Source organism: Chaetodon auriga, chromosome 6 (assembly GCF_051107435.1).
Source record: "Chaetodon auriga isolate fChaAug3 chromosome 6, fChaAug3.hap1, whole genome shotgun sequence".
Classification (NCBI taxonomy): Eukaryota; Metazoa; Chordata; class Actinopteri; order Chaetodontiformes; family Chaetodontidae; genus Chaetodon; species Chaetodon auriga.
Window position 1 is genome coordinate 15,215,978 of NC_135079.1, and position 70,207 is coordinate 15,286,184.

Genomic DNA, 70,207 nt, shown 5'->3' on the forward strand with positions numbered 1-70,207 from the left:
GCCAAGCCTCCCTTGAAACCAAGTGACCTTAGTGTCAGTGACTGTGTGGGGACAAAGTACAGTGTACCTTCTGTACTGATTCAGTTTATTGGAACTTGGAAAATTAGCACAATATTGGAAGCTGTTTTTTTTTTGGTTATGTGTGGCCAGTCAGTGTGGTTCTCCAGTGCACTGCTGTGTCTGTGTGTCTTTTTGGCTCTAACATTAATGAGCATGGATTGTTTATCTTTGAAGCCACTGTTGTTAAAGTGTCTACTAGAGAGAAATTGTTTTAGCTTTACTAAACTGCGGTAGAAAAACTAGCTGGAGGAAGCACAGTGTAGTTGAAATTGTCTGTTTTTTCTTCTCATTGTCTTCTCATCAGTTGACACTTTGAATTGGGAATACCAAGGTTCTACTTTTGTGGAACATATTTGCAAATGACAGTAAAAATTTACCACAGAAAAAAGCCCTCTGTGTAGGTCAGGACCGTGCATTTTCTAAGTTTCTGACTCAGCAAGGGAAAACTTGATGTTTTGTGTAAAAAGTGCCTGAAAACTACACAGCCTTCTCAAATTACTATTATTCCAATCTTTCTAGACTGTAGACAAAGAAGAAAACGGTAATGTGGAGGAAGTAAAAGAAACTGTGCACCAAAAACAAGTGAGTCCTCACCAAAGTCAAGGTTGGTCATTTGTGTTGGGATCTTTACTTTATACATTTACTTATTTCTGTGGGATTAACGCCACCAAACATCTCTGCAACTCTCACATTACCAAGTATAATTAGTCCTCGTATAGGACTTCAGAATGTATTGAAGTAAGTTTTCAGTGGCTGTTGTGTTCTGACCTTACTGTCCAATGCTGTCACTTAGCAACAAATGCTGTACAGGACATTCAGAGGACGGAAACAGACTGAGGGACACACTTAATAAAAGACACAGCGAGCACTGACCTATACACGCAGCAAAAGTTTCCTCAGAGCATCTGTTCTGAAAGCAAACCACATACCGAGGTCAATGGGAAGACAGACTCACTGAACATGCACACTCATAGGAGCACACAAGAGGATCCTGTTCATGTGCCTTCACTTCCAAAGCCCTAACCCTTACAGCATGTGCATTGCATGTGTTACCTATACCCTTAAAAAAGCCCTGGTCTCAATTCAGATTTGTAACCTTTACTCCACAGGAAACCATTTGCAAAGGAGGTCTGGAAAACCATGCTTACATGCATCAATTGTAGTGGGAGCACTGTGACTCCACGAGGATGAACCCACCCTCTCTTTCCCTCTGTCTGTCCTTCCCCTCTGCCTCTCCTCTGTCTCTCACTTCATCCTCTTTTCTCTCACACACAAAGAACCCCACCAAAGCACTAATTACTCCTCCTATCGGCTGCCTCTCAGCATCGACTCCAGCCTCACAGCGCTATTGGCTGATAGTTTGGTGGTGCTGAGCCACTGAGAGTTGGGAGAAGAGAAGTCAGAGATCTGCTGCCTCTAAAGGGATTGTCTGGACCTCTGCCCAGCTATGAGATGAGAGGCTATGAGACCTCTGCCCCAATATGTCTGTCCAGTGGCCACTTCTGGCAGAGCAGAGGCAGACAATGAGGGCACAACTTGGGGCCCAGATCTGATAAAGAGTATACATCTGAGAAATGTGACACATCACTTGGAATGATAGGACTGTGCCAGCCTTGCCCTAATGCAGATTTGAGGATCTAAAGTTACTCATTTTGCATACATACATCATCAGTTTTTATTAGTTTCTAGATGTGGAAAATGCTTGTAGAATTCAGTGGATCCAAAAGCAATACAGAGACAAATGTACATTGGTAAAAACATCCATTTTTAAATAGTGATTGTTGAAAACAGAATACAAAAGGATTGAAGGGAAATCCATATTTGAGCTTTGGCCAACACCCGCAACTACGTCAGATTTATGAGGTCTTCTTGCCCTGTGAGACAGCACTAAGCATTACTGATTCATACACAGACACGGGCTCACAGAAAAAACAGACGTACACATGCTGCATTTACCTCTGGAATGTTTTACAGACTCCCCCTTGAAAAATAAATCCAACTGGAAGGCCAGAAGAGCAGTAATGAGTTTCTCTGTTTTCTTTGTTTTTGGCCAACAGCTGAATCGTGATCAGAGTGAATGTGCGACCAAAGCACAGAGCAGAGAGAAGGAACCGCTCCACAGATGACTCGCTTTTTTCGAACTGTATGCAGAGGCCAAGACTTCAAAGACAAACCCTCAGAACTCAGCTTCAACACAGTTAATGAGGTGAGGGCATTTTATATGAAAACAAAACACAATAATTCAATCAGAAATTTAATATGTTTCAAAAAGAGACTGCAATCATCAAATTCACAATATTATAGTCATTTTCCTCCATTTGTAACGGCTAAGCATTGTTGATATTGCTGATAATGAAAGTGTAACAAGCATATTATTTTATATGCTCCCCTGTGGTTTTCCATAATTGAATTTACTCCACCCAGTGTTGGTTTGTGTGCACATTTATGCATGACTTCTATCTGTTTCTATGGGCACCTGTCTATCTTCTCCACCCAACAGAGCTGATGCTGCCAGTTTACAAATGTCTTTGTCTGTATTGCAGCCTAGCAGGCAGCCAGTGTGGCAAAATCCCCAGGAGCAGAAGCTGTTCAGGCAGACCTGGTTCCATAACTCTGCAGCATGTAAATTGCAGCTCCTCAATCAATGTCCAGCTGTGCATTTTTCCATCTAAGCCCAACCACATAGAGGCCAGTGAGTTCTTTTTGCATGTAAACAGCAGGTTAAACCTGCAACCCAGCCCTCCATCAGCTTCATGATAGCTCAGGCTGCCATTCTCACTGATTGTAATGGAGCTACTTAATTGAGTTAACCGCTGCTGAGTGCCTGGGGCTGCTAATAAGAGTGCAATGAATGGATGAAAAAGTTAACCATCTAAAAACAAGAGTGGTTACATATTGTAGCCTCAGTTCTGTGAGCATAGGTGAAGTGCTTAATGTAAAGCGCTATTGGAAAGCTCAGTCATAACCCAAACCGGTTACACAAGCCTCAGTCACTGCAGACTGTGGAGTAGTAGGTCACTGAGTCACAGCTGACACATCAGTGACACCATGAGATGCAAGTCACAAAACTCTCTCCCACCTCCAGGTCCATAAGTGCTGATAACAGACCAATAGAACACACTCACTGTCATAGACAGATTAATGGTATTTATCCAGGTGGTAAAACATCCTGTCAAAATGAAATTATCCACTAAATTGAAGCTGCAGAGTTGAAGATGTTTTGCACTAATCCAAGAGCCCTCTCTAGGTCTGAACTGAAGCCTGGGTGAGTGGATAATTTCATTTGGACTTCACAAAGCAGTCAGGGACAAAGAGCCACTCCTCCTTCTGCAATGCAGGAGAGAAAGGAGCAGGCCAACAGCAGCTCAAAGATCTGTTGCCTCAGTGCTAACTATTGACCTGGAGTAGGACTCAGACACACAACACAAAACAGGTGAATAGAAAACTACACAAATCTGCTACACAGATAGTCCACTGAACAAACCGCTGAGGCACGAAGGTGTGTCAAATGCTGTTGCATATTCTGCAGATGGGTGATAGAGCACCAGCCTGCCTATTTACATAACCCACGATACAGCCCTGTGTTTTGCTGGTGTCACAGCAGGGAGCGCATGCATCTGACTGCACCCTCCTAAGCATATAGAGCCCATTAGAGGGTAAAACCAGCATGAAATAAAGGTAAGAGTGTGCATTCTCACTTGAGCTCTACCAGGACAGGTGGAACTGTGCTGCTTGGCTGGTCCTCGACTCACTTTGGACACCAGTTTAGGTGCTACAGTACAGTAGTTTATAAGGCCTGTACCAAAAAGGGTTGGTGGGTCGACCATGAGTGGCTCCACAGTGGTCAGTAAACATTATAGCCATTGGAAGGCCCCACTGCCTGTGTAAAGTCAAGTTAAATCAGTCTTATTTATGCAGCCCGAAATCACAAACTTGCCTCAGAGGCCTTAAAATCTGAACAACATGCGATACATCCTGTTTCCTTGAAGCCCTTGTGCTCATAGTTCAAGGCATAACCTTTATTCTCTCAGGTTTCATTAAACCTTATGGGAGGTAACATGTTAATTAGTTTTTTATATTACATGTTACTCATGCACATGTATATATGCGCTCCACCACAAAACAACATGATTCATGCGAGATATCTCTGATTGAGAACATTGTATTCAATTACCGTTTGAGTGTTTGTCATGACAACAGCCTTGAATTACCCAGCAACCGATGTTCAATGGTAATGCACATTCATCTATGATCAGCTGGGTGATATGAAAAGCCGGGGTGGTAGCAAGAGAATTACATTACAAAATAATCCATGACTTTATTAAACCTCTTGCTGTATTGATCTACATGCACAATAATTAGATGTAAGCAAACCTTTCATCTACCAGCACTTAATAATCACCAGTATGAGTTGCCAAATTCAATCAACAGAAACAACGCTACTACATGACCAGAAGGCCAGAGAGTGTTGCCTTGACATAAAATGGAAGGAAGATGCCAGTGACGGGGGGGGATGCAAATTAGAGTACAGTGATAAAACATGTAGAGCGGTGATGGTTTACTTGAGGTCACGCTAATGTTAAATGCTGAATCAATCCTTGAAGATGGAGGGATAGAGGGCAGACACATAAAGTAAGAGCAAGACACGGAGAGATGAAATGACAGTGAAAATGAGAGAGAAAGCGAAGCCGGCGGCAAAGTCAACACTGTCATTACACTGACGATTAGATCAGCAGGAGGGGTGAACCAGGGAGCAGAACACGCCAAACACCTCAGAACACTGCTGAGAGGCTCCGACGTGACCTCCACGAGCGAAGGTGCTCATGTTACCCCGCAAAACTAACACATGGACCAATAACTTAATGACTCGTATCACAGGTGGGAATAAGAGGGCAGCAAACCATAGTTCAATGGTATGTTTTCTATGAGAGGTAACAGAGGAATCCAAGATACTGGTGATTCTGTACTACGTCTCACACTGCAAAGACAAGTGTAGATAGATAAATGTAGAAGATAAATGACCGTTAATCACTGCATTATGAAGTGTTTTCAATTTGGGTGAACTTTATTGACCACTGAGATCAAACAATATGTAATTAACTGTCTTGGCCTTTTGAATACTCCCAGCAGCTTTCTACACACCCACTGTATGCGCAGGAGAGTGTATCATAAGAACGCTTAAGTACTCAAGTACTGTGCTTGAATATAATGTTGAAATACATTTGCTTTACTTGACCAATTCCATTTTCTACCACTTAATACTTCACTACAGTCCCTTTTAGGACACATTTTACCTTTTATATTTAGCCTGACAGTTTAAGTTACTTCGCAGATTAAGATTTAACATGCAAAACCGATGATGAGATATTCTATTTTTTATAGATTAAACCACTCAGCAGTAGACAGAGGTAGAGCTACAGGTACAACATTGAAATGCTGCACACGTTAACACTTCAGTAATAAGAACAAAATATCATTATGTATATATAAAAGCGACATGGACCATCCTGCTGCATGGTAAGTACTTTTACTTTTGATACTTTCAAGCACATTTTGCTCCCGAAATTGCTGTAATTTTTCTGCAACAAGGACTTGAATGCAAATCCTTAACTTATTATTGAATATTATGGTGGTACTGCTTTTACATTTGAGTACTTTCACCACTGTGATATTGGTGAAACTTTATACGTAATGTATTGCAAGAGACCATTTCATGATGTGCCCCCTTTAATCTGCATGACAAATTATTTAAATGACTAAATCAAAACAGTGAACTCTAAACCCTGTGAGCTTCTGTGTGCTGTCACATTCGAGAGAAGATCATATCACGCTGGTAGAGAGAGGAAAATTAATGTAATCAGATGCTATCTGTTAGAAAAAGAGGCTAAATGTCAACTCAAGCTTATGCAAATACAACACGACAAAATGTGTTCTGATGTCTTGCAGGTCGTCCGTGTGCTGACTCGGTTCTTATGAGAACAAATCAAATTCAATCGCAGTTTTGATGAACACGTGAGAAGGACTCCAGTGCACTCCATCACATCTCTCTCTAACAAAACAATACGTTTCAATCAAAGAGCACTTACTGTTTGCTTTCACGCAGCCGCCTCTACAAGCCTGGTTCTATTTCCAACAATACCTAAGCTGATTGTTGTTTTCTACAGTTACAGCTGAGAAATCCAGAGAGAATTTCAGCGTCGGTATCTAATTATAATTATAATTCCACTGCTCATTTAGCTCAAAACAGTGTAAAATAAGGAGCTTTTGTTAACACACACACACACACACACAGTGTTTTTCCTTCTACAGTGACTACCCCTAAGTTCATTGACCTCAGTTTTGGTGTTTTTGCAGTTCCCCACCCCATGTTTGTGAAACCGTAACAGCAGCGAATGATGTGCAGAAGAGACGAAGAGGGGTCTGAAAGTGACAGATGAGTCTGACTCTCGCCCCAAACTGCTTCTCATCCTTGATCGGGGGTGAAAGACAAACAGTCAATCATTCTTCCCCTTATAGGCAACTCTCAGCCAGTGAGGAGAGGCTTCAAAAGTGACCTCAAGCTTCAGGTCTAGAGAAAGAAACAACATATGAGGTGCAGGGAAAAAAAAAAATTCTTTGTGAAGTCTAATTGCTTAATGTTGACCTGAAAAAAATGAGGAGATATTAGACAAAGCCTGCGTCTTTTATGATGCTGACATCCTCCCCAAAGGGGAGGGGGTTTGTAATATCGCTCCGCCATCCAATATTTTTTTCATGTTTTAGCATTCTCTCTCTTTTTTTTTTTTTTTTTTTGTTATGTAACTGCTTTACAACTGAGAATAATAAGGTTGTGTAGACCGCACAGTCACAATGATGCGGATAGAAGTAACACACAAGTCAGAGGGATGTTTGTACACCTTTGAATGACATCTTTAAAACCAGCAGCAGCTATGTGAGTAATTTCTCTGTTACACACAGAAACCTCTGATGACTAGAGTTCCACTATGTGTGTGTATGTGTGAATACATTGTTATGTGTGTGTGTGTGTGTGTGTGCGCACATGTGTGTATCTGGATCACACACTGGGGCATGATAATTTCCTTAATCATGGAAGGAGTGTCAGAGGAAGAGACTGTAATATAGCCAATTACTCTGCCTTCCACCATTAACGATGACAGATATTAGTTTGGGAGGCAGTAAAAGTTGGAGAGACATCCTCCTTTGTTGAGATTCGGAACTGCAGAACGCAGTTAATGCTGTGTTGTGCTTATTAATTTCACTTTAAAGGAATAACTTGGCATTTTGGGAAACACCAGGCCAGCTATTTCCTCCTCTTTCCAGTCCTTATGCTAAGCTAGGCTAACTGCCTCGACCGTACCTTCACATTCGTCTCACAGACATGATCTTCTCATCTAGCTGAAATCAAACCAGAGAACGGTGTTCCTGTTTGACACGTTAACAGATAATGGACATGAGGTTGCCAGGTGAAGGGGAAACACCCACAGTGGGGACGCCCCTGTAAAACTTTTCAAAGTTGTCATCATAGACCCTGTTAATTGCACATATGCTTGTAATTGCCAGACAATTCCTGTGCGTAGTTGCCTCCAAACATTGTGAATAACATCTTGTTACTGTGCTGAGATTTAACAAGCCGTCCGCAGGCTTGCTAGTGACCAGGGAGATAGAGAGTCATTAGTGTTTCTCTCTCTGTATCTCCTCAGTGCTTGAGGGAGAATGTCATTAGCATCTCTCCCTGCGTCTGACGGGGAGTCAAAAGAGCATCTGCCTCTGTTCTGCCGGTATCACATCCTCTATCAGTCACCCCTCGAGGCCCTCAATAGTATTGTGCCGTTGGTTGACCTGACTGCCATTCGTTAGGCCCATCACAAATGACGAGGTCCTCTGTTTTATTTCAGTGGTGGAGCATGCGGGTCAAAGAGAGCCCTTTGTTGGTAGGGGGCTGTAACACTTGCAATATTTGCATGGCACACAGATGTACAGATCTAAAGCCTTTTGATCACCTTCATGACTACACTGCCAGCAGCCTGGGAGCCTTTTGCTGAGAACAGAGAGATGGATTCAGGCCTGAAATGGCTCAGTCCCTTTTTCCTGTGTGGGAGCAGGAACACAGACTGGCAGACATCTGGACCTGTATGTACAATTACCAAAGTGCTCAGATTTAAAATTTGCCCCTAAGTTTGACAAATTTCTGAAAGTCATGCCAATTTAACTTTCAACCGTTCAAAAGACTTGGCATAAATTTTATATGTAGAAAATTCTCTGAACTCTCGTGGCTTTGAGAGCTTAGAAAGCCTGTAAACCGTGTGGCAGGACACGGCTGTACCCTCTCGACAGGAAGCCCAGCGATGGTCGGTCTGCCTCTTTTAAGCAAGGGAGGATGTTTTGCTTTACTTTCTGAGAGCCAACAAAAACCAGAGGCACCTTGATTGTCAAAGCATTTCGTCTGACAGTGAGAGATGCAATTAGGAGCTGAATCTTCCATGTGGCTGACCTGCTGCTGGCTGTCCTGGTTTCCACTGGTTTCAAAGAAGTGTACAGAAAATAAACAGCAGTCTGAATGTTTAAAGACCGGCACATTTTGTTATTTAAAGCTGCTGTAATCAATATTCTTATCTTTTTGGATGAAGTCCCAATGTGTAACGTGACAGACCCTCAAAGAATTATCACACAGCTCTCAGTTCCCATCAGCTTTATAGAGCATTTTAGCATCTTTCAGCTTATTGCTATGGCAACTTCGTGGTTTTTGGTCTCACTGATCTCGTCTGTGTTGTTTTTCCAGCTGCAGCAGGCAGAAAAGCTCTGATAACACACTGTACTCTACCTGCCCAGCATTATAAAAGGCAGACAGACACACTTGTTGGACGTAGTAGAGCGTTTAGCTGTTAAATTTCAGTGGAGACCAAAGCAGAGCCAAAAGGAGAATCGATATTGGACTTAAATTCATTCATTCAGTGGCCAGAAACATGATTTCACCAGATGTGTAAATAAGCAACTCTTTGCTAACATGTTGGGCACAGCAACTTGACAAGATGACAATATGTAAATGTTGCATTCAGACATTAGAAATATAATGTGCATTGACTTATTTTATCGCTCAATAGCACAGCAACGACATCAGTCACACACTGGTAAAAACCTTTTGTTATGTTGTTTCTGGTTGACATCTTCAGCTCCTTGTTAGTTGAGAACTTCTTTGTCTTCCCCAGTGTTAATTTAAGACAACTTTTCTGACAGTAACAGATGCTAGATGTCCACCTAGAATTCAGCTATTAAACCACTGCAGCCAGTAAATCACACTGCTGGGGTTTAACATGTTCTCCCCTCCTTATAAACAACACACTTAATTTATACAGAGTGTGACAGAATAGGCCTAAATAGCAGATGTCCTCATTACTCCAGGAGATACAAACTCATGCTTTTTCGGGGGGGATAAATTGCACCTATGTATTAACACAATATACAGCGCAGGCAACATGTAGATGCTCATGTTGTAAAGCAAGACAAGGTTGCCTCTCTCATCAATAACATAGTGTGTAAAGGGGTGAAGTATCCCAATTTAGCTCTTATCAGGGACATTCACTGCTAATCCAAGGTGAATTGTAGCAACAACACATGCACAGCACACACACTGATGCAAGAAGGAAGTCCAGTCTGTGTGAGAGGCAGTTGGGTAAGGAGTGGAAGTGTCAGGGGAGGTGAGGGTGGTTGGCTCACACGTGTGTATGTGGTTGTATGCCTGTGTTTGTATCTCTGATGCTCTGATTGTCACTGGCTGCCTCTCTCCATGTGCCCAAATGGTCTCGGCTTCCCATAAATACTCTTAGCAGCTCCCTTACAGCAATGACAGCCTCATACTCTCACCTGTGACAGTGTGCCACCTAACTGGCACAGAGTGACTCCTGTTTGTCAGCTGTGCACTATACTGTAGCTGCACCTGCAGCTCTGTGCTTGTGCGAGCGACCTCTGTGCTCCACCCTGCACTCTGGCTAATTGAAACAGATGGAGGAGTTGAGGAGGATGAGGAGGAGCCCTGAGGGCAGCGGTGATGAAAGGAGAAAAGGGGCACAGAGCATGTCGAGGCCATCAGGTCAGGATGCAGAGAGGACCCACTCACTTTCCCAGTGCATGTAAACAAAAGCTATTTACCAACGGAGGCTTCTTGATGAGCAAAACCGAAGTCATGACACATATAACAAAGATGCACATTTTTTAAAGGAAAGCTTATCAAATTGTATCATCACGTCTACTGAGCTAGGGTGTATTTTTAATATAAGTTGTTTAATTTTGCCCAAAACTCAGCGTGGGAGGTTTGCAGCACAGGCCCTTATCAAATATACCAAAGCTTGTGCTTGCAAAGCTCCAAGCTCAGGTCCTCTGAACAACCTGGGAAATTTATGTAGGTGAAGTCATGGAGAAGCACTTCTTCCTCTCTTACTGCTCTCTTATCTATTGTACTTCCTCCTGATTGTGGCTTGAACAAACTAAACCTCAGCCCTCATTCGGTTTTCACACTGCTTCCTGCTGGTGTTACTGCACTACCTCATGTTATTTTATTATTTCACTGCTTCCTTTATTGAAGTTACTTGAATATCGCAGACTTGTGGGAAAATATACACCTACCCTGCTTTCTTGACATTGTTATATTGGCCCTTTCAGCCCCTCATATTTGTGCAGGTCTCAGTGAGGAATTGTTTCAAACTTCTGGATAAGATTATACACTAGCTGTCTAAGATGTACACCTAAGTGAAATTTACATGTAAAGTTTATTTGCATACCTGAAAATCACAGAACACGTGTCAGTGGGCTTTAAGGCTTAAAACAGCAGTTTCTTACCCATTTCAAACTTTCTTGAAAAAGATGAATACTCCTAAGAAAACCTCATCCTCATGAAAGCTAAAATAATAAATTCAAGTTCAATAAAAACATCCAATTAAATGCAATGCATCTGTGAGCGAACAGTACTGGTCAGCCTGCACTAAGTGATTACTGAGGTATGAAAAAGCATTCCCTGATAATGATCGTCCATTCTTTGAGTTATCTAGAAACAAAAATCAAAATAAACAGCATCAATACTCATACGCTCATCCTTTGCTCTGTCCTACCTGAAGAGATGGACCCCAGACAGCAGGAGGAGAAAACACTGCTGAGTCCCACCAACAAATTTAGCACACAAGGACAAAAGTACAGAATGAGTCTGTGGTGAAAAGACAGGAAACTCCAACCAGCATGAAGGAAGAACGTGTATCTACTCCTCTGAAATTCTAGAGAGAACTTGAATCCCTTGCAGCTTTCTGGGCAGACGCCTGGGAAAAATGTGAGTGCTGCTCTCAGGCTGTCGACCCAACTACTCTGTCTGTTCCTCTGCGTGTGTGTATGTGTGGAAGGAGTGTATGGCGGCCTCTCTTTGTTGTCCATGGTAAGAGGATCCTGGCTAGTGAAACAATACCTGGCCATTCAAATGGAGATGAACAGACTTAACTGAGTCACGCTGAGCCGATCTTAGCCAGGCTAGGACGGACCAGACGGGGGGGGGGGGGGGGGGGGGGGGGGGGGGGCTGAATACCTCCTCTGTGAGAAAAGGAAGGAGGCAAGCTTTTCAGCAACTAGCCAGTCATTAGCCAGCAATGTGTGTTTGTGTGTGTGTGTGCATGTTTCATCATGAGGCAGTTTCAAAGGGTCTCTTGGGGAGTTTAAGGGAATGATATGGCTGAGGGGGTCCGATGGAGACGAAAGTGGGAATAGGAAATGGGGCAGATAGAGTGAAACGGATCACTTTTTACCTATATGTAAACTCTCCCTCTCTGCAGAGGTAATCCACACCTGCATTAAAAATTGAAGAATGTTCTGTGCGTGTGTGTGTGTGTGTGTGTGTGTGTGTGTGTGTGTGTGTGTGTGTGTGTGTTAGAGGAATCCAGCCATTGTTTATCTGCACCCTGTATTTTTTTCCACATTGAAAGTCAGCAAAATTTTGTTTCTCAGGTCGGCAGTTTAGCAGATCTGAATTAAGGGGATAAGGATTTAGTTCTGATAATTACCTCTCTCAAGCTGTGGCGTGACATCTTTATCAGTACAGTTACACTTAACACACACGCATACACAACCCCCCCCCAACACACACACACATATGCTTGCTCAACTGTCCTAATATTCCTCTCACTCTCCCACCTGAGAAGGGCAGCGCCTGCCACTCATGTCAATGAGATTTCAGGGTATTTAACAGTCTATGAGTCAATCCTCTTCAGTCTCAAATTGATCTAATCTCAAATGGAGCCAAAAAAGACAATTTACATATTCATGGTGAAACGGAACAATGCTGACTAAATCTGATGAGGGTCACCTTCAAGGAAAGCTGCGGCTGATTTCAGCTGATCAGTGTTAAGTGCTGTCCATATAGACAGAAGGCTGAAGCAGAACAGCTAACAGGATGTCAATACACAGCTGGCATCAAAATGAATGTTTTCACATACGTGCAGCTGGATTATTTGCTCCCTCCCCGGTGAACTATTTAAGAAGACGTGATACTAATTCAATCATTAATGTGATGTGCAGGGATGTTCAGTGAATATTAGCGTAATTTAATTTCTACTTCTATCCTTATTTGCCTTCTTTTGTCTTTATTCACTTTAAACTAACGCTCCACTTACCTCACTGCTCTCAATGGAGCTCTGTGATGTTTCTCTTGTGTGTGTGCGTTTTTGTTCAATCACAACTTTATCCTTTCCTTTTGTTAATGATTTCATTTGACAGCTTTATTTTGCTGACAACAAGGGCATGGTGTACATATCCGTCTGTTTCACCGGGGACCACGCAAGCCTTTTTGTTTTGTCAGCAACGTAGATGCATCATCATCGTCATCAAGGAAAACATGGCACTAGCCTCTGTACCCGACAGAAAGGAAGGTGTGTGTGCATCTGTATGTGTGTGTGGGTGCACCAGGCTACGGTACTCTCTGGCAGTGACAGCTATTGATCATTTCCTGTTTGAAATTGTTGAACATCATTATATTTAAACAGACAGGCTCTTGGTACATAAATGAAAGACAATTTCTTTCAAGCGTAGAGAAGTACTAAAAGGGCATCTTCAGACTCTGTCAAAATGGGTTATGAGTCATTGAGTGAACATTTATGGCGATGTAGCAATGAAGTTATGCTTGAAGTTTCCCAGGATTATTAGTGCTTAACTTCTCAGCGGTGAAGAGCTGTTGAGATACAAGTCTGCTGAGTATCTAAAATCTAATTCAATTTGACAAAGTTCACAGTGAGTAATACAGTAGCCCACTTTATTTTTGCTTATTCCTCAGACTCATTTGCTGAGGAAAAGGGCGAGTTTAGCTGGTGAAGGTGACGGCAGGTTAAGTCAAAACTTAAACTATGACATGCACACCTGCGGGAGTTGTGTTCCTCCAGCTGGAGCCCTGAGCCGCTTCACAAAATGTGAAATAGCCAGCGCTTTAAAAATCAGATGAGACAAATGAGAAGCAGCTTCAGAGCGGAGAGACACACCGCATAGAAAGACGGGGAATAGCTTTTATCGAGCGTGACACAGAGAAATGGGATCTGGGTTTGTGGGCATTGGAGTGGTAATTGATTCAAGGATCTGGATCTGCTGGGAGGCGAACCCCTGGAACATTGTTGTATGGGAGCTGATATGCAGTGTGATGGCTTACCCGTTTGACAGAGAGCGAGGTTTCAGCTCCGTGAAGAGTCCTCCTCAACACGACGTGGCTAAAAGCTTGCCACGCTAATTCAGAGTCAAAACTGTAATTAGACACTTTGTATCGTTATACTTGTTAATTCATTTACAGCCCTTCCCTGCTTCCTCACCAAATGAATTCCATGTGATTAAAGCAATCTGGGGCTGGAAATGGTAACAAGGATGATGAGCGGTACTGTGGTCCGCTGAAGTCACCACTGAGACACTGAGCCTCATTAAAAAGTTGAGAAATACTCGTGAAGAAATGGTGCCACTTTATTTTAACCACCATCATTAACGTTTATTAGCAGCATAAGCAGTTCATAAACGGTTTATAACACACAATAATGACATTGTTATGAGTTCATATGAATCTGATGAGAACTTTAACTCCTGTGAAGGATAACTGGTGTATGAACAGATAATGACTGATATGAAATAACATTGTTCACATCATATTCATTTAGGTAAAATGAAATCTGAGCAAAATTCCTCCGTTGAAGAAGACCACGCGGCTGAAAGCATAGAGGAAATCTAGTAAGTTATCTTTTATGTTAAAATGATTTCGTGTAGTATTTTGAAGATCAACATTTAAATCAACATGCCTTCATGGGTTTTGACCATAAAATTATAAACAAACATGTACATTATGTGTGCGTGTGCATGAACAGTTAATAAATGTTTTGATAACACACTGCAAGTTCTTATAGAATCAGTAACTGTTTATACACCATAAAATATGTCATGTTTTATATCTTCTCTCTAAATAAGTGGGGTTAAATTAAAGTGTTACCGGTGAAACCTGAATAAATAAAACTGTAAATGAAAAATTATAATAAGACATACCGTTTGTCTGCCTGCTGCAGCTCACGCATGCAGAATGACTGACGTTTGAAGCGTCTTTCCTCTCCATTTGTTTGCATACTATCTGCTCTTACCTTTATCAGATCCGCCCAGCACCCAGGAAGAGCTGCAGAGGAAGCCACACAGCTGATCAAGATAAACTCTCAAATGGGAAAACAATCATTAAGTCAGCTCATGCGTTTTGCATTCATTACTGTTTGTGGCTGCAAAGTCATTAGGAGTGATCGGGTCACATACTGTAACTGAGCAAAGCACTGAGGCTGCTAATGAAGGGCCTAACAATCTTGTTTACATCCTCTACTATAAAATTTATTCTGTTTGCATTTATCAGTGTTTGACACCAGTTTGCTCTGTGTGATGAATGATAAATCTTGCCAGTGAAATGATTAAACTATGGTTTTCCATAGTGGCAGAAATGCGTACTTGTAAAAACAAAAATGCTAACTTCCGTAGCATGACAACTACAGGAGAGGAAACTGTTCACCTGATTACTGTAAGTCAGGATTTATTAAAGCCATGCAGTGATCTGTGTTGCTCTGAGGCTAAGGTAAGCTAAGGGATGAGTGTGGTGCAGCTTAGCAGGTTAGCTACGTCTGCTCCAATTACAAATGATGACAATGCAAAATTCAAATTGGAAAATGAAAGAAATTACCATTTACTTTCAAAAGCAGCATTTGCATGAATATGGAAATGCAGACAGGGGTACTGGTCTTTGTGATTATACACTTGTGGCGGATGATAATAAATTCAGACAGAGTTGTTTACAATCAAAGCAGAACGTTTTCTGTCCCTAAGGACAGGCTGAGCCGAGGCACATCTCAAGGTGAGCTGAACAGTAGATGGAGGAGCTGGGCTGATAAACCTCAACGTCTGTGCACATTTTTTGGCATTTATCTCATGTAACACTCATCTCAATATTTTTAGCTTAGCCCTTAGCATACACCAGTTATCTCATAGCCCAACAAATGCAGCAGGAACTCCATTTTGAGTACAAGTCATTTTACACTGCGCAGGCCCAAGTCGTGTCTCGAGAGGAGATAACTCTCATCTCTCCTGTCTGCATGACGAGAGCAGGGGTGATGCAGAAGTCAGCCTGAAAAAAGAATAAATCACTTGTGGAAGCAGCTTTGCAGTGTGGCAGCAGATGACAGCCCGAGGGTAGTTGGAGGATGGCAGCGGGCGTGAGGGCCACTCAGGCTGCCTTTCTTTATAATATTACCAGGCAGTGGTGGAGGAAATGGTTGCAAGGGCAGGTCGTTTCTACCCCCAGTAGTCCATCATAAGAAAGCAGGGATAACACAGGGACACACCAATTGGATCACATGGCGGATAGTTTATACCTGACTGTCAATGTGTGTGTGATAGTGAAGCGAGGACAAAATGACAGCAACACTCAATTTGACGGCAATGTCTCTTCTGCGTTTTGTGCACAGGTGACGGGTAGCAGAGAACATTTGCTCTATGTTTAGTACAATGAGAGCTTCAGTATGTGAGCGGAGAACGCCGGCAAAAGTGCATATTACCCCAGCAGGTCCTCAAACATTTATGAGTTCTTCAGATCATGTTGCTCCACAGAGGCCTGTTAGATTTCATTGCATAATTCTGTGCTCTGCTCCAGCCTCTATTGTGCCAATGAACCTCTGTTTATTTGCCAGGATGTTTTCTATCACTGTTCCCTCAGCTCACAAGCCAGAATAACAATGACTTTTCATCATTGAAAAGGTTGATCTCAGCTCATAGAGCAGATTGTTGCGAAACGTGATCACACCACTACCTGAAGCGAATACCTCAGGCTGCCTTCATAGTGTATGAAGAGTGTAACCTCGCCTCTTAAAACTATATTAGACTGTATTTTTATGCTTTTCTAATATCAAACGGAGAAAATGTTTAATAACTGGTATTCATCAGATTGAAGTGCAGTTTTTCTGTGAAGTCTGAGATAAAAACCTCAGGATATGAAACTTTTGGTATTATTCACAATCTGCAGGTGTAACTTCAAACATGCTGTGATGTATGCTCCTCAAAATGCATTTGCGTGATGACAAAATAATAGCAGGCACGCTCATTTAGACATGTTCTGTTGTCAGGGCAGAGCTAAATCAAAGGATTAAGAGCTGTCCATGGTTCTGAATTATCCACTGAATTGACCTCGTGCCTCCTGCCCCCCCCCCCCCCCCCCCCCCACAACATCTGTCTATCTATCTATCTATCTACAACTGAAGTCTTCTATTGTAGTCTTTCTTAAGCAATTTGCAAGTTACCTCAAAAGTTGAGAGCACAAGATGAGATTTTTCTCACCAAGAGAAATGACAGGAAGAGGCAGAGCTGTAAAAGCTGGTGTGAAGCAAGTGCATGCAGGCTTGGTAGACCAGCTTTACCCAGCCTAGAAATGTCACAAAGCTAAACTGCAATTTAACATGTGCTGCAGATACATATCAACCCTCAATGGTCCTATTACTGCTGAATGTGCCGTGCAGCATAGCCTTGGAGATGAGATTTAACAAAGATTGTCTGTGGAACTAATGGTAAAAATCTGACTGAATGGAGGTTTTTTTCCCCCCCTCATAGATACTGTTCAGACTAATACATGAAAGGAAGTGAGAGGAACTGTGGTCTAATGGCGCCCACTAGTGCTCAAACAGTTTACCTGCAGCTTAAGGAGTCGGTTTACACAGACCAGTGGTCCACAAACACTGCGGCATTATCCTTCACAGTTTACCTTACAGGTTCAGACTGTTAATATTGTGTGAAATGACAAATAGCGAGAAGACGAGAAAAAACATGTTTTTCCACAATAACCGATTGGTGCTTGTTTTGCTGTTGGTTCACATCCCAGTTATTACCTGCTGTGCCTATTCTGAATTCAAATAAACTAACAGCACATGCAGAAAACTGTGTGCCTGATATCTTCCTCTTAAGAAGAGGAGGAGGTGAGGAGAGGGAGATGAAGAGGTGGGGGCCTGAAGGGGATTCTCCCCTGCAGGTGTGAGGCTGGTTTCCCTCTCTCCTTGTTTCTATCCTGAGGGATGAGAGTGAATGGTGAGTTAGTGTCATTTTCTCTATCAGCTTTGTGGGATTGTTTTGCACCACACCTCCATCTGTCTGAAGAGATTGCATTACGTTCACGTGCACGCACCTGTAAGTGCACATACATTAATACTTTGACACGAATGCACACCCTTCACATAGAAAACTGCAAAAAGATTCACAAACACACACACAAGACAATCTGTCTTACGTACATTTGCCCAAATTTGCATTCAAAATAAAGGCACACAAATAGCACACAAATTCATAGACACCATCCCTGCCAACACACACACACACAAGCAGGGGTGAGGACCTCTTTGTAGCCTCAGCTGCGTCAAGCTACTTGTTCTGCTGTGTTTGTCACTGACAACAGTTTTCATTTACTCTCAGGAAAAGGTCAGAGCAGTCATCTTTTACTGAATCACAGCACAGGCAGGGCTGTGTACCACACAGACTGTCATTTATCCACAGCGGTGCTCCTATTCCCTCTCTGTGAGACACGCTTGCCCATTAGACCTGATGTCTGGCAAACACCCTCACAAGTCATTAGTGGTGGCAACACCTAAACGGTCATCATCATAAATTATTTGGTCCTAATGATGGCTGCTTCTCGGTATTCCGTGACAAGCTACTGGACTAATGACTGATTCATCCTTTTCCTGAACTAAGCATTATGACTTGAAAAGATTTGTGCCCCCCCCCCATCTTGTAGCACTGGGTTGTTCCCTGCGGAGATGTTTCCAGGGCTCAGGGTTTCAGACGATTACATGAAAGGAACTCCTGCAGCGAGGAAGTTCTTCAAAAGCTTGCAGTGATCATATCAGCTCACCTGCATGCAGCAGCTTTGTTCTTTCTTATCTGTATGCATGTATGCATATGTATATTTGTGAGCAAGTGTGTGTTTGTGTGCGTGCACTCTGTTGAGTTCAGTAGGTCAAGCATTACAGTGAAAGATCTCACTTCAAGTCGTAAGCCTGCTTCTTCCTTTTCCTCAAACAGCATGGTGTTGGCTATACACACACACACACACAGCAACTTGACATTGAGTATGTACAGAACTAATGCTGATTACACCCATCCATGGGTGGCTGAGTGAGTTTGATATTCACAGCATGAAAAAATACAAGCAAGGGAAGCCAAGCAGCAGAGATTGAAAAAACAGATGATAAAACTGCATCAATTGGGAATGCAGTTGTAGAGCATCTGCCTTTTCATGTCCTTTATCTCAATTCTTTCTCTCTCTCTCTTTCTCTCACGCACACACACACACGCACACACACACACACGCACACACACACACAGTAGCTGCTGAATGTAGGTCAGTCCTGTAGAGAGATGTGAAAGTGAATAGTAAATCAAAACTATCTATCAGCCAATGCCACAGCAACACTTCCCTGAGGCTTAACAGCAGAGAGCATGCAAGCAAAATGGTAACCATACATGTACACACACACATGCACGCACGCACACACACACACACACACACACACACACACACACTGGTGTATGGTAAAAAGGTACAGTGGATGTGTTGCATAATTCATCAGGAAACAACCATTATCTGAATTCCAATAGCAGGCCACTCCTCACCGACTCCCTTTCAGGTGCCAGCATGACTTTGCATGAAATCACCAGGGAATCACCTGAGTGATGTGTTTTGGTGTTTTAAATTACATATGTATAGGGATTATTATGTATTCTGTGTCTTCATTTCATCTCTCTCTCACAGACATACTCGGTGCCAGCTGATTTGAATGCAGGTAGCACCTTCCTTTTCTTTCTCTGTCCACCTCACTGAAGCTTGAGAATAAATAAATGAATAGGCCCAGATCCGGACTACAGTCTTCACGTTACAAAATCAGCTGTGACGTCCATTTCTTCTCATAGCGGTGGCTCCTGCAACGCTGCACCACTGATTTATTTCTCCTCTTGTTTGCGTAATTGACCATGTGTCAGGTCGAATCAGTGGCAGAAACCAAGGTTGCCACAGAGGACAGGAACTCAGCCACAGGCCCTCAGTTCAGTCCAGTTGAAGATAAAACAGCAGATGTGGGAGAGCAGCTGAGGATAATCAGGACAGTCTCTGTCCTGTCACAAAGGGCAGAGTGTGGTCACAGGACAAGCACTTCTTCACGTATCATATTGGTACAAATTTATCTGTTAGAAGCTTGCGCCAGTGAAGTATATAATCTGAGTCGCTGTAACCAGTAAAAGCTTAACACTCCATTAATACCTAGTCTCCTTATGAGATATCTCTGGAGAGATAGAGGTCAAATTGTACCTCATCAGCAGACCAGTTTACCTCATTTTAAAACCAATCTAATGTTTCAACAATCAGATTATAAACTCATGACCGTGTTCAATCAGTTCACATATTAAATCAACTTTTTTTGAACACAGGAATTTCCACCAAAAGTGCTGAAACAGCAGCACTAGAATTATAACATAAAGCAGAACAGCATAAAAATAGTTTTGTTTAAATGTTATGTAATGATTATATACTAAATAACTAATTATTATTGACAAAACATTCTGTGCTTTTCTGTAACAGATTATTTCAGGAGTCATAAAAAACCCCCCAGCTGAGTCTGATGTTTGTTTGTTTGTTGTTTTGTTTTTCACAGATAAAGAGGGTGAAACTATGTAATCAGAGGAATAAATTAGTTCACGTGTATTATGTAGGCTGCGCCCAGAACGAGACTACATTTCCTGGCTGTGCGCGACGTCATATGCACGCGACAGCGAACACGTGACGCTTGGTCGTTGTTCCTCTTCTTCACTCAGCAGGACGCAGAATGGACAACGTCCGTGTCCTCTTTGTGAACATCGTCCTTTTCTGTGCCTGCTCGGCTTCACCGCCCAATTTCGTCCTCCTCTTCGCAGATGATCTGGGCTTCGGGGACTTGGGGTGTTATGGACACCCCAGTTCACTCACTCCAAACCTGGACCGGCTGGCAGCGGGAGGACTCCAGTTTACAGATTTCTACTGTACCAGCCCGGTCTGCAGCCCGTCCAGGTATCTGTCTGTCATTCATGCGCTTTGGTTTAATGTCCGTGCGGGTGCTGTCACGTCATGCTTTAACTCTGTCTCACTTTAAAATACAGAACCGAAAGTTAAATATGCCTTCAGCGAGTTGTAGATCCCCTGACTTGATTGTGTAAGACTGACACTGACGGCTGCAGTAACACTCTGCAGCGCATGTGACTTGCTTATGATCTGCAGGGATCACTCATACTTTTATCCTACATCTTTCCAGGGGCCTGATGACATATCTGCTCCTTTGCTTATAAAAAAATACTTAAGTAATTGTTTCTGGATGTCAAATATACTCGCAAAACGGTGAGCCTCGTTAAGAATATTATACAACAGGAGATGAAGACGAAATGGTTAATATACAGGAGGATCTGGAGCCAGATCGTGTTGTTGTAGTGAGGAATGAAGTAACATGGCTAATAACTGGTTTTTCGCCGTGCTTGTGTCGTGAGTTGCACATAAACGCCTCTGTGTGGTGAGCAGTCAGGACATACAGCAACACTTGATAAGGCACGGCACTGCGCAGTTCAACAGGTTGTGAACACAGTGAATGAAGATGGATCAAGGGTCCATGTCATAATGTTATTATGAACAGCACAATATGATGCAGTAACGTTAAGATTCCACTGTGATTGCCTGTTATAAAGTGCTGCAGCTGGAAAAAGTAAGTTCATATAGGCACGTGGATGGAGTTTTTTTCCTTGTCTCTGTACTGCTGCTTAGCAATGGGTGATTTGTGGCTGAGAGTCTTTTAGCACATCCCGCTAACTGTCCAGTTTGTGTCTTGCCCAACATGAAAACCCAATCATCTCGTCTGCACATGAAATAATAGCTTTGCTTTGTTTTGATGGCTCTCCAGGGCGTCGTTGTTGACGGGGCGCTATCAGACCCGTTCAGGTGTCTACCCAGGAGTGTTGTACCCGGGCTCTATAGGTGGTCTTCCTCTGAATGAGACCACCATTGCTGAAATGCTGAAGCCTCTGGGCTATGCTACTGCTGCCATGGGGAAGTGGCACTTAGGACTCGGGGCCAAGGGGATGTTTCTTCCAACCAAGCAGGGCTTTGACCAGTACCTGGGGATCCCCTACTCCCATGACATGGTCAGTGTGATTGAATTGTGCTCTGATCTCAGTGTCAGAAATGATCAAAAGTTTGGAATCCTTGATGCTGTTTGTTAAAAGTAGTGTCTTCTCTGCAGCATTTGTTTACTTGCTTTGTTCTGTCTCCCTGTTTCTGTCCCAGGGCCCCTGTCGGAACCTGACTTGTTTCCCACCAGATGTGAAGTGTTTTGGATTTTGTGACGTCGGCACTGTGACTGTCCCACTAATTTACAATGAGGTCATCAAGCAGCAACCGGTCAACTTCCTCGATCTGGAGAGGGCTTACAGTGACTTTGCAACCAATTTCATTACCACATCGGCCACCAAAAAACAACCTTTCTTCCTCTACTATCCTTCCCACGTAAGCAAGAGCAACAGTCTGTGATCGAGCACAAGCTAAGAATCCGTGCAGAATCAAGAGCTCTCTCCATGCTTCAACTCAATGTTGATAAATTATGGTAACTTTTTTCAGTGAGACACCTTCTTCCACTTCCTTCTACAGCACACCCACTATCCCCAGTATGCAGGCCCAGGGGCAGCCGGCCGGTCTCTAAGGGGCCCATTTGGAGATGCTCTGTTTGAGTTGGACACCACAATAGGAAACATACTTACAACGCTGGAGAAGACGGGAGTGATCAACAATACACTGGTCTTCTTCACCTCAGATAATGGGTTGGTTTTTGCCCCAGATTTCTTTTCGTATGCATTTTTTTAGCTATGGTACACTAGTGTGTTTTCCTCTGTCCAAAGGTCAAATTACAATATATCTTTGCCCTCTTTTATATTTGATTTTATTACCTTCTTGTGATGTTGTTACTTATTGTCTTGTCATAGTGTGTTATTCCTGTCTCTGTGTGTAGGCCTGAGCTGATGCGTATGTCCCGTGGAGGTAACGCTGGCTCTCTGAAATGTGGAAAAGGCACCACATATGAGGGGGGCATGAGAGAGCCAGCCATCGCCTTCTGGCCAGGGACAATCAGGCCAGGTCAGGACACCATAGCACAAAAAGTTTAGACTGGGTGATGCTTCCAAAGACAAAAAAAACATTAAGCTAAACCAGAGTTTTCTGCAGAGACTAGATCCATCTTCACTTTCAAAGACCACACTGATGGTTTTGCATATTTTACACTGTTCTCTTTTGACTCTAGTATGAAAATAAATACCACAGTGAACTCCAAACCTGTTTCCACATGACCGTTCAGTGATTGGTGCTGTGTGCTCTTTTTCTGCATGTCTTTAGGTGTGACTCATGAGATTGCCAGCACTCTAGATGTCCTCCCCACCATTGCAAGTCTGGCGGGAGCCAAACTACCCCAGGTGATGCTGGATGGGGTCGATATGACAGAAATCCTTATCAAACAAGGAAAGGTAATGCCTCACTCTCTGTAGAGAATAAAATAGAGTGAGAACTAAGCTGTTGGATTCATTTTTGTCTTTATTATTATTTTTTGCAGAGTAAAAGGGAGGCGATGATGTTCTACCCCATAGATCCCAGTGAGAAGTATGGCCTGTTTGCTCTCCGGTTAGGGAAGTACAAGGCTCACTTCTATACACGAGGTACAGAAAGCTTCATATGCACAATTTGTTGAAATCGAGCTTAAGTGCTTAGTCAGAACTGTTTTTTTTTTCCCACGTTTGTGCATCAGGTGCCTCCCACAGCGCGACCACCCCAGACCAAGACTGCCCACCATATGCAGTCCTCAAGGCTCACGATCCCCCTCTTATTTTTGACCTGGAGGCTGACCCCTCAGAACACTACCCTCTCGCCCTGGAGGGCAGACCTGACCTCCAAGACCTGCTAGTGAGGATCAAGATAGTCAAGCAGCAGTTTGAAGCCTCCATGGTGTTTGGAGAGAGCCAGATCTCAAAAGGAACAGACCCAGACCTGGCACCTTGCTGCAATCCTCAGTGCAGCCCCAAACCCAGCTGCTGCCACTGTTGATGGGACAAATTGCCACAACTGCTAATGATGACGATGTGGGGAAAGCTGGAGGTACTGCACTGATGTTGCCTTGCTACTTGCTTGTGGACAGTGCCACTTTAATTATAATTCATACTGAAGAGTAATGCAAACAATCTGTTTCCTCAATGGGGAGATGACTTTCTTTCTTTCTTAATGTCAATACTGATAACATTTCTAACTAGTGTGTAACTATGTACTGTATATTTGCTCTATTTGAATATATGTTTTACTGTAGGAATTTATAATGTAATTTCCACCTCAGTGCACTTTTCTGACTATAAAAACATAAGATTTGCAATAAATAAATGGATTGTTAAGTGAAAATGAACAAAAATAGATCCAAACAATAAAGACAACAATAAAGGTTTTGGACATCAAGCATATATTTTATTCATAAGACCAAACCCATGACAAGGCAGAGTGATTTTTTTTGTCATTTTTTTTTTCTGTTTTTCCCTGGAATTTTACAAGTCCTTGTTTTTAAAGATAGAAGATAGGATATGTTTGTTCTGTCACATACTGTTTTGCTCTAGGTATACAGTGAAGAATCTTGTTAATGTAATAAAGTCAAAAGTTTGGTTTAACTGTTACTGTATGTCTCAGCGGCTATATGGGACTAGATCATCCTCAGAGGTCGTTTTTGTGTAGCTGTGTGGAAAGAAGGGATTTTAACTAGGCTGTAACAAGATAGAAAAACAGAATCAGAAGCAAATAGATACAGATCAGAGATGGGTCACACTGTTGGAGCTCAAAGGCGATTACTATAATCGGCAAGACGCAATAATAGTTTTCCAGTGGCGGCTGACTCAGTCACTATTCAGCTCTAACAGCAGATTGGTCAGAAGTCTGGTGAGTGTCACACACTAATGATGTCACATCTTACAAATATGGCCTAAGTGTGCTGCTGAAGCCTGTCTGTAGAGAGTTATGGAGTTGGCAGGAACCCAAATGCCACCTGTGTGAGAGATACTGAGTTAACATCTTGTGTGGAAAACGTAAGACACTGAAATAAAATTATTGCAGATCACAGATATTTACGTGTTTTTCTTTTCTTTCAGGGCTTTATGTCTGGTCATGATCTTTTTTTTTAAATTTCTTTTTAATTAATGTACATATTCATTTCATTTCATAACATACTCAACATAAAGGACACAGCACTATCTTAGATTGCTATTGTATATACATGATCTAACTGACAGCGATACATATGTAGATGACACCCTACCCTACCTCCCGCCTGCCACAGCAGCTTTCGGTGAATGCTGAAATCCTGCAGATCTGATCTTTGTTCTGGTGGACTGTGACTGAAAGCAGCAGAACAAGATGCTAAACTGTATCTGAAAGAACAATGGGGATGCCTGAAATTTCAGATGGCTGTAGTGACCACACCACTTTTTCTAACCCCCTCCCCTATAGAAGGTACTAGACTGTAAGCTATGGTATGCTACAACAACCCCGGAGTAGGCTATTGTATAATGTCTGATTGATGCTTTAACCTTTAACGGACCAAAAACATGAACACTCGTGGGAACATGGGGCCACCCCTTTCATCCATCATACTAACAAAAAAAAAAAAGAGCTCAAAGTGACCATTTACATAACTATAAAACCTCCCTTTTATGCTTCATTATAGGTTTGATTACATTGTGATACCAGGACCAAGTATTAGCAGTAGGCACACTGCAATACAGCATTACTGACACGTGGCTACTGGCCAGTCTAGTCATTCCTTTCGCTCACTTAAAACTGCCAAGTCAAAGGAAAACAGAGACTAGGACGTCACTAAGAACCAGAGTTAAACAGTCAGAGGTGTGAGAATATGGCTTTTCAGAGGGCCTTTGCTTTCTTTGACCTGAAAGTCACATCAATCATAGCAAGACATACCGTGATCTATGATTTGCAGTTTTAACAGTTGAATGATTTCGTATGAAAGCTCCCCACGCTGAAGGTCAGCAAGCAGCGCAGCTTTGGTGGTGAAAATGGTTCTGTCATTTCATCCAAATGTGCTGACAGCTGCTGCGCCTAATCCAAGCTGAACAAACTATCTGCGGGGCTAATGACATTCAGAGTCCATTCCAAGTCATTACAGCTCTAACATCTCTTACACCTGCAGTCCCTCCAGTCCGAGTGAGTCAGTAATACCCACAACACAACAAAATCTCCTCCATCAGTCTCAGCTGTGAGTGTTTCTTAATTAGTCTGGATGAGGCGCCTGTATGTCTACTTTCTATACATTTATTTACAACACACACTACGTCTTGTTGGCGACACAGGGGTAAGCTCGGACCAAGGACAGTTCACTGTACTCTCTCTACTTTGCTCCAATGTCACTATCAGTAGAAATCAAATTAGCAGTTTGTCAATATTGAACAAATACATATTTACAGTTAATTAAATGCCAACCTCGTGATTCTACACCATTCCCTTGCTGATTGTTGAGCTGCTTGCCATTCACTTGGACATGTGTATTTCTTAGTGTGTCCGTGTGCAGTAACCCTACTAGCCATGCATTGAAAAGTGAAACAGCAGTAGTAGGTATGTTGTTTTCATTTCAAAAGAGGAACCTTTAAATAAACAGGTGCTCAGCGTCTTAGTTTTATATCATAGAAAAAGATCAAAGAAACAGGCAATCAATCCATCGAGATGATGGAAATAAACAAAGAGAGAGAGAGAGAGATGAATGAAATCAGTCAAATGCCTAGCATACTGTAGAAATGAAGATCCCTGTTTTAAAGGGACATGGAAGAGTATTTTACAATGGAGAGAAGACCCCACTGACAGCGCCCTCTGGTGGCTAACTCGGTGACCGTACACTAGCTGTGGAGAAAGAAGGTGGTCGTCATGGCAACACTTCTTACTCCAGGTAGATGTCCTCAGTGGGGCAGGCGTACTCCAGATGTTCCTGGTAGTACTCCTGGAAGGCTCGTCTGCAGCAAAGACAGATGAGAGCATGAGTAATGATCAACCTGCCAGCTATTAGGAGACAGCCTTCCATAGTAATCCCTCTTGTAGTAACTGATCTAACACAGTCATGCTCTGGCTGCTCACAAAGAAATGGCTGGCTCCTGCAAAAGCAAAGAATGCTTAATTTGAATAATTCTCGTGCAAATGCAGAAGCACTCTTCCTGAATCAAAGGCGGCTAATTGTTTTTCACAAGTGATTGCTGGTGAGTCTATTGCACAGACCAAGCAGGATGAGAAGCTCTGCTCATGCCATGCTCTGCTGCCTGCCCAGATCCATCCAGAGACAGTGAACTATGTTTAATCATTCAAACTCAATACAGCTGAATCAGACATGCCCAATCCTGCAATCATTATTTAACTGTACACACATGCACACACATAAAAAAGGCTATTGTGCAAAATAAACATGGACCATGGTAGTAAAGATGCAGTTCAATCCAGAACTTAGCAAACCATCAAGAGGACTTTATATATGTGATGTACAGCTAAATAGGTTATGCCATTTCCAATCTATTGTAAGGGCTGTTAGCATTTTCAGCATCTTGACATTTAAAGTGCTTTTACAGTTTAAGTGGAGTAAATATGTCCAATCAGACATGGCTTACAATAATGTGATTTGGACTCACCCAACACACTCTGCTACAGGTCGCATGGACTCTTGGGATACAAACACGTGGCAAGCAAATCTGTTTAGCATCGGGTGCTTAGTGATGAAGCCAAAGTAGCTGCAGAGAGAGGATATGGTGAAATCAGTCAGATGTTGCCCTGTACACCAGTAACATGAGGGGAGAAAACCAGCAAGTCTGTTTACCAGTTGTTTCTCGGATGGCATCCACAGAATGAGATGTTCTTCATCTGGAAGAAGTGACTACATCTGTCATACTGAAGATGGAGAGCAACGCAGAGATGGATGAGAAGGAAAAAAAAGTTGACTTCAATCATCAGTAGTAGTATTATTGCGTATTGAAGGGATAGCTGACTTTGAATGAACTGACTGATTCATTTATTTATCTGTCCATACCTCATCGAGGGTGTCATATTCATCCTCCAGGCTCATGATTAGTTTCACTCCTTGCAAGCTAATCTCCAACTCGCACAGAGAAGGAGGTCGCACGTGTACCGTCCGTTTCCTCGATATTGCAATCTAACAGACAGAAAATATTGTCACGCCGAAACAAACAGGCTTTAACGGTGCATACATTACAGCATGCACTTTTGTGTGATTGCACGTGTGTTCTGCTGTCTTCCACTTATCTTACCTTCTGCATGGCAGCGCAGAGAATTCCATTGCCTTGGTGATAAGGTACCTCAACAGACCCCAAAAACTGAACGCTGAAAGTCTCAATCCAAGCTGGATTTCTTTTCAGGCCTGCAGGGTGTAATGTGGATGCATACATGCAGTACACATGACTCTTCAGATACTCACAATGAGACACAAGAGAAGACAGTGGATGTATCTCTAAACTCACCCAACAACTCTTTAGACTGGCCTATGACCTCATGGGCATAAAAAGCAGGGAAGATGCCCCTCTCCCCTGTCCGCATGTTGTAGCCTCGGTACCAGTAGTCATCCTCTTCCTCCTCCACGTATAAAGGATCATCCACATCCAGCTCCAGCTCATCTGCATGTCTGGGAATGAACCTGCAGAGAGCAGCAGAGAGGAGGAGGAGGACAAAAAAGAGAAAACCATCCCTGTTTAATGTTGTGTCCTTGTGCATCCAGTAGAATTGAGTTCAACTGAGCAGGAAGCATCTTTTGGGGTCTTGGGTTTCAGGTGACTCCCATTAGGGAGCAGACGAAGAGGAGTGATGAAATGGCTGACACATGAATATGGTGGGTGAAGGGAGAGCTCTAAATGTGGGGATGCACCCATTTGAAAAGGTCTGTGGTTAAGCAAATACAAAATTATACATGCACAACATGTACGTGTATACAAGGGAGGTGCATGTAACATTCTCTCTCACTCTTACACACACACATACACAAGCACAGACACAGGTGGTGGCTGATGTGGTTATTAATGGTCACCCTGCAGCTCTTGAGCCCAGCTGCAGCTTGGACATTTGCCCTCCTCCGTAACATAATTAGTGATTCTCTATTGCTACATGACCCCTAGCACACTGACAACCATGTAACCTCGAAGAAATATTGTTTTGTTTATCTTCACAAGGACTTTTCCACCCTGACACAAAATGGTCATTTGAAAATTGGAAGAAAGGACATTCACATTTGATTCCACCCTACCGTGTCTACAATTGATGAAAAAAAAATGTTTTTTGCAATCTTTTATTATTACAGCAGGTTGTCTTACCTGTAGACTGCCCTGTGTGTCTGGTCCCTCTCCTCTCCGTTGATGGTGCAGGAGAAAAGTCCAAAGGATTCTGTGCCTACGTGGCAAACAGACACCACTTTAAAACTTAACAAGTTTTAATACCCTGAAAACCATTTGCCAATAAAACTGAAAGCTCTTTGTCCATAATAAAATAAACTACATTTTCCTTCTGTTAACTGTTATTTGTTTGGGGAAACATTTCTCATGTAAACTTCATGTGAGGAAGTCTAAATGGAAGCTAATTGGATTTGTCAAAAAATAAATGACAATGAAAGCCCTCTAATGAGCCTTTAATTATGCAAATCACCCTTCATAAGGGATATGAATCTTGAAGTGAGAGCACTGATTGATGATGGATGTACTGGGAAGCAGCGCCCTCCCATAGGTCTTGTGTGGGCACCCTGCCAAATTTAGATCACATGTTAATGTATCATGCTGACAATGATTAGTTAAACCCTAATGGCGACCCTGTGTGACCAATTTTAGCAGCAATGCTGCAGGGCCATAACCTGCATTGGCTTAAGTTAAAGGAATAGTTTGATATTTAGGGAAATATACATATTTACTTTGTTGCAGAGTGAGATCAATATCACTTTCATGTGTGTATGCTAAATATGAAGCTACAACCAGGAGATGGTTAGGTTAGTTTAACATGCTGACAAGACTGGAAACAGGGGAAACAGCTAGCCTGGCTCTGTCTGAAAAATATTAGCAGCACCTCTGAAGCACACCTTGTTTGTTGCTTGTTTAATCTATACAAAAACCAAAATGGAAAATTGTTTTTATGGGAGTTTACATGCTGAATTATTTTGAACTAAACAAGCAAGATATACTGTGGTAATGAGCAAGCTATAGAGCAACTTACCCTTGAATGGAGCTTTCTGCTATGCTAAGCTAAGCATCTCCTGATTGTAGTTTTGTATTTAACTGACAGATTGAAGAGATGTGTTGATTTTCTTTTTAAAAATGAAATGAATATAAAGCGAATAATAGTTTTCCAGAAGGGTGCAGTGTCTGAATAGCATTGTTTGTGACTTACTGGAGGAGCGGGAGGTGCTGTTGACAAAAACATTGAGGAACTTCTTGGAGAATGGGAGGTCAGCCTCAGGGGAAGAGTCCTCAGAAGAACTGAGAAGTTCTGGCCTCACCTCCTCCTCATCACAACCATAGCCCACCTCTTCTGTTCCCAAAGGCTCCTCATCACATAGCGTGGAGAGCTCACTGTCATCACTCAGAACGGAGGTGCACCTGAGATGTCAGTTTCAAATCTCAGTTTAGGGTTATACAGCCACGTACTGAACTTTACCTACCACTAGAACACCCACTTACAGAAAGTAGTGCTTAATTCAAAAACATTGCAGAAATGCTATTCAATATCATTTCTAACAGGAAAAAACACATAATATTCCACTCATTCTGCACAGATACATACTTCATTTTATTCTTAGCTTTCACACATATAGTCAGAGCATACCTTCTGAGGCTGACAAGTTCCAGTGTGGTATTCTCATCCACCACTAACGTGTACTTCATGGAGTCATAGGCCAGTCCGTCATCTTCATTTGGTGGCCTGAGAGCCAGATCTTTCTCACACAGTGGGAGGTCATGGTCGGATAAAGGATGGTTTTGAACACTAGAATCAATGGGTGGTGAACTGTCAAGCTCTAAATCACTTCCCCTGAAGGACTGCTTCCTCAAGCCACCCAGGAATGGGTAAGAGTCCCCATCATCCTCCTCTTCATCATTATCTGTGGAGTAGGTGAGGCTGAAGCAGCGGTTTGTCTGGGCGGTGGGTATGTCCAGTGTCAGGCTATGTTTAACCTCTGTGATACGCTCAAGAGAGGCAGAGGAACGGCTCGTTGGCCTGGGATCAGTCTCTCGTCCTTCGTCCTTATCGCTGACCACACTCTCACTGAGGCTTGGTGAGTCCAGATCCTTCCTCCCCTCTAGCATCATTAAGTCATTATTGGGCTCTTCGTCTTCCTCCTGTCTCCTAGCATTCTTAGATGGTTTGTCTGTGAAGTTCTTCTCAGAGTCTTTAGTCGTGTACAAGGAGTTGAAATCTGTGGTTCCCCTGCCGTTGTTTGCACAGTGCTCCAAAGTCAGAGGGGTTATGGTATCACTGGTAGGGTTGCTCATATAGAGACAGGAATTGGTCACTGCTCCTCCTTTTGAAGACTCCACACTTTTCCTCCTGCCTCCTGCCTCCATTCCATCCTTTCTGTAACCTTCACCTTCCTTGTCTTCTTCTTCTGATCCCTCCATCCCTGATTTCTTCTCTTGGTCATCATCATTGAAACCATCTCCCTCTCCAATGTCTGAGGATGGTGAGATGGTGTCCGACACGGACACCTTCCTCTTGAAGCACTCCTCGGGACAACTGATCGGGTACGAGCCCTCTGAGATCATCCTGTTGACCAGGTTGCTAAGCAACCAGGGCGAGTCTGAGTTCTCGCTCAGGTCATCTTCACTTTCTGATTCAGAGTCTCCCTCACTGGTTCCATCATATTCGTCTGCACTGGGCATTAGCCTAGGTCCCACTGGCAGGTAGAAGGAGCGTTTGAAGCACTCTAGACTGTGGTCTGGTTCTATCTGCAGCACCATCTGCCTGGACAGGCTGTCTTCACAATGTTGGGCTGGAGGCAGAGTCTCATCTGGGTCAGCCTGGTGTTCACAGGACAATTCATCATCCACATTCTGCAGCCCCATCAGAGCTTGACCATCATCATAAGCCTCAGGCGGTAAGATGGGTGAGTCAATAGGGGATGGTGTAGCAATAGTGGGTGAGGGTAGAGGGGAAGGAGAGGGTATAGGGGAAACTTCTTTGATTGGATCAGGCTGGCCCAGAAGTAGAGATGTTTTCAGTCCCACAATGCCACTGTCTTGCTCTAACTCTGTATCTGGGTCCAGCTCCTGGTCTGATGTAGGTGAGCTGGCCTCCTCAATGGAGTTGGTGAGGTGAGACGAGCGTCCACTGCTACTGTCATCACTGGTCAGGTCCAGCTCTGTCTCTGAGATAGAGGAGATCATGTTGGAGACCACGGGACCTCCACAGGCAAACGCTGCCTCCAGCTCCCCTTCAATGTCAGAGTCAGAGCCTGGAGAGCTGAGGTCCTTATCCTGGTCTGAAGTCAAATATCCCTGCTGGTTCATATCTGCTATCCCTGGGTCTGAGGATGGAGAGGTGGAGTCGTTGGCTCCTGCCTCCATGGCAGAGGGCGGACCATTTGAACTGTTGGACTGATCAAGAGCATCCGAGCGGCTGGAGGACACATAGCTGGAGAAGGAGGCGGGCTCAGAGGGTTCAATGCAGGGGAATTCTACATAAGATGACTCCTTACACACCATATCGTAGGTCTCCTTACACATGAACTCCACTTCAAAGTCCTTCTCCAACTCCTCATCAGACAAGGGTGTATCGGCACCATCGTTGACTCCCATGGGTGCAGTGGACGACAAGCAGCGACTGGTTCCATCTGGGTCTAAGTCATTCTCTGGCTCCATACCTGACTCGCTGGTGATTGTGTAGGTGTCAGTGGCACGCCGGTTTGAGTGTTTGTGGTTGTGGCCGCTGTTGAGGTCATGGTCCACCTCTGTGTCCGAACACTGAGAGTGTTCGTCTACAGAAGGTACCCTTGCTTTCTGGATTGAAGGGTCTGCTTTTGGCTCGATGACACTGCCAGAGCAAGGGTGGGACTTGTGTTGACCAAATGAGCCTGTGAAGATAAAAAGGTGTGGAGAAACAAGAAAGGCCATGAAAGAATGAAAATGCAGGATGAAGAGAATGGAAAAAGGGAAAGGAGAGAGGTCAAAGGAGTTTTGGAGGTAAGAGTAATTTGGACAATTAAAGAAGAAAGAAAAGAAAGAGAAAGAGCACAAAGAACACTGAAGAAAGAGACATTGAATGTGCATCTATTTTTCTCAAGGTATAAAAAAGGATGTTGGATGAGGGAGTTCAGCAAACGCTTCTTCATTAGAAATACACTCATTTGATTCCCTAAAGTAGACGAGTGCAACTTGGTTTGTAAGAATCAACCTGGCAGTGTTTTGCTGAACATACACTGAAAAAGTCAAATTCACATCACATCACTTCATTTCACATCACGGCACTACACGACACTGATGTTCATGGAATGAGCTCTAGTCTTGCTGGGTTGGCCTTTTTGTTACCGTATTCGGGCCTCTCCCGCCTGTTGCCCTCCATGTCGCAAAGGAGGGGCCTGTGAGGGGACTGGGGGTTCCCGCCCTCCCCTGCCTGTTTTGGTGGAGTACCTTTGCTCTGAGACCCAGGTGCCTGGGAAACGGGAGAGGCTGGGCACTGGCCTGTCACATGGCCACCATCCTCCAGACATGAGTGGGTTGGAGACAGACGGCCTGGAGGTAGAGTAGATATTTATTTCCTAACTGTGAGTAAGGATTGCAGTTTGTATGTGATGATTTATAATACTTGAGCTTCATTTAAAAAAGGCAACACTTAACCTGCACACACACTATGGAACATCACATAGCTGTGATGCAGACTACTTTTCTATAGCAGCGTAGCTGCTGAACTAAAGCGATTCAAATTTCTCCAAATTCTCTGAATTATCAAAATCTTGTCCATTAACATAAACGTCATCTTTTGTGAGGTATCATGCGTGGTACACAGACAAATGAATACAATGAAACAAATTCATAGTCCATACCCAAATTTATTGCCGATAATCAACCGTGTACTTACCCTGTGAGGCTGGGTTGCGTAACGAGTCCTGCCAGCTTCCTTTCTTTGGAGACAGACTACTATTGTTATTCAGAGAATCCTAATGAGAAGATAGAGAGAGAGATGTTCAACAAAGTTGTACAGAATTATTACAAAGACTAAAAACTACACACAGTCTGTGTTGTCTGTTTGGGACCAAAGCTTCAAGCTGCTTACCTGTGACACAGCAGTGGTGAGGTTCAGTGTGGTGGGTCTGCTCTTCAGAGTGCCAAGAGTAGGGGAGAGAGGAGGGGAGGCAGAGGGGGACGGTGGTGCATCTGGGTCAACCTCTTCATCCTCTTCCTCTTCCTCCTCATCATCCTCATCTTCATCGTCAATCATCTCAAACTCTTGGAAGTCATCCTGGAAGGAGCAGACTGGGTGGTGCATGTCATTCTTCTCCAGAATGAGGGAGTCCTATGGCCATAAAAGAGAGACAGGGAAAGGGTTGTAATGGGGTACAGATGGTAAAATAAAGGATCAGCATGCTTCAGACGATAGCCACACTAATTAAAGCATATTCTCTTCTGACAGCAGAGGGGACACCATGTAGTGAGCAGACACAAAGGAAAACCCTGCTACCTGCTATCCACCGTATACTACTTCCTTTTCCATTTAAAAGCTTTGCCCAGAACAGGCCTGTCGGCCTGAGCAATGAACAGAACAAGGAGAGCACAGATGGACAGCATGCAACACAATGTTCTTTGATTACACAGAGGGCATTTGTAAAACACAGACGAACACATCAACGCACTGCAGTGGACCACTCTTTTCACATTAACAGCCACAGTGCATTCTGCCGTCACGTTCGGTAACCTTGGGTCATCTGTGCAGGTGTGTGTGTGTGTGTGTGTGTGTGTGTGTGTGTATGTGTGTGTAAGCGTCCCTTAATACATTCATGTGTGTGAGTATATAAAACAGAGGAGCTAAGTGCAGCCTTCAGCATCAGGAAGCATTACCGCCTCCCGGTGAAAAGATAAAGGTGAAAAGGTTGAAACAATTAAGTCACTAAATACAAAGTCACCCTGTAAAAACCCTGCAGAGAGGCGAATAATGGAGTAGTCCTGAGGATGGACTGTTCAAGAGAGAAATGAGGGAGAGATAGCGTGTGTGGCCGTTTGTTCCTTATGTTGTGGGGAACATAAATTTGTTTACACAGTCACATTGTGGGAACTCCGTGTACTTGTGGGGACAAAAAGCAGGTCCCCATGATGTAAATCATTAAATTTTAGGATGAAGACTGGGGTTAAGGTTAGGTTTAGGTTTAGGTTAGTATAAGGGTTAGGGTTAGGCAAGTAGTGGTTACGCTTATGGTTAGGGTAAGTGATGAAAACACGACTGTGTGTGTGTGTGTGTGTGTGTGTGTGTGTGTGTGTGTGTGTGTGTGTGTGTGAAAGACAGATGAAAGAAAACCATAGGAGGGGCAATAAAATGAGAGTGGATCAATCAGGCATCTCTCAGGTTTCAGCTGGTTTACTGGCAGCAAATGATTTTGAGGTTTAACAGACCACACCTCCATGAGCGTGTGTGTGTTGCTGTAGTCCCTTCATGTTTGTCAGATGCAAGGTATATTGATAGAGCGAGGTCCATAAAGTAGCTGATTGGCACACACCTCACACTGTCCGTGTGGTGGATCTAACTCTGTATTGTGTTGTGCACATAGAAAGGGCACACTTTTCAGGAATGTGTCTGAGCAATCTACCTGCCACCCAGCAGCAACAGCAACTGCAATTATGGAGAAACAGGACAGTCACAGTTCCTCTTCTGCACACATGCAGCATGTGCAATTATGGAGAAGCAAAGCGTTCACAGGCTTTCTCGCTGTACATGCCCTCAGCAGCTTCCAGGGGAAATTGCCAAAACAAAGAGGAAGCAAAGCCAGTGGAAGTACGGTTTGTAAAACAAAATGGTTGTGATACTTCTAGCAATAACCTCTAACATTTCCTTTTTTTCAGAAAGCCTTCTAACTTTAACATGAAACCTAAAATATTAATGGACACAATTTTAAAGGAACACACTGCTGACATATCAGCAACAGTTCAAGAACATAAAAAACCTGACAGCAGAAGTGCTGACTTGTCATCTTTCAGAATAATAGTCTGTGCTTCAATCAATACAGAATTTTTACAAAAAAAACAATGCCCTGTTCCTAATATAGACCAACAACATCACAATACTGCATCTGCTAAACATGAAGAGGCACCATCTCTGACAGGACATATGCAGTAGCAGTAACTATACTTTAAAGATCATGTACTTTAAAAAAGAGTTGTTTACTAAAGAACATTACAGGATTCTAGGAGACCTTTAACAGACAAACAGTGACATCACACTAACATCATCTCTCCCTAATGAGCCTAAAAGCTTTGAGTGAAAAACGCTACTGTCAATAAAAGCAGCTACATCCGAATTTTCCTGCAGAGTGTATGGCCACTACCACAAACACTTTCGTTGCTCTGATCATCTCCTCCCTGCTTTGAATTTGACAATGCAAACACGAGGATGCATTTTGTCTGGTCTGCAGTTAGAACAGCACAGCAGTTTTTCCGGCCTCTCAGTGCAGTGTTTTTATTGGGGGAATCAAACCTCACCCTCTCGCCCATCCGCCGCACATGATTCTGCTGACGCCTGGTGCATCCATTTTCTGCCACAGCAACAGAAATCAACACTCAATCTATTACCCAGAGAGTACACATGAATATGTATCATTGCTTCTAATTAACATATTTATTTTGTCTGGGATTTTGCTGTTAAAATGTGATTAAATGTTTTGGTGATCGATCATTATATGCATTCCCAGTTCATGATCTACTGTCAAGATTCACAGTGCTGTTTCCTCACACTGACCCATTATAATCCATCACTTGGGAAATGTGACCTATAACCTCATGACAGTGTAAAAATCCAGGGATCCATCAGTGGGCTTGTGAAAATGCCACATCTGCCTGGGAGAGTATTCTGCACTGTCAGGACGCATCCTTTTAGCGAGGCCACCTGACAGACAGACAGTCAGGCAGGCTTAAAGACAGACACAGAACTATAAATAAGAGTCATGTGTCCATGAGAATCGATCCCCGTGGTCTCCAGTTCCCAAGGACATCCCATTCAGCCCTGTGACTGTCCCTCCTCTGTCACCCAGCATGCTCTCCTGCTTGCTGGGGAGGCGTGGTGAATGATTGGCTTAAACCTTTCACATACGCACAAGCACTGGAGAGCACAACTGCAGTCGATGGAAAATAAACGAGTTAAAATGGTATTCCTTGCATCACAGACACACTCAAATGCACATAAACATAAACACACTTATGTATTATTTACATGTTCTTTAAACAGCTCTGCTTCCGACTAACACTTATGCTCTTCAACAGCAGCACGATAGAGTCTCTGGATGCTCATCAATTGGCAAAGAGATATTAAAAAGATGAAAGCAGAGCAGCTTTTTGGTCTCTAATTAGCAGACCACAGGCTCGTTCAGCATGGCTAACTCGATTCCTTCCGACTGCTGCTGCACATCAGAAGATAGCAAGATGGCAGCTCCACTATACAGCGCTGCCCTCAGCAGTGAGGAGAGAAAAGGCTTCGTGTTGAACTGCGGGGCCATCTTGTTTACTGAGCTGACCAGGTGACAGAGGAAAGCAATGGACAGAAGCGAGAAACTGAGGACATGATCCTCAAGCGGGCTCTGAAGACATGGCTTTGTGTATGAGTATGTGACTTATAACTCTCAGAGAAGAGAAGTGGTCTAACATCATGTCGACAGGAAACAGGAAGGACCTAGTGGAGGTCCCTGCAGAGACTAGTCCCGCTGTTGATAGACCATGAATGCAGTGTTGCCAAATTAATGCAGATGTGTGGGTGTGATCTGTTCCTCCAAGCCATGGCTGAGATGATGTTGCAGTTAGTTGCTTGAATAAGTGTCTTATTTTGGTGTGGGTCTTTTCCAGGGCGGAAACTCTTGGTTAAACGTTCACTGATGCATCCATGTACACCTGTAGATCACACAGGCACCACTGTTAAAACAACAGAAAAGGGAAATCTATGTTTTTTGCATGTAGCTAACATCATAATCAATAAATGATGCTGTGCCTACATAAACATTCCTTTTGTCTGTGCAATGATAGCATAAACTGTGTCAGTGTGTGGGTACATGTGCCCACATAAAACCCACTTATCAAATATAGCTTGTAATCTGGGTGAATTTTATGCAGGAATGTACAACAGCTACCCATTAGCTTACCATAAATGGAGACCACCTAGTGAGCGATGGCCTCCATCTATCAGTGTATCTCTAAATTTCCACATTTTAAACTCAGCGTAGAAACACAGCTGAGACACAGACACCACTGCACTGTTACATGCTGAATTATGCATGTGCTCATGGTGTTCAATCAGGGCTCTGGAGAGACTGAGATGGATGTTCGAGAGACAGGAAGTGAAGAATCAGGGGTGAGACGAACCAGAAAGCAGCATGGTGTGTGTGTGTGTGCGTGCATGTGTGTGTGTGAGACTCAGAAGAAAGATACAGAGGCGAGAAAGGGAGGGGCTCAGTCTGCTGTGCTCCGCTTGTTATGTTGATATACTGGGTTAAAAAACTTTAAAGGTCAAGAGAAAAAAAAAATATCACACAGTTGAAAACACATTGTCAAACCTAACCCCCAGTGACACTTGCAGATAGTAGGAAAGGACAGCCTGAGCATTCAGCCAGCAATTACCATTTCCTCAGAGACAGAGATATCAGACAGTGGTAACAAACCTATGTGAATGATGTTTAATTACCTGTCTTCAACTCCAGATGACAGAATAAGCTGTTTTAAGGCATTGTGTGTGTGTCCATTTGTTTTTGTTCGCACGCATGTGTGTTCTCCTGTCACAAAGGCTAAGTACTGATCTAAAGGGTTGTGCAGATTTAGACCTGAAGCCCATAACGAATTGGAATTAATCAGAGCTGGGGATTGGGGCCGGAGGATAATCTCACTGTTTCGATTGGCTCTTCTTCCCTAAACATCAAAGACATGCTGCCTAATATGACCGAATCATACTGACAGAAAAAGCAAAAGCCTCTCTCTACATCAGCAGAGTGCGGTGCAGGAGGGAGGGACTGCTGATGATGATGAGCTGACAGAGTGTTCCCCCACCCTACTGATGAAAGAAAAATCCAATACCATATGAAATACACGGTGCATGAAATTCTCTGTCTCGCCTTTCTGTCTCTGTTATTTAAATGTACACGCACTCGCTCAGAGGGCAACTGGGTGTGTGTCCTATCCATCCCATGTCAGCAACATTACTTCCTCTGGGCAATGATGTAATGTAACAAGGGCTGACACGATCTCTGCCCTGTGCTTTCTTGTTTGTGAGGTGAACAGTCAGGGCTTCTGCTGATGTGCTTCTCATGTGTACTTGTGAGAGGGACAGAGGAGAAAGAGGACACTGATGCACGGTTCACTACTGTGATCTCTCTGCCACAAGCAAAAGAAACATCCACTCTCCTCCTGTGGAGGTCTCCTCACATGCTATGCAAAAACACACTTGGTTACAGAAGGGCTTTGCTAGCTCGCCATAATGTGTTTTGTTGGTGGATTATAGTGGAGGAAGCAAAATATCAAGCACAGATTTATGCTGAGAGCTTAACCCTCAGAACCAACCATCCCTGAGCTAAATCCCCCTTCCCAGTCACCTCACCAGAGAGGAGAGAGAGGCAGGAAGTGATGGAAGGAAAGCTTTAAGGGGGAAGGGGAGTGGAGAGGTGGCAGAGAGCAAGGCAGGAGGGAATCTGAGCTTTGTCTCCGAGCAACACTCTGCATAGCAGGGAGGGAAGGGAAGACACATGGGAGGGAGGGAGGGAGGGAGGGAAGGAGGTTGTCTCTGCATAGCAGCAAACTGCACTGGGTCACCCACCCTCTGCTGCAGCCATGGCTCCATGCCACCAGCATAAAACATTTACATCCCACAGGATGGAGAGAGAGAAACCCAAGAAGGGAGCGAGAATGGATACGAGATAATCGTTCTTAGAAATTGTGTAATTAAGGTCTAAGCTGGTCGGACATGTGGGATGATACAGCTAATGACTCAATTATTTGCATATACTTCACAACACAGTCACTTGAACAGGATGCTCAGTGGAAGTGCCACTTAGAATTTCTATTATATGCAGAGGAGTTCTGTAAACGTCTACTGTTTGCTCAGACCCAGAATGTATGATGATGATGATGATGATGATTAAAGTACACTGAGAGCACTCCACAGTTAACCAAAGCCAAGCATGGCCTATGGTCGTTAGTGTCATGACTGCAATGCTGGTAAGCTAGGTGGCCTGTAGATAAAATCCACAGCCACAATGATGCTTATGTAAGATGGCCATATACACATAAGCAGTCTTAATATTAAACAGCTATACAAAGCAGGCCATTCTCTATCTTTTTGTCTTTCTATCAACTTAATTTCAGCTCATTCTCACTATAGCTTGCTTGAAAACAGCCAAAAAATTATACAGGCATACTATGCAATGCACACTGTAAGTTGATGTTTTCATGTATTTGAGAAACAAAGCACAAAAGATGAAAAGAACAGCATAACAAGGAAGGAGGGCCTCACCTTCTCATATGGATCAGAGTCATAGTTGAGTCCAATCCCACAGTCATCTGTGATTTCAGAGAGATCTTCATCATCGAACTCCTCCAGGCTGATGTCGTGGGCTGGCCTGGAAACACATGAGAGACGGCATATTCACTGCATGTTGTGATGTATGTCTGTTCCATCAGCGAAAGTCATGAGAGGACTTTGTCATGGATTTATGGCCACACGCTGAGCCCCGTTCTGGGGGAAACCTGCTCTAACTTATGGCCTGTCATGGTGTGTTTGAGTCTCAGGACACAGGAAGACACACAAACATCCCTGTAACAATCCACACTAACAAGGTGTGACACGATTAAGTGGAGCAGAATCACAACAGCAACACATAAAGAACTGAGATAAGATGCCAATATTTTAATTTGAGTTATCTGAATGCCAGTATATATATATATGAAATGTGGACGGTATGAAACAGAACTGGAAGTGAATTATTGGTAGTTGCACCAGAGTTTTTGAACTTCTTTTAACAGCAACAGTACACTACAGCAGGGAAGTGTATATGTCTCTGTAATGAGCCGTGGCATTGCAAGTTTTCTTCATTAGGCTCGATCTCATCTTTGCTCCATTAGTTTCAGCAGGCTCTCGGTTCTACAGCTGTTGGCTTGCAATGTGCTGAAGGAAATGCTGCATTGCAGTTTTCTTACAAAGAAAAGGACACTCCACATATTACGTATGGATGCGAGCTTACATCACACAGTCATATAGGGTCCTGTCTACACAATGTCATTGGTCCCATGGAGCAAATGGGGACATGCTGATGCATCTAAAACTAAAACAAAGGGAGTCGTGAAAAAGTCGTTGTTATAAAAGTGTTAATGGGCAACAACAACTGACAGAAAACACTGGAAAATAGAAAGCTCATCATGGTGGAGATAAAAAGAAAAATAGTTATTGAGGTTATTACGAATGCGATCAAACTTTCATGAAGCGAATGTTGTTGTTACAGTAAGTCTTTGGTCTATTATTACAGAGTCAAAGCACCAAGAATAAAATCAATTAATGGGCAGAAACAAGTTTTTAACTGCATGCCCTTAAGATATAAAAAATTATATAACTGTGTGACGTTTTAAAAAAGCAAGTACTTAAAACATCATAAAAGCTATCAAACTTAAACAATATTAAAAGTTATGATAAGCTGTGAAGCATGGAAGGATCTGATAAAATTGTGGAGATAAGGTGCTGCTGATTTTCCAGTTGTGGAAAACTAAAAGTTGGACACAAACTATTAAGCTTGACCTTGCTGCTGATAGGTATAACAGATAAAATTGGACAACAGCTGAATCTTGAGGATTTCCAGCAGCATGCAGACTGTTTTGGGGAGAAAATAAGAGAAAGTGCTATGAAAAAAATGCTAGAAATGAATTCATAACCCAAACTCAAAGTCATAGCTCAGTACGCAGCATCAATGCCTTTAAAGACAAGGAAAAGGACACATTTATCACACTTCCTGTGAGATTTTCCAATTTAAAACAGGAAACTGATTCCTACATATTTTATTAGTTTTCATGCAGAATGAGCAATATTTCTCTATGGTGCACTTATGATAAAGATAAATTAAATGAAAGTTAAGGGCCAAATGTGCATACATTTACTCAGTGACCCCACCGGATGATTCCATCAGATATACTCAAGTGAATAACATCTTAAAAAATCATTGTTCCATAATGTGTTTAATTAGGAAGCTTTGAGCTGTGTTTGTAGTGTGGCTATCACATTTGGTGTATATTGAATTAATGATAGATGTGAAAATCGAGCACATTAAGCACAGAGTCACCCTGTCTGAGGTGAATTTTTGATAACAGTCTGACTGATATGGGTGCAAAGATGTGTATATAAAGCCTGTTCAGATTGAAGCTGAGTTGTATCCATTCAGGAGTGCAGTGTGTACAGGAGGGATCATGAAGTGTCTTGTTGCTGTTCTGGTCTGCGTGGCGCTCGCAGAGGGAATCGTCAGGTAAGGAAACTATCTGTTCAGTTGGTTTTATCTGAGACCAAATTATACACCTTCAAAGCCAGTGGAGGTGAAAACTCTTTGCGCGTTTGCCTCCTCTTTCCTCAGGATCCCTCTGAAGAAGCACAAGTCTATGCGTGAGGCCCTGAGAGAGAAAGGGATCCATCTGCCTTACCAGGATCCAGCTCTCAAATACCAGACCCACAGGCTGGCCAGCTCTGCCAACATGTACATCAACAACTACGCTGACGTAAGTGATCCTGCGTTAACACCACTTTAACATACTGAACACTGTGGTTGTCGAAAAGTTATATACCAGTGTACACAACAGTTGGATGAAAACATTTGCGTTCGCACATTCTTTAGCCTGTTCCACTTTTTCTTGTGTCACCCAGACCACCTACTATGGACCCATCAGCATTGGAACACCCCCCAAGTCCTTCCAGGTGCTGTTTGACACCGGCTCTTCCAACCTGTGGGTGGACTCCGTCTACTGTAACACTGAGGCCTGCAGTGAGTACAAAGCAACTGGCTTTACATGACACAATCCCTCATCTGTCACTCTCTTCGGAGCATTATTTGCATGTGAAGAACTTCTCCAGGGGACTTGCAGCTGATATAGGCTAAGCCTGCGGAGCTAGCAGTTTGTCATCTTGTTTCAGAGAGATTACATATTGTACATACACAGGATTTAAAGTTCTGGTGGAATTACAGGCGAGCCACTAAGCATTTTTTGTTTTTGAGAGGCATCAGCTACCGTATTGGTTAAAATTCAGCCTGTGATTTTGATAATCAGGTGAATTAACAGTATGTCAAAACGCTCTGCGAGGCATGTGGACATTATTATGGCAATGGCTCCAGAGATAATCCTGATGTATACCATTTACAGACACACACGAGAAGTTCAACCCCAAGACATCCTCCACCTACAAGGCCACTGGAAAGACCTTCGAGCTGTCCTACGGAGCTGGAAGCCTCGATGGAGTCTTCGGATATGACACGGTCAATGTGAGTGAAATCCACCGAAGAAACCAAACACATCAGTTCGATAAAACAGTAATATTCAAGACTGGAACTGAGCACTGAGCACTATATGAGAGAGAACTCAATTTCATATCACCTCAATAAGCGATGACAAAGGTGTGGCCAGAGGCAGGCGTATATTGACAGCCAGTGTCAATATATGAAGACCACTGCAGCAGTTTTCTGGTTTCTGTGTGTATTAAGTGTTGAAGTAGTGAAAAGATGAGGAAACAAATACATTTCATACAAAAAATACTTTCAATGCTACAAAAATGTAGAATGGGAGGAATGATTTTAATAATCTGGTACTGTGATAGACTCAACAGAGGTCTACATCAACCTTTTCACCTTCAGTCTATTTTCACCTTACTCATCATATTGGTTGGTTTTGGGCCCACAGGTTGGCGGCATTGTGGTCACTCAACAGGAGATTGGTCTGAGCACAAACGAACCTGGTGAGAACTTTGTGGTGGCCAAGTTTGACGGCATCCTCGGCCTTGCCTACCCATATATCTCAGCCGGAGGACAGACTCCCCTCGTGGACACCATGATTTCTAGGAACTTGCTGAAAGCTGACCTTTTTGCTTTCTACCTTTCCAGGTAAAACTGACACCAGACTTCTATTGGTTACTGTAAAACATACAGTATCACTAACAGGGCATACTTGTTACTGGCACTAACATTTTCTAAAACAAAGAGCTTGCAGCTAAGTTTCGGTTTGTTGTCTGGTCCAGGAATGCAGAGCAGGGCAGCGTGCTCTCTTTGGGAGATGTGGACTACAGCTTGTTTCAGGGCCAGATCCACTGGACTCCTGTCGTCTCTGAGAGCTACTGGGAGATCGGCGTTCAAGGGTCTGTATTTTTCAATGTTCCATCAATTTGAAAGTATTGCTGCCTAGATTAGTGAACGCTTTGTGTCCTAATGTGTCTGCCTTGCAGATTTCAGATCAATGGTCAAGAGACTGGCATATGCTCTCAGGGCTGCCAGTCCATTGTGGACACTGGAACCTCCATGTTGACAGCCCCTGGCCAGTATCTGAATAACATCATGCAGGCCATTGGAGCCCAAGAGGATGAGAATGGAATGGTAAGACAAATGGACAGAGACACTCTCTCTCTCTCTCTCACACACACACACACACACATCTGAAGCAGCAGGAAATTAAGCCACCATTATTACTCCTCATAACGATGCAAATCTATCTGCAGGTAGCACCATTTAAAAGTCATTATGCACAAGGTCACAAAACATATCTACGTCAAAAGTAGTGAAGCAAGACTGTAAACTGGAGCGGTTTATGTCGAGCTTCTGTCCCTCTTTAACATTCTCTGTCTTGTCTTGATCTCCAGTTTCTGGTGGACTGCAGCCAGATCAACAACCTGCCAACTCTCAGCTTTGTTGTCAGCGGCGCTACCCTCCCTCTGCCTCCTTCTGCTTACATCAGTCAGGCAAGTTATGACATGCATAGCATAAGCATGTATATGTGTCCCTTTGCATACTTTTTTTTTTCTTTTTAAATTTGTGACTGTGTGTGCAATGATTGACATTTCTGATCTCCTGTCTCCACCTCCAGCAATCTCAGAATGGATACCAGTACTGCTCAGTGAACATCACCCCCACCTACCTGGCCTCTCAAAACGGTCAGCCCCTGTGGATCTTTGGAGATGTGTTCCTCAGAGAGTACTACTCCGTCTTTGACCGCGCCAACAACCGTGTCGGCTTTGCCACAGCGGTCTAAGAGTCTTCATTGTAACCGAACCTGGCCTTAAACCTCAAACATCTGTTCTGGAATTGTTCTAAACAATCAGTTTGGACAATATGGGTTTAATTTCACTCAACATATTTGTCACTGTAAATTTCAGTACATGATACTGTTATAGGTGACTTTTCCTTCTTCAGTTTGGAATATGCATATCTATTCAGATTTGTATACTCAAAACAGAAAAGTCAAATCTGTCCATATAGCTGTCACTCTCAAGCAAAATAAAGGTGAAAATGCAAATGTCGTAATATCTCATCTTTCTACATGAGTACTCATCATCGAAACAGGTCATGGGCTGAGAGACATCAAAGGGGTTTCCCTCCCTGCTTTATTATTAACCTTGAGCTTGAGTGTGTCTGTGTGTGGCTAATGAGTTCCCACAACTAGTGGGCATTTTAAATGTACCACAATGATGGCACAAATAAAGACGTGATTAAAACTCTGTTGAAACATCTAGAGAATCACACTATGCATGCCATACGTATTAGAGCATCATATTTTTGGTATATGAAATGATTCAGTCTTGTGATTGGTCAAGTGCTGTGCAGATACACCATGCATGCAAAACGAGTGTGATTTTTTTGTGAGTATCCAGATGGATGCACACACAGACAGGTGTCCACCAAAACCTATTTCCTATCTGTCAAAATTAGAAAAATAGTGTCTTCACCAAAGCGGGAGACATAAGGTCACAAATGAGCTCCTCGCCCATTCAAGTCTTCTGGGAAACTATGTTTGTTAGAGTAGGTGTGTGTGGGCGTGCAATTCACAATGGAAAAACATCACATCAATGCAGCTGTATCCAAGGCGGCTGACACCGCCACACAAGAGGAAGGAAGGCCCATGTTTTTTTTCTGGATGAGGGGTTGGAGAGTGATGGAAGACAAGAGACGGGGGAGTAATCAGAGGAGTAGAGGTGGACAAGGAGGCAGGAAGAGGAGAATGTAACAAGGCAAATGCACTGGAGAAATAAAAATCTTTGTTTGCTTCATAGCACAAAACAACTTTTCATGGTGAAAAGAAGAAATGCAACTGATTTCCTGTGAAATCTGACCAACTGGCACTGCTGGTAAAATGCAGAGCACAGGCTGTCGCCTCGTTTTTAAACTAATTACACTAATGTCCCAGAATGGATGTGGTGATGATTTATTTACACATACAGTAGCACATTGAAAGGGTCAGTTCATCCTAATTGCAAAGAAACATATTTTCTCACTTACCTCTTGCAGCGTGTATCCGTGCAGATAGTTTTCATTTCTGTAGTATTTCCAACTTCATAGTTACAGTAAGAGTAATGGCAACACTGTTTCTGGAAACAAGATGCTGCTGTTGATTTTCAAAAATTCATTTTTTCAATGCTGTGAGTTCCTCAAACAAAATCCTAATTATTATTGTACTGGGGAGGAGGCAGGTATCCCAAAACCTGGATAAATAAAACTAACACTATGTGCAGTTACACCGTATCACAGCATTACTGTTATTATTATCAGTTACAGTGACTCTTAAAGGAATGAAAACAGGAGGTTTTTTTTAATAACACTAATATGATAGAATTCAATATCGTAGACATGCAAATGCACGTGGCATGATAACCGTCAATTTTCATACCATGGTATACCATGGTAATTGAGAAAATATGTTTGTTTTTTGTCATTTGGAGGAACCGACCCTGCATTATTGTCTGACATCTGTTTTTCATTTCCTGTCCTCTCATCCCTGCTCTGGTCTCCTTCACTGCTCCCTATTCTGCTGTGTTTCTAGACTCCATTTTGTTTGTGTGCTCATCTGCTTAGTGTTGGAGTTCTCCTGTAGCTCTGCAATGCACGTCACAACAGAGTGTGGCCCCATTTCCCCTAAACTGCAAAGAAATGTGTGTCAGTGAAAAGCTGCAGACATAGAATAATGCCTTCGCCAAAGGCCCCTGTCCTCTCCTTGAAAAGTAAAAACACCGATTGACTGCAGCGGCACAAAAACAGACTTACAATACAGGTACACCTCATATGCATGCACATGCACTTCTTCATCTCATCTTTAAGATCAACAAACCTACCGCCTCCCCATTCTCCTCATTTCCTGTTTCTCTTATGTGTTTTATGCCCTTTTCTGAAATGTTGTGCATTATTTTGACTTCAGAATCTATATTGCATAGAAAGATGCAGCTGCAGATGTTGACATTACAACTCCATGTTCCTCTTCTGTGTTTCGACAGCATCAAAGTGAGCGTGCAGGCCCTGTCAAACCATGTTGTGTACCGTTTGCTGCTTATCTGACACCATGCTGTGACGTCCCTTGCATTCAGTCCACCTCTGCTTGTAATCATTCCTAATAGTTAGGATTTGGAGCAGAGGATTTAGAGCCTGAGAGGAGTCATCACTGTACGGCCCTCCAGCACTGAGCAGGGAAAAGGCCTGCATTACATCAGTCTCTATCTGTTCTGAATTGTGACACACTGAGCAAAATGAGAAGCCCTCCACAAGAAAACAAGTCAGCACAAAATTACCATTCACTGATGGCGGTCAAGTTGCTGCAATGGCACACCCAGATTCACTGCCACTGCTAAAGCTTTGCTACCATCTGTGAGTGTGTGTGTGTTTAGGTGTCGCTCCTTCTTTCCATTTTCTCCCTGCCCTTCTCAGGCTGCAACTATCTCTCCAGCCCACATGTGTTCTAACAGTTATTCTCTGTCATCTCTGATGCTGTCATGTCCACACCAGAAATTGTCAAACCAGCACACTGTCAGCTTTGCTTGAGTGTGCATACACTGACTGTGTGTTCATGCATACAGAGATCTAACCTTACACAACTGTCTCCTTGAGTTAGGATGCCTTTTACTTTTAACATTTTTTTTTTTTGTATGGAAGAGTGTTTAAACATTTTCAAATTTTCATTGTCATAGTTGGACAAAATAAGATATTTGAAGATATTATTATTTATATGGAGACATTTTTCATTATTCTCTAATGTTTTATAAAACATTCAAGAGAATAATTATTAGAGTAATCCATAATGAAAACAATCATTTGTTGCACCTTTAATCCAGAAACTGTATCACTATTCTTTAAATAAGCCCAGTGCATCCAATCACAGCAAAGCAAAATAGATAAGAGTGAAAGCCTCCAAATTTGTATATAAGTATAAATAGCATGATAGTCAAAAAATGAAATGAGACAAAAATGAGATGAAATGAAAAAGACTCTATTAGCAATATAAAAATAGCTACAGATACAACAGGGGGATGGGCGGTGGGGTTTCTGCTGTAATGAAGCTGCCTTTTAACCAGGAGCACCTGCTTCACGGTGAAATCATCGTCTTTAAAAGCCAAGGACATCTGATGTGGTTGCCACTGACTCATTAAGCAGATCAATTTTGCAGGCTTTTCACCCACCGTCAGTCTCCAGTAATGTAGAGGCACACACATACACACACCCACAGGCACACGCACGCACACACATATGAGTCATGCATTTAACCTAATGAAGCACTCTCTGTTGTCTGTGTCAGATCCAAACCTGAAGATCACGCCATTTCTGAATCAAACGTGGAGATGATGCATCGTTTTCCTCAGAGCAGATGATTTCATGTTGATTTGGCTGGATTTGGATAAATGAAGTCATCAAATGTAATGTTCACTGGCGTCATGTTGATAGAAAACAAATATTATGGACTGTGTAAATATGACTCGTTTAAATATTGGTAAAAGGAGAAACATAGCAATGGCAACGGCCACTGAAAAGACTGACGTAGAAACATGGCAAATGTTGGCTGTACGCAGAGAGTGAGAGATAGATGAAATACAAAAATACAACGAGCGAGAGATAGAAAGACAGCAGGGGGGGAGGCAGAGATGGAACGCTTAGGCTAAAATGAATCTGTATTTGATTTAAGCTTCTTACCCCACCAGTAACCATATCCACACCACTCACTTCCCTCCCTCTGTCCTCTCAAACAGCTTTCAAAGAGTCGGATGGCAAAAGTGGAACAACGGCTGCTAAACATATGAAATACACAGGGAAGGGCAATCGGAAGGATGCTCTTGTAGTGGTCTAGTTTTGATGTACTGTGGAATACAGTTGTGGTTTGACGGAATTAAATACAATTAAATCCAATCTGAATATGGAATCAGGTCTTCTTATTGAATCCAAAACCTTAGACATAAGAACTGACATTCAAAGAGCCAAAGCTCAGACTTTGCCACATAGATCACATACAGTACATTTTATTTAACTAAACACGAGTGATAAGTAGCAATTAAGTGATTGGTTAAACTCTGAGTTAAACACATTGCACCCTCTTGGAACCACTATTCGAGCCCAGGCCTTCTGAATCATAGCTAAACAACCAAAACAATGACCTCCGCCCAGCTGTGATAAGACACTACAAACTATCCTTTCACAAAATGTGATATCTGGGTTCTAAGATATGAGTTGGTACGCTATGAGTCCCATGTTTTAATATGTCAGCATTTTGGTTTTAGGCTCCAGCAAACCACAGCAGGGGTTATTTTTTCAGAAAAACCATGGCATACCTGGAAAGAGTTCTTTTCTATATAAACACTTCTGCAAGCTGAAACCTGATGGAAAACAAAGTAAAATGGAGCACCATGACCTTCTGTTCATACTGACTGACTTCATCGATTCTATATGAAAGTATGTCTCTCTGATGAAAAGTGCATTGTATCTTATCTGTACATGCTGACTACTATCTTTTAAGGCAAGGAGAGCTTACATCCTTCTGCTTACATCAGTCAGGCAGGTTATGACATGCATGCATAGCATAAGCATGTATTTGTGTCCCTTTGCATACTTCTTCTTCTTCTTCTTCTTTTTAAATTTGTGACTGTGTGTGCAATGATTGACATTTCTGATCTCCTGTCTCCTCCTCCAGCAATCCCAGAATGGATACCAGTTCCGCTCAGTGAGCATCACCCCCTACCTGCCCTCTCAAAGCGGCCAGCCCCTGTGGATCTTTGGAGATGTGTTCCTCAGAGAGTACTACTCCGTCTTTGACCGCGCCAACAACCGTGTCGGCTTCACCACAGCGGTCTAAGAGTCTTCATTGTAACCGAACCTGGCCTTAAACCTCAAACGTCTGTTCTGGAATTGTTCTAAACAATCAGTTTGGACAATATGGGTTTAATTTCACTCAACATATTTGTCACTGTAAATTTCAGTACATGATACTGTTATACGTGACTTTTCCTTCTTCAGTTTGGTATATTCAGATTTGTATATTCAAAACAGAAAAAGTGAAATATGTCCATATAGCTGTCATTCTCAAGCAAAATAAAGGTGAAAATGCAGATGTTGTAACTTCTATCTTTTAAGGCAAAGAGAGAGAGCTCCCTCAGTGCAGGAGAAATTATGGTCTACCATAAATTTCTGGAGCTCAGGAGAGAAAGACAGGCTCTCTTACGGATTATGTTGCCCATTGGAAACAGTGTTAGGGTTATGTAAGGCAGATTACTGTACCACACCATCACACCACCGGTGGTTTCACCCATGAATCAGTCAGACACAAAAACACGACAAGAGATGTGAGAACATGAGACAACATGCACACATGCATTCTTAAATGAATATTGAAAAACGCATCTACAAATACAGGGATCTCATCTCCTTAAGGTCAGAATACTAATATTTCATTTATTGGTAGTCTGAAGTCAATGATCCATAGCCCAAAATAAACACAATGTGTGTCCATGAATGCACACGAAACTAACTAAAAACAATGGCCTGTGCCATATTCAATTAACAGAGTGATGCAAGCAGCTGCTCTTCAGAGGCCTGTGATGCTGGCTTTATTTTTGAGAGCTGACAAATAAACTGAAAAGACTTTAAGTCGATTTGGAATCGGTGACACAATGCACCAGCGGGTCACTGCGGAGAGAAAAGATGGTCTTGCTCCAGCTGTTTGCCTATGCTGTAAATTTAAAGTATTGATGTAACGGCCAAAGCTTTGGCTCTGACCTGAGGTCAGTGGTAGTCATGCAAAAAATCAGGTCTATTGATCTGATATGATCCGTCCATGAGATGGAGCAACAGCATGTAACTAAATCCCACATGAGTGCATGTCGTGTGGATATAAAATCCACTGTGTTCTGGCTCGTTAATGTGATTGCATTCTCTAAAGACATGGGACATATGGAAGCAAGCACAGGGACAATGAAATGTTGTGGCATTATATGCCTCCACTATCCTGTATTTGAGCTTCCTGGTGCTGAGAGCAACAAGAAATACATACTTAAACCATTTTTTCCTTACTTTTCTTCTTCCTGTCGTTCTGTGGGGGTGAGTAAGAATTACTGTATAGTAGCAAAACAATGTAGGGTGGCAAAGCAATTACAAATAATTGTTTTTGTTGTTTATAGGGTTGTTCTCCTGCATTTGGCAACAGCAAGAGGGGCCTTAGAGCAGCAGCATAGACACCAGATGATGTGGGAATCATATCAAAGTAGAAATGCACTGAAATCTGTCATATTTCTATTCCTAAATGCCTCCAGGCAAAGCAGATCTGAATATTGCAGCAGCCTCTACAGGAGTTCATCCAAATGGCACCAAAGTGTTGCAATATTCAACATCATATCAGGCCTAATACATCCAAAAACCAATCACACTAAAGAAACCCACGTCATGCCACCACAGACAACCTTGGAGAGAATACAGTAGCTGTGTCACTAATTCTACACAAGTAATTGATGTCTGGTAGCAGCACGTAGAATCCCACTCACAACTGTGTTAGGGCAAGGAAAAAAAACACAACCAGATTTGCCATATCGTGTGTCGCAGAGGTCACATTACAGGCGTTTGAAGCAATAAGACCTCCGTAAATCATTGTTCAGCAGCATGCCCTTGCCTAGGTTGGACTCAACAGGGCGTGGGCCTCAAACGGAGAATGCGCAAGGCGGGTGTCTGTCGCGACAGCTACAGATCAATCATTTGCCATCTATTTTACTCTTTACCTTTCTTCACACTTTTCGGAGAATAATGGAAGTTGTCTTCTACAAAAAAAAAGAGCGAAAGAAATGAAAGAAAGAAAAAGTTGTCTTTGAGGGACGTATCAGCTCCAAAACGCAAACAGCCGCCTGTTCAGCTGCAGCACCCACTGGAGCGCAGGCAGGCAGTAGCAGGCCTGTCAGGTTAATCAAAATATCTATTATTACCCATGGTGGGGAATGTGCGTTTTGTTGCAGTCGTGAAAATCAACCGGATAAATCTGTTTATGCTCAGTGTCATTTCGTTCACTCATCCAACCATGCGCATCCTCCCTCATCATCCCTCCACCGTCGCTCTGCCTGTAAGCTCTTACCTGCAGCCGGGGGGAGAGAGGGAATGGAAAGTGGATAGGGAAAACATCTCAGCCCTGTCCGCCATCTTCTTCCACAAATGACTCAGAGCGACTGCAGAAAATCACGGATGGAGCGCAGTCCATTCACAATCACAGGGCAGAGGACAGTCGCACCCGTGGACAGAGGTTTCTCTCTCTGCGGCCCCACAGATGCCCCCTGGCCGCAAGCCTTCAATCAGACGAGCCTGCTCAGCACCATCAAATCTGCAGTCAACCATCCACACAAGCGGGGTAGGAAGGGAGGGGGGTGTCAGAGGCAAGAAATGATCTTCAGAGACAGCGCACAACGCCGCGGAGATTAAAATTACAGTCCAGTTCCCCCCCCCGATGCGTCCAAGCGAGGCGTAAGCGCGCAGTATGCGACCGCAGTCCGGGTTTTTCCTCGCCGAATGTCCGCTGCCGTGATGCTGCCTGTGCCACACAGCGGATACAGGCCAGCAGTGCGGAGACGGGCAGAGACAGAGGAGGAGGGGGTGTGGAGCGGAGACGTCAGTGCCGCTACCGTATGAGCAGGCTGTGCTGAGTGGATGCGGGCACAGCTGAAGCCTGCAGGCTCGACGAACAGCACAACAGTGCCGTAGAAACACAATGTTTACAATGACATTACATTGAGAGTAAAAACGTGCTTTCCCCAAGTGAGGTCCCCGGGCCCACCAGGGCTCCTTGGGAGGGTTTCAGGGGTTCCCCGGAAAAGACATGCTTCTCAGTGTTATTCAAGTGCCCGTTTTACATGATTTGGGCTCAGATGGGCTCTTGTGTATTGTTTTATTTTCTGTTTAATTGGAGCCACAAACATCCTGCGTGTGTCAGTCATCTCGATCCTGGCAGAGCAGTCACCGAAAAACCAAAAAACACAGAAAGGTACAGAGACAGAAACCAGAAAGTGCTGACAGTAGACGACCACAGTGACAACAGGAAACGAACCAAAAAAAAAAAGAGAGAGAGAGAGAGAGAGAGAGAGAGAGAGAGGAAAAATAGATCAATATACAGGGCTCAAAGGCAGCAGAATGACAAATACAGTGGCAAAGATGTAGTATGTAGGAAAACATTATGGAAATAATAACAATAAATGGTCTATTACATTTCTACGAGTGATGTAGCCCTACAAACTATAGTGTATGGGCTATAATGGAAGGTGTAAAAACACATAAAACCTGTTTGCCCATCTTTTCATTTCCAGCATACATTTTTTCGGCCTATTTAAACCAACATGTACCTCAACAGTATATTGTTTTAAGTTGAATCTTCACAGAAAACATATAGTTCATCTCTTTTTTTTCTCCAAAAACACTGTCTTTCTGAGAGAAATGCATTGCTTTAAGATGATCAGAGGCTGAAGGCTGCAGTTTTCCTTCCTTTCCATTTACCACTGGGTCGCCTCAGACTGGAAGTATGAAGCTGTACTGAGCAGGCGCAGCGTGGAGCTGTTCACTGCCTGTGGTGCTGAAGTATATATACGTTTATTGCTGAGCTGCAGTTCACAATTTGTGCCACACGGGGGCAGTAAATGTCCATTCACCGAGTGAATTCCTGACCAGCCTTTGGTAGGACACGTGCATTTGTATTGTCCTGCAATGTTCACCTTCATTCGCTAAATGACAGAATTCACTGAGTTGTTCTTTCGGCAAACCATGACAACATGGAGTGTAAAGCTCGTTTCCACCTTCTTGACATTTCATTTCAAATCCTCCATTTCTGGATGAAATGACAACAGACTCGTTGCCCTGATGTTTGAAATCCTTTGAGAGACTGGTGTTGACTCAGCTGAAAGAACTCAAAGCCCCCCTGCTGGACCTCCTGCAATTTGCCTACTGGGCAAACAGGTCGGTGGAGAATGCAGCCGACATGGGACTGAACTACATCCTGCAACATCTGGACCGCGGGGACATGTGGAAGGATCCTGGTTGTGGACATTCCACACCACTTTCCCAGAAATCCACCACTGGAAACTCTCCCAGCTCACTGTACCAGCCCCCTCTGTGAGGGGATAACAAATGTCCTGACAGACAGGAAGCAGCAGGTGAGGCTGGGGAAAATCACATCCAGCCCCTTGACCATCAGCACTGGAGACCCCACTCCAAGGGATGTGTGCTCCCCCTCGGCTCTCTCAGGAGACCTGTCTGTTAAACTGCTGAAGTTTGCAGACGACACAACGGTCATCTGCCTCATCTGACATTTTTACTAGTCTGCGTACAGACTGGAGGTCGAACAGCTGGTTCTCTGGTCAGAATAACCTGGGGCTGAACACGTTCAAAGCTGTGGAGAAGCCCCTCAACACTGCCCCCTATCTCCATCCTCAATAGAACTGATTCCACTGAGTGCAATGTTTAAACACAAATGCCACAATGTTCAACAAATGCCTCTATTTATTTATTTAGTTGTTCACTTTATGATGTTTTCTAATTTGAAATCATAGTCCCTTTTATTCCTCTAGTGATTTACTGTCCAGTGAATGACACAAGCCTCACACTGTTGCATTTTTATTTCCATCAAATGGGAGGATTTACACTGTATGAAATGTGATCCATATGTAACATGTATCATTACACAGAGGGCAATGTAAAACAAGTCCTGCATTGTGGTTGCTTACACTTTTAGCATGTTTTGATATGTCAAATTTCGATGACATTTAACAGAGTAAATGGGGTTTCTGTCCTTGTTTAAACTGAACTATTAATATGAAGCAAGTGAATAGCATACAGACAGTTATGAACCAATGACAATGTTTATTTTGATGGTCAAAGCCATGGCAGGGAATTGAGTTAAGAGACCACCTTCTCTTCAATGGGGATAGGGCCCAGGGTGACATCCCCTTCCCATTCAAAAACTGAGGAAGAAAGACAGACATGTGTTACAGTAAGCACAACTGTGGCTCTAACAATACAGCAAGCATGCAGTAAGAAGTTAACTCACCATGATAGTAACATAACATAATACAACTAACAAATAGCATAATATCAACTCTGATAAACATGCTGTAATATGCTGAAAACTCAGTTATTAAAAAGTTATTAAACTCAGTTTCCTTATATAATAAAAAATACTTTAGACAATTAGTATTTTTTTTTAACATACTTTCACTTTGGGTCACATCACGGATCTTCCTTCCGGGAGCAGACAGAGATGGTGCTCCACCACCAGCACCCCAGGAACCAGTTGAGGTGCCAGCCCCAATTACACCAGATGTTGTGCCAGATGATCCAAATGAACCAGAGTCACAGGAGCCACAAGCTGCATCACCTCCACTGGCCTCCCTCCACCTGGGAAGAAAATGAGATACAAGCAGTCAAGTATGGCATCAATTCTCCAGTCACACTTTTTCATTGACACACAGACTCACCCACTCATGTAGGAACAAGCTCTGTGTTCACTATCAATGGCGTAGGCAGTTGATGTTGCTTTCAAGTGGCAAGTGATGTAGAGCTGTCAGAATAATAGAAGGTTCGGTTTGTAATTAGATGTCATTTTGCTGCACTTGTTGTATTACAGAAAATAATAAATCAGTCTTGGAGATGCTCACCAGTCCACTGTCAGCACCCTGGAACCTGAAGGCCTCCAACTGGAACTGAAGCTTGTTCTCTGCAGTGCGAGGCATGAACTTGGAGTCAGAGCCTGTGATCCTAGCATCAACCAAACACCTGCACACAGGAAAACACACAAAATAACATTAGAGATGGACAACTGTGATAATCTATTCCCACTGAACAGAACAACTTTAGTTCACTTATTAAACGACCTTACCCATGGTTCTCGATGAAGGCATATCTGGGGTTGGAGGACGTGTCAGGCGAAAGAGTAGCTACACATCTGTCGACATAAACCCGGAGCGGCACGTGGAAGTACTGCTTGACGATAGCTTCAATATTAATCATGTCTCCCAGGAAGTACTGGTAGATTGGCCTCTCATATTGCCAGTCATCTGCAATGAGATCATTGCATCAAGCACAGCTCCATAAAAGTTAAAATATGCATAAAATTGACTCACCAGTCATGAGTTTCAGAGTGAAGTACAGGAATTCCTCTGCCACCTTAACCGCAGAGAACGGGATCCACACAGGGTCAAGAGGAAGGCTGCTCACATTGTGCTTCCTAAATGATTAAAGACGTTTCCTCAGAATGCAGAAAGTCATTACTGGATTTGTATAAAACAAGAGCTGTGGGTTACATATCAGTTTAAGATTGTTGTGTCTAATTATGTGTTTGTCTGCCACATGTCGAGCTGATCTACATACCTTGGATAGTGGCATTCCACAATTACAGCAGCCTTGCTAGTCCTCACCACAGGAGCACCACCCAGAGGTTGGGGGTTATAGTTCAGCGTGAAGGTGTAGATGAGGGAATCTTCTGTCATCTAGCCAAGAAATAAATATTAATACAAATTGCATCATACAAGAACATATTTTACCGCAGTTGTAATTAATATTCACAAAAGTATATCATTTGGTTTTTAGTGACTGCCATCTTCACTGTGCATACCAATAATGAGCTGCCACACTCATGCAGTTCAGATTCAAAAATCAGCACTTGAGCAACACCGTCCTCTCCGACAGCGGCACAGGTTCCCAGGGTAAGGTCGGCAGGATTGATGAACTGGCCAATCCCAAACAAGTCCTTCTTGACCTCCACATGAGCATCCCTCTCTCTGCACTCGACAGCAACGGTTGCAGCAGGAACAGGATGTCTCAGCTCGAAAGGCACCTCGGGCTGAGGCTCAGGCTTGGGATCTTCAGGGTATGTCCAAGTGAGTGGTTTCTCAAATGTCTGCTTTGTTTGTTGGGGCTCGTGAGGAATCTGTTTGCTGGGCTCCTGTCTCACAGGTGTTGATGGCTTCTGGTATACAGGTTTTGAGGGTTTTGAGTAACCACCATCCCACTGAGCATCACAGAAGCTGCCAAGCAAGGCCAGTGCCACAAGGCACACAGCAGAGCACTTCATCACCATGGCTTCACAACAACGAGTGGCTAGTTCACTAGGTGCTGTAAGGAAGGTTGAAATGTGCACCTGCTTTTATACTACAGTGAGCATGTTTACTTTCACTACATTCCCACCCCTTTTGTTGGCCATTCCCCATCAGACCTGCTGAGCATAAACATTAGCCAATAAAATCATTGCAGCTGTAAACTAAAAGCGATGCCTGCTGCTCTGACAAGGCATCTTCACCTGGGTATAGGTCATTTATTCTTTCAGTATGTAAAATGTGACTGTTAACAAAAAAATACAAGTGGTGTATAAACTCTCAAAACCATACATGTGCTGACACAAATAGTGTGCGGGTAATGGACCAAATGAGGTAAGTAATAGACAACTGGAGGCAATTTGAAAGTTACTCTTAATTTTTCTTCAAGCAAGTGAGAAAACACATACTCAAACTTGTACTCAGAAAGCAGTGGTCACCACAACTCATGTCGACCCTGGGTTAGGTCTACCTGCCCTCGACATGACATGTCAAACTCTGTATTTGACCAAAGTACATGATGTAAAAGGGTGCAAATCAATATGGCTCCAACCAGTATTGACTGAGATTAACCACTAATAACAAAAATAATGCAATTGTCAAACTTTCAGTCAGTTTCACCTGCAGTAAGTCCAGAAAACCAAAAGAAAAAAAGTGGATGCAGAAACCAACACTTTCTTCAGGCATTCTTGGGCAAAGAGAAATAAGATGTATATATCATATTATATATTCAAACTTTGAGCTTCAAAGTGACTAGAGTTTCAAACCAATACCCCTGATTAAATAAAGGTTGCTTTAAAGTCTCATGCCACATGAAAAAATTGATAATTGATTGGGGATTAATCTGTAGTCTGTCTATCAGTTTAAGATGTTGAATATATTAACTTTTATCTCACTTTAGATATATTTCGCTACAACATATATCTCTAGGATCCTTCACATACAGAGCAGTGGCAATGTTTACAGGGTTGATTTTTTTTTTTCAAAATAAACTTATTTCAAAAATAGACCAACCCAATGTTTTCTATGTTAAATTAATGTGTTCTGATGTTAAAAAATTAAGTTAGACAAAAAATATTCTGGTGTGCAAATGTAAGGGCACTGACAAATATTCCATAATTTCATCTGTTATGCTGCTCTGATTTCATATTCAGGTTGTAGCTGCAGAATTTAAAAACTGGACAAGATAGAGAATATATTTAGATGAAGAAAATGTGAGCACAGTGTGAGGATTTGGCAATATCCTCCTGCCTGTCTCTCTCTGTTTCCTTTGTGTCCATTTTCTTCTGTGTCATGTATGTTTTCTCTGTCACGATGTGTTTTTGTCTTTGTCTGAGCTGAGCTGGGCGTGGTCACCGGTCCCTCCTTTTGTGAAAATGAACAGAATGTTAATGGTTCCTTCTTTCATAAAGAACATGAAGAGACAAAGATACCTTGTAGCAACAGTTAACTGAGAATATAAGAATTCACCAGTCATTGGTAAAAGAACCTGGAAGCTCAGCATCAAAATCTGTGCAGAGTTGAACAGGAGGTGTATCTGAAGGTTCCTGTTTCAGTGTCAAGTGCACAATATAGCTAATATATACTATAGTTATCAGGACTACAAAGATGATTTAGTTATTTAGTTATTCTTCTTGAACAAAGTGCATGTGTTATATGATATACTGTCATATATAATTAGTCAAAACCAAACATATCTAGAGACATTATACATATCCTGAAAGGACTAGACAGATTTTAATGTACGAGATATCTTCAATTATCATTCTGAAGAGTCAATATCCAAGTGAAGACATCAAACATGTGTATATCATTTCTACCATTGTTTCTAATGTGTACAATTGTCACAATGTTTCCCCAGCAAAGGTCTTTGATTTAGATATTAAAGATATTGCGAACTAAAACTGTTTTATTTTATAACTACTGTATACTTTTATTCTGTCACTCCGTAAAAATGACTTGTCACAATACTTTGGTAGATATACAGAATATAATTGTCTCCAGATGCTCCAGATGTTCATATCTGCTTTGTAGTCATAATTTTCCTTTAAATGTCCAAAATGATAATTACAATCTTCAACTGAGTGAAGGATATAGGATATATGTAGGATATATTCAGGTTAAGTTACCTTTATATTAAGAATGGTATATAATTGGATGTCAAAACCAAATTGTAGAAGTTTTTAACTAATGTTTTCACCTCAGGAATGCCTAGTAATTGGCATGTGGGTCCAGTCAAGCTACTGAATTTTGAATGACTTGCCATACACCCACAGACTGGATCAATCTGAGGTTATTGTAGATACTTGTGACTTGGCTTTTATTTTATGTCTTCGACAAGAAGCAGGTTGAGCTTCATCATGTTCTAAATGTTCAGCTATTTAAAGATAAGAAGAGGTATTTGTTTTGTCTTGCCCTGCTGCATAAATACAACCTGACCTTCTAGGTCACACAGACCCTGTGAAGGTTTCTGTTTTGAAATTGTTCAAACAAACTGGAATATCATTCATTCAGGATCAGAAACAATCAGTGGACTCTTTTTTGGAAAGCATTAGGTACTAGTCAATGAATATTAATGTATATGTGCAATAGTGCATTTACTATCATGTGTACGGTTAGTATCTCCTGATCAAACATCTCCGTGAAATTTCTACAGCTTGTTCTGAGTTTGCTTTTCTGGCATTTCCTGTCATCTCTTCAGTACAGCTCCACAGTCCAACCACTAACTGGATCATTTGATTGGCAGTTGTGGCAGCAAATAGGATGTGAGTTATCAACAAGTCGGCTTTACCAATACCTTATAAAAGTCAGCATATTTGTCCCACATTTTTCACAGCATCTGGTGTTCTTTGTGAATCAGCCTGTGTTGTGAAACTATGGCAATGAAGCTGATTTGTGGTTGTCTTCTGGCACTTGCCCTGCTTGGCTGTCTGGCAGATGCTCAGTATGGCAAACATTCTCAGCAGCCCCAGGTGCCACGGCCCCAGGCTCCGAAATACCCACCACCACAGCAGCCTCAGAGACCACAGCCTCAGCAGCCTCAGCAGCCTAAGCAGCCTCAGGGGCCCCTGCCACCTGTTTTTCACTCTTGTGAAGTCGATGAGCACTACAAGATACAGTGTGGGGCTCCAAGCATCTCTGCCGCAGAGTGTGAGGCTATAAACTGCTGCTTTGATGGACGCATGTGCTATTATGGCAAAGCTGGTAAGTATTTCTCTATTCCTTGCAGAACTACATGAATATCCTAATTTGACCCTTAAAGTGATGTTACATGTGTTCAAAGAGAATAGCATGAGCACTGGTCTTTGCTTTATAATTTGTCGTTGTCAGTGACTCTTCAGTGCACCAAGGATGCCCAGTTCATTGTGGTGGTAGCCAGAGATGCCACCTTACCCAACATCGACTTGGAGACAATTAGTTTCCTTGGAGATGATCCAAACTGCAGTCCTGTTGGTACCACTTCAGCTTTTGCCATCTACCAGTTCCCTGTCACTGCCTGCGGCACTGTCATGATGGTAAGGATCGTGACTCATTTGACTGTTTGATTTGATTTGAGTTTGATTTTGTCAGAGAGTAATCAAGACTGAAATACTGTTAACTTACTGTAGGAGGAACCTGGTGTTATAATCTATGAAAACAGGATGTCCTCTGCATATGAAGTCGCTATTGGACCCTTCGGAGCAATTACCAGAGACAGCAGCTTTGAGTATGTGCTTTTCTTTCCTTAAAGTAGTAAGACAATCCAGTGGTATCGAGTGGTATTCTGACAGACTGACATAGACCTGATTTCTTCTCTCAGGCTGCAAGTCCAGTGTAGATATATTGGCACCACAGTTGAGGCTCTGGTCATTGAGGTTGGCCTTGTTCCTCCACCACCCCCACCTGCAGCTCCTGGACCCTTGCGTGTGGAGCTCAGGCTGGCCAACGGACAGTGTAATGTCAAGGGTTGTGTGGAAGGTTGGTATGAAGGAGATATTTTGTGCAGTTAGCCTTATTTGGCAGTGACTGTGTCAATAAACCAATCTTTCTGCTTGAGCAGAGGAAGTGGCCTACACCTCCTTTTATCAGGATTTCGACTACCCCGTCACAAAGGTGCTCAGGGATCCAGTGTATGTTGAGGTCCGAATGCTGGAGAGGACTGATCCAAACCTTGTCTTGACTCTTGGAAGATGCTGGGCAACTTCTAACCCCTACCCTCATAGTCTTCCTCAGTGGGACTTGCTAATTGATGGGTAAGTGTTGATCTGATGTGGAGATAGGTATACATATATGAGACATTTGTTGATGCTATACTCAGTACCTTTTCCACGTTCTCTCCTCTTGTCATAGTTGCCCCTACCGTGATGACCGTTACCTGACCACACTGGTTCCTGTGGGTCCCTCATCAGGACTCTTGTACCCAACCCATCACAGTCGTTTTATTTTCAAGATGTTCACATTTGTAGCTACTGGAACTGCCAATACCGGCAAAGGAGGAGCTGCAGATCCAGAGGTTATGACCCCTCTCAAGGAAAAGGTATAGGATCCAACCATCTAAGAGAAAAGGTTTTGTTTAGTTTTTACATTATTCTAATATCACATTATCTACATATTTGCAAGCAATACACTTGTTTTTTACCAGGTGTATATCCATTGCGACGTAGCTGTGTGCCAACCTTCTCTGGGAAATAATTGTGAACCCAGATGCTTCAGAAAGAGTAAGTAATTCATTATTGACTTTGATGATATATATGCTGGACTTATGGTTTGTGGTAGGAAAATCTTGTAACTTACTTAACCTCAAATCTGATAACAACTGACCATTGCCATGTGTTTTACACAGGAAGAGACGTTGGTGGTTCTATCAAGAGAGGCCTCAGAGCCGAGTCGACTGTGGTTAGCAGTAAGGGGATTGTCATCACTGACTAAAGTCATATTTAGTGACAACATCCAGACAGAACCTTCTTATCATGAAATCACTGTTCCTGATACTTCCTGGCAATTGACCAAGTTTCAAATAAATCTCCAAGTTGCTGAATATGTTGTCTGATTTCATAGAATATCATTCAGGTACATTATTCATACTATGACCTCACAGGCATAGCAAAAAAAAAAAAAAAAAAAAAACTAACACCACTACTGCAGAAATACACATATGACCATGGCTCAACACAAAGTAATTAACATCCATAAGATTCTAATGCCTGTTCTCACAGTAAAAAGAGGGAATGTAAATAAAAAGCCAATGTAATGGCTGACAAAAACATCCCACATTGTGGTATTGTCAATTGAAATTTCTGAATAAAGTTTAACTACTAAGTAACTAAATAAACTGACTTAGCCCTGGTCACACATACAGTTTTAACACATTGGAGCAATTTGTGGTTGTTTTGAATACCATTATGTATGTTTCTATTTGATTTATATGTTGTATTCAATAGAATTATGTGTGTTTTTATCTCGAATTTACATTTCTTTTCAACTTTTCAGTGTTTTTAAAGGACAATACCAGTGTTCTTGAATGTTGCTCTCAAACAGACCAAACATAAAGCATGGGTTACTACAAATACATACTACAAGAGTGTTACAAAAAATAAATAAATAAATAATTACAACTGTGGTAAGGCAACAAATTCTCTGTAACATGGACTTGGCGAATCACAAGAAGTTTACAGGAAATAATACTAATGAAAAAATATTTTTACTTTTTATTTATGTCTTAATCTGCTCACACCTCTACAAATAATCAAAATAAAATAATCTGACAACAGAAAATCACGAACAGACTTGACTTCAAATTAGGGGGGGCGCTTTTGTCCCCAAACTATGAGATTTTTAAAAACCCAACGAAAACACCTGAAGAAGTGCAAAATGCAATGATTTTCTGTGATACCACAAAGGCGTGCACGCCATTGTCATTGTTGACAACACACACTCCATTTCCCAGAAACCTTCAGTACGTTTGCGAACAGGAAACTGACGTGTACACTTGCCACCGAGCAACGACCAATGAACTTGGCATGTGAACGCCAAAATGAATTGTGATTGGACGTCGACTACGCCAGTTTGGCTCAGTCCGAATCACCGGTCACGGCGCGTGCGAGGTGAAAGAGACATCTGATTATATGATACTGCCCGTATTAACCGCCCCTCATGCGATTCAGACCATCCAGCTATGTATGGCTCTTCCGGGTAAGTCGCCAACTGTATTTGTCAGCGAATCCTGCCTGCCGTCCCAGACCCACATTTCATACCGGTCCTCCTTTACTCTCCGCCCGGAAACACACGATGCAGTCGAATGTAATTAGCGAAGAGGGCTTGGACAGAGCAGACAAACCGGGACCGGGGCTTTTAAGCAACATTCCTGCTGTCATAACTGAAGACACGGATCCCCCGGCAGAGAAGAAACTATTGGGAAGCACGCTTGTCGTCAACGAGAGGAAGTTAAGGACCCCGAGTCCCCTTTTTGGGGCCAACTGTGACGACGACTCAGAGGCAGAGTCTTTCCGGGATGGGAGAACAGAGGACGTCGATCGGGACACAAGGGGCAGAGCGCTTGCTTGGTGCCGAGACTTTCTGTCCGGGTCGTGGAAGACCATCAAAGAGGACGATTTTCAGATCAGCATCGTCAGGTAAAAAGCGTGTCAGTGACAGCGGCACGGAGGAATGAATCCCCACAAGGTCCTTGTCATAATCATAGAGGGGTTTTAAGATAGCCTCTGTTACACTTTGGTGCAGGGTCCACTGTTATGCTCCCATGTTCTGCAAAAATGACTTCAAATTGCCACCATTTGTTGAGTCCAAATCTAAAAATATATATCATTGTTTTTACCTCCATGACAGCGGCCCCCCTCCCCTTTTGGGATTACTGCTGTTATATCTGCATGCATGTTATGAATATGAGATGTGAGCAGTTCAACCCAAGTGTGAATGTCTTTCTCGGGTTGTTGAAGGATTTTCAGAATGAATGTATCTTGTATACACTCAGCTTGAGGACTCTTGATCCTCAGGTTGGGACCTATTAGCTTATTGTTGTTGCAGTTTTCTCAGTTTGTTATTACCGTTTATTGATGAAAGGAGCCCTCTGCTGACCAATTTAAGCTGAACACTGTTGACAACAGGCAGACAAGGCAGAATGGCTGATGTACTCTAGCAGGGGTCGAGGCCTGCAAGGGTGAACACAACATAAAATCATCTCCTGGTGTTGTCTGCTTGATGTTTATGACCTGCTTCTGTGGGCTCATGTTCACTTTGTTCAGATGTGATGACACTGATGTTTTTCTTTTGCAGTGGGGGCCTGAGTAATTTGCTCTACCTGTGTGGTTTGCCTGACCATGTGCCCTCTGTGGGAGAGGAACCTCGCCAGGTGCTCCTCAGGATCTACGGTGCCATCTTACAGGTTGGTCTGCCGTTATTTGTCTGTGAATGTGTATGGTTGCACATATTTAATTCATTATGACAGAGAGACAATTCTACATAATTTTTGCACTCAATCTACTGTCGGAGAGTCATTGTCCTCCACATGTCAGTGTGAACCAAACCGTTGTTCTGTGTTCGACTGTCTGTCTTTCTGTGACGCAGGGTGTGGACTCCCTGGTGTTGGAGAGTGTGATGTTTGCCATCCTGGCAGAACGAACCCTTGGGCCAAAACTTTATGGTATCTTCCCGGAGGGACGCTTGGAACAGTACCTTCCGGTATTAATGCACACCTGAGTGCACACACGCACACATACACACACTGTGTGTCTCTCCTGTAAAGCATTCATCGTGCAGGGTCGATGTAACACCATCATTTCTGTTGTGATTTAAAGGTCCAGGTGCAATTAGCTTGATCTAGTTCCTACTGTAGAGGAAGCATTTGTAAAAGAAGTCATTCCACTCTGTCTCTGTTTTCCCAGAACACCCGCATGCGCACAGAACAGCTTTCAGACTCAGCCATCTCAGCTGAGATTGCCACCAAGATGGCGCGTTTCCATGAAATGCGTATGCCCTTTAACAAAGAGCCAAAGTGGCTGTTTGGGACCATTGACAAGTAAGAATGCCTCAGGGTCGCTCTCTGTCTCCTATTAGAACCGTCAATCTTTTAATAATTAAATGTACCTTTTTTCTTTTTAGATATATGGATCAAGTGATGAAGCTTAATTTTGTACGCGAGGCACATGTGAAGAAGTACAAGAAGCTGATGAAGTTGGACCTACCTGCCGAGCTGGACAGCCTCCGGTGAGTCGGGGCACAGGTCTCAAATGGCCAAATACTGTATCTCGCATGGAGTGACATTATACATATGATATTCATAAAGTGTTAAAGTTGTGGCAGGTGTGGTGAAGGAAAAACTGTAGCATGAAACCTCTAGCTTGGCCTCTCCCCCACCAGTGCCCACTGGAGTAAGTCATGGTTAAAATTGCTTTGAAGGCAAGTAGCACAATGATGATGCAATCCTGAACTCAGGCCAAGTGCCAGCTAGATGTTGCTCAGTCAGAGGCATCTCATATTACCGTCTGTAATTTCCATCTGCACTTAGGCAGAGTGGCTGTTTAGAGCGAACTGCTTACATGTGAGAGCCACAAGCATTTGATTAATCATCATGTCCTCGATGATGAGAGTAACACATTAGAGCAATTGTATACTGTATATCTACCCTTCACTGTTTATTATTATTTATATTACCACTGTATACACATTACTGCTCATTGCACTTTTGGTTAGATGCTGAACTGGATCTCGTCTCACTACGTGTACTTTGCGCCATGACAATAAAGCTTAATCTTATCTAATGTAATTGAACGATTAAATGGGTGTGTGCAGACCCTCTTGTCTGCTGATGAGGCTGCAAAGTAACTTTGCTGACGTGGAGTCTGAAAACCAACGTGGGACAGCTAATCCGGTGTGATGTCATTTAGCATGAGTTGTGGTCTGCGTATAAATTACTTTTGCCAAATTTGAACAAAATGTCAACTTGCAGCATAAAACACCCCCATTGGGACTTAAACAGTGTGATTTATTTTGCTGAAAAGTTTTGGTTGCTAAGTTAAATTGAGGATACAGTCCTAACTGGTACACTGTGTCCTCATCACCAGACAAGATAAGACTACCACTTAAATGTATTTAGATCATGCTAACAGTAGCAGTAAAATTAGCTAATATATGTTCTATGAAAAGACTTCATGTGTCATGGATAAGGCTTTAGGGGTTATGATCGGAGATTTGTTAAACAGAAGAGTTTAATCCCAGTGACAGCTGTGTTTTTGCTTTCAGCCGAATGGCCAACCTTTGTCCCAGTAACTCCACGGCTTCGCTGCTGAGTCTTTCTGGCCGTCTGACCTCTGCAGCCAACAGAGCATGAGCCCAGTGTTTATTGTCCATGTTTATCTATGAAAGCACTTGTTATCTTGTGGATATTGTATGTACCAGTCTGACAACGAAGCTGACATGAGGTGTAACAGCCACTGCTTGGAAATCAGCTGGCATTCTGCTGCAGCCATCTGAAGTCCTCAGACTTATCTGAGCTGATAACATGTCTTTTGCCTACACAGATAAAAGACTTCTATGCACTCATTTTCATAGCTCATTCAAATCATAGCTTGCTCAACACCATTCATCAATTAGAATGAGATCTAGTATTTTTCTTTCCGCTTTAAAGACTTTGTTTATTCAGGATTTCAGTGACTTACTCCCAAACTTTAAGAGAGTTGCCACTTTCTCAATCACACCCACTAAGAACATATTGGGTAATCTGACCGGGTTCATTCACCACTGGTTTGAATTGCTTAGTTTACTTTTGATGCCTCCATATGTACCTTCTGCCCAGTACAAATAGTGACTCTTTCTCTCCTCTCTCTTTCTCTTTTATCACCTGCTCCCTTCATCTGGCTCTTGTATCCACAACAGTGCGTTGCTGGCAGCGACTCCGTCACCAGTGGTGTTCTGCCACAATGACATCCAGGAAGGTAAAAACAAACAAAACATATCCTGCAGGCTGTAGTGTAGTTACTAACAGGGACTGCTCACACTCAGGTGCTTCGTCCTAGGAGTGAAAATGAGCCTTTGAAGTAGATGTTTTAGTCAGAGATTTAGGTTTCTCATGAAAGGGACTGTCTCACCAAACAACCTAAGATGATTTTACATCCTCAAGGTTTGAAAATTATACCCATATGTGATTGCGATCAGGGCTGGGTGATAAAATGATCTCAATACAGGATCGTGATGAGATTTATGTCGATAACAATGACAAACTTTGGACATTTCTTACTCGATATGGATAGATCTGACAGCCTATCTCACTGCACAAATGACTGCTGCCCCTGGCTGTGCTCTCTGCGTCATGACCTCTTCGTATGAGGGCGGGGCTGAGCTCGTCACACACAGACAGTGGACAGCAGTGTAGCTTCAGAGCAGAGCCCACAGTGGAGGGAATGAAACAGACTTTTGGATGTTTTGGTGATTGGGCAGCACCTGTGAAGCTTATGATGCATATGCAATGAGGGGGAGGAGAGTCGGCAGCATTTAGCATGGCCAAAGCCTCCTTAAATATGTTCAGTTCCTTTTGTTTACTTTTCACGTCCTGAAACCTTTCACAAAATGCCTGAGGGACTTTTCACACTCAGCAGCATGTTCAGGTGTCATAGCAGCTTTCGTTCCTGCTCCTCTTTCCAGTTGCACTCGCCACAGCTTAAATTCATTACTGATGATTTTACATTTGAAAGCAGAGAGCTGAGAGGCTGGCTGGAGTTTAAGGTTCAGCTCTGAGGTTCTTAGCTATTAGCACACCTCAAAACTTGCCAGCATAACACTGTCTGAGCGCATGTGTTCTCACAGCTCATCCACTTTAGCAGGTTTCAAGCTGTAACCATATACGTCCTGGAGGTCTGGAGGTTCCCCACCCCTGATTTAGATGTTAGTCAATTATGTTAAGAATGATATGTAGTATTTCTGCATTAAAATGTCTAAAAATGACTAGACCCATCTTATATATTTTGCTGAGCTGTGTACTATTGCAGATTATCCCAAATGTTATGAACAATGTTCAAACCTGAAGAAATCCGTTATTTTATTCATGGTAATGTGGAACACAGGAAACACCAGATGATGCATCAGAGAGTGAGGAAGGAAGTCGAATGTGACTGAATAAAACTTAACTACATGACCTCGCCTGTGAACATACCTGACTGACTAGATTTTCATCAGCACTGGTGGCTGTTAAACAGTGAAGACAACTCCCAGTACTTCACAGCTTCATCAAACTACGTCTTTTGTTTTCATTGTGTAGTTTATGTGACTCGGCGGAAGCGGCAGAAGTTATATACTGTTCGTGTAATAAACTATATTTGAAAGTTCAACCAATGACCCCTCTGGTCAGTATCAGGCTGCTCTTCAAACTGCCAGCATTATCAAATTTTAGATGGTGAGAAATATTGATATTGATAACTATGGAAGAAAATCACCCTGTTGTGATAAATGTGACTGATATAACTCATCCCAAAATCAGGTGCATTAGTATGCTGCCATCACAGTCTCTACTCTTCTGGGAAGCTTTTCATTTTGAACCTGATATCAGTGATTTGCTCCCTTCAGGTACCAGATTCAGAAATGTTTGGCACTAAAAATGGGTGATAAGGCCCCGCTCACAGTCAGTGTTCCACGAGGCCACTGCTGCCGTTTCTTCATGGGCCTGTTGTTGCAAAACAGGAAAGGGTCTTAGTCAGATTGTTGCTACAAGTTTATAGTTCTAGTTTTAAACTGTACATTATATGTTGTAGCATTAGTATTTACCATTGGAATTAACTGTGTTTTTCTATGGAAGAGCTTTTTTTTGAGACTCCAGAAGAAGTTGATAAACCATAAATACCCTCCATTATTCACATATGTGCAAATACACATGGACCACTCACCAAAGCACCCATGTGAGGTGACCAGTCTGAAAAGATCAGATAATCAGCGCTGTAAACGAAAAACACTTTCATTTTGCTCGCTCAGCAGTTAGAGTGTGACTGGTCGGTGTGGATGATGGTCGTGTTTTTTCCTCTTGTTTTGCTGCTGCAGGTAACATTCTGATGTTGGAAGACCGGGACCAGAGCTCAACAGACAGACTCATGCTGATAGACTTTGAGTACAGCAGTTACAATTACAGGTAAAGGATGAACTCTTACAGATTTGGCGTAAAGGATAGTTTACTTACCGAGTGCTTTTTTTCCTTTCTTTTTTTAGATTCTGCCCTTGTGTGTTAATATGAATAATAATCTATTTTGTGTAGAGGGTTTGACTTTGGGAACCATTTCTCTGAGTGGATGTATGATTACACCTACAACCAGTGGCCCTTCTTCAAAGCCATGCCGGAGAACTATCCCACCAGAGCGCAGCAGGTCAGTCTAAGCCCCTTACTTTGACCCAATCCCTGCTCTTAATACAGGCTCACAAGAATCACATTTAAACAGAAAAGCTTAAATTTGCTTGCTACATTGCACTGTAATGATTAATTTCTAAGAGTTAAAGGTAAAAATTAAGTATTTGCAGGGAAAACTTTACACTTAGTTTTAATTCAAAGTGTATGGTAAATATTAGAGAAAAGGTCAAATAGTGCGAGTAGAGGTTTGCCACTGGATGAAAGACAAAACCTGCCATTGCTTTAATCAGAAGCTTCAAATGCACCAGACAAAGATGGTAGTGGAATACTTCTCCCTCAATATTTCACCATGCAGCATCAATGATTTTAACCATTAAAACATACAAATATTTCCAGTTTTACCATCACTCTGATGATAAGTATTTGAACACAGTTGATTCAAC

General features: G+C 42.7%; 6 protein-coding genes across 7 annotated transcripts in view; 4 read left to right on the plus strand and 2 right to left on the minus strand.

Moving 5' to 3' along the window:
- Positions 1-20,378: 20,378 nt before the first annotated feature.
- arsa (arylsulfatase A) lies at positions 20,379-25,139 on the plus strand. Its single transcript, XM_076732056.1, has 8 exons — positions 20,379-20,662; positions 21,540-21,780; positions 21,923-22,141; positions 22,283-22,452; positions 22,641-22,765; positions 23,021-23,148; positions 23,235-23,337; positions 23,427-25,139. Exons 1-8 carry the CDS (start codon positions 20,442-20,444, stop codon positions 23,720-23,722), a joined length of 1,503 nt encoding a protein of 500 aa, XP_076588171.1. The 5' UTR covers positions 20,379-20,441; the 3' UTR covers positions 23,723-25,139.
- mapk8ip2 (mitogen-activated protein kinase 8 interacting protein 2) lies at positions 24,109-52,947 on the minus strand. 2 transcript variants are annotated; one of them, XM_076732054.1, is made up of 14 exons: positions 52,453-52,947; positions 40,373-40,478; positions 33,956-34,195; positions 33,761-33,839; positions 33,211-33,414; positions 30,515-32,756; positions 30,080-30,288; positions 29,020-29,095; positions 28,177-28,349; positions 27,967-28,076; positions 27,729-27,851; positions 27,519-27,589; positions 27,334-27,432; positions 24,109-26,670 (listed from the first exon to the last, which is right to left on the minus strand). In XM_076732054.1, the coding sequence occupies exons 1-14, from the start codon at positions 52,515-52,517 to the stop codon at positions 26,598-26,600; spliced, it is 3,870 nt and encodes a 1,289-aa protein (XP_076588169.1). In that variant the 5' UTR covers positions 52,518-52,947; the 3' UTR covers positions 24,109-26,597. The 2 variants fall into 2 exon arrangements, with proteins under 2 accessions (XP_076588169.1, XP_076588170.1); XM_076732055.1 differs by having other exon boundaries at positions 33,313-33,414; positions 52,453-52,939.
- LOC143321616 (gastricsin-like) lies at positions 42,310-45,123 on the plus strand. The gene is made up of 9 exons (XM_076732057.1): positions 42,310-42,365; positions 42,471-42,612; positions 42,758-42,875; positions 43,252-43,370; positions 43,786-43,985; positions 44,120-44,236; positions 44,324-44,471; positions 44,735-44,833; positions 44,959-45,123. Exons 1-9 carry the CDS (start codon positions 42,310-42,312, stop codon positions 45,121-45,123), a joined length of 1,164 nt encoding a protein of 387 aa, XP_076588172.1.
- Positions 52,948-54,956: 2,009 nt separating the features above from the next.
- LOC143322155 (zona pellucida sperm-binding protein 3-like) lies at positions 54,957-57,465 on the minus strand. Its single transcript, XM_076733129.1, has 8 exons — positions 56,968-57,465; positions 56,724-56,842; positions 56,477-56,580; positions 56,233-56,410; positions 56,012-56,129; positions 55,832-55,914; positions 55,567-55,751; positions 54,957-55,318 (listed from the first exon to the last, which is right to left on the minus strand). The coding sequence occupies exons 1-8, from the start codon at positions 57,430-57,432 to the stop codon at positions 55,254-55,256; spliced, it is 1,317 nt and encodes a 438-aa protein (XP_076589244.1). The 5' UTR covers positions 57,433-57,465; the 3' UTR covers positions 54,957-55,253.
- A 2,856-nt stretch (positions 57,466-60,321) lies between these two features.
- Positions 60,322-62,353, plus strand: LOC143322069 (zona pellucida sperm-binding protein 4-like). Its single transcript, XM_076732962.1, has 8 exons — positions 60,322-60,649; positions 60,776-60,960; positions 61,054-61,151; positions 61,245-61,402; positions 61,485-61,677; positions 61,775-61,961; positions 62,067-62,142; positions 62,268-62,353. Exons 1-8 carry the CDS (start codon positions 60,322-60,324, stop codon positions 62,351-62,353), a joined length of 1,311 nt encoding a protein of 436 aa, XP_076589077.1.
- Positions 62,354-63,507: 1,154 nt separating this feature from the next.
- Positions 63,508-70,207, plus strand: part of chkb (choline kinase beta) — an 8,885-nt gene continuing 2,185 nt past the window's right edge. Inside the window, exons 1-8 of the mRNA XM_076733850.1 lie at positions 63,508-64,056; positions 64,715-64,823; positions 65,006-65,119; positions 65,323-65,456; positions 65,540-65,644; positions 67,313-67,371; positions 69,464-69,551; positions 69,675-69,783. Coding sequence (XP_076589965.1) covers positions 63,578-64,056; positions 64,715-64,823; positions 65,006-65,119; positions 65,323-65,456; positions 65,540-65,644; positions 67,313-67,371; positions 69,464-69,551; positions 69,675-69,783 — 1,197 coding nt within the window. The 5' untranslated portion in view covers positions 63,508-63,577. The remainder of the gene's footprint in view (positions 64,057-64,714; positions 64,824-65,005; positions 65,120-65,322; positions 65,457-65,539; positions 65,645-67,312; positions 67,372-69,463; positions 69,552-69,674; positions 69,784-70,207) is intronic.

What these genes read in the sequence shown, in the direction of transcription:
- mapk8ip2 (XM_076732054.1), bottom strand. Translation starts at nt 52,517, where the DNA reads ATGGCGGACAGGGCTGAGATGTTTTCCCTATCCACTTTCCATTCCCTC. An exon ending in ACGCAACCCAGCCTCACAGG is followed by an intron (nt 33,415 to 33,760) that starts GTAAGTACACGG and finishes CTCTACCTCCAG; the next exon opens with GCCGTCTGTCTCCAACCCAC. An exon ending in CAGCACCTCCCGCTCCTCCA is followed by an intron (nt 29,096 to 30,079) that starts GTAAGTCACAAA and finishes TTTGCCACGTAG; the next exon opens with GCACAGAATCCTTTGGACTT.
- LOC143322069 (XM_076732962.1), top strand. Translation starts at nt 60,322, where the DNA reads ATGGCAATGAAGCTGATTTGTGGTTGTCTTCTGGCACTTGCCCTGCTT. An exon ending in ACCAGAGACAGCAGCTTTGA is followed by an intron (nt 61,152 to 61,244) that starts GTATGTGCTTTT and finishes TTCTTCTCTCAG; the next exon opens with GCTGCAAGTCCAGTGTAGAT. An exon ending in TGACCCCTCTCAAGGAAAAG is followed by an intron (nt 61,962 to 62,066) that starts GTATAGGATCCA and finishes GTTTTTTACCAG; the next exon opens with GTGTATATCCATTGCGACGT.
- LOC143322155 (XM_076733129.1), bottom strand. Translation starts at nt 57,432, where the DNA reads ATGGTGATGAAGTGCTCTGCTGTGTGCCTTGTGGCACTGGCCTTGCTT. An exon ending in GTGGAATGCCACTATCCAAG is followed by an intron (nt 56,581 to 56,723) that starts GTATGTAGATCA and finishes TTAATCATTTAG; the next exon opens with GAAGCACAATGTGAGCAGCC. An exon ending in AGGGTGCTGACAGTGGACTG is followed by an intron (nt 55,915 to 56,011) that starts GTGAGCATCTCC and finishes TTATTCTGACAG; the next exon opens with CTCTACATCACTTGCCACTT.
- arsa (XM_076732056.1), top strand. Translation starts at nt 20,442, where the DNA reads ATGGACAACGTCCGTGTCCTCTTTGTGAACATCGTCCTTTTCTGTGCC. An exon ending in TTCTTCACCTCAGATAATGG is followed by an intron (nt 22,453 to 22,640) that starts GTTGGTTTTTGC and finishes CTCTGTGTGTAG; the next exon opens with GCCTGAGCTGATGCGTATGT. An exon ending in GCCAGGGACAATCAGGCCAG is followed by an intron (nt 22,766 to 23,020) that starts GTCAGGACACCA and finishes GCATGTCTTTAG; the next exon opens with GTGTGACTCATGAGATTGCC.
- LOC143321616 (XM_076732057.1), top strand. Translation starts at nt 42,310, where the DNA reads ATGAAGTGTCTTGTTGCTGTTCTGGTCTGCGTGGCGCTCGCAGAGGGA. An exon ending in TTTGCTTTCTACCTTTCCAG is followed by an intron (nt 43,986 to 44,119) that starts GTAAAACTGACA and finishes TGTCTGGTCCAG; the next exon opens with GAATGCAGAGCAGGGCAGCG. An exon ending in AAGAGGATGAGAATGGAATG is followed by an intron (nt 44,472 to 44,734) that starts GTAAGACAAATG and finishes CTTGATCTCCAG; the next exon opens with TTTCTGGTGGACTGCAGCCA.